Below are 71,711 nucleotides of genomic sequence, written 5' to 3'. Positions count from 1 at the left end.
TGAGTTTCAGTGTGGGACTGGAGTTAGTGTGTGTGAGTCAGTGTGAAGAGGAGTGTGAACTAGTTATCCCTGCCCTGGCCCTTTCCTTTGAATTTCTAGAGCCCCCGTCCCTTCATCACTGTACATATGTATACATTTCACCTGGTGTTGTAAATAAACCTCCCTTTAGTTGCACAGTTCTGAGTCCTGCATTTGAATCATGCCTGATCTGATGTGACCGAGATGGAGATGTGCCAGGAGGGAGCGCCATACTAGAAAGAGATAGTACAAACTAGTTCTTTCCTCTACTTCAATTAGAAGAGATCATCAAGAGGAACATTATTTATTGATATGCAGAATTCATAGTTATGAGGAGACTGAAGAGGCTCTGAAGGACCGTTTTTACACAACAATGTGAGAAGTGCTTTGTGATAAAGTGGGGAGGACATTTATGGTGTGATGGATTGCAAAACAGGCTGCATTAATGTATGTTCACATAATGCTGTACCCACCAGGACTGTACTGTGTTTCACAAATACTAAACCGTGGCTCAGTCCTGACATCAAGGCTGCACTTACAGTGGCTTGCAAAAGTATTCAGCCCCCTTGAACTTTTCCACATTTTGTCACATTACAGCCACTGTAAGCAACAAGCCACTGTAATTCACATCAGCAATAATGACACCCGGTTACGTCAATCAGAGGTCACTAAAATCAATATTGAATCAGTGTGTAACTTTGCCAACGCAATGCCAGACTGTAGTCCCCTCCCCAATCGGACCAGGAGTGTCATGTTTAGCCGCATGTTTTCCATAAATTGTTGGCTGTCTGACTGGTGTCCAAAAAACAATGTGGGCTTTATAGATAATTGGGAAACTTTCTGGAGGAACCCTGGTCTGGTTAGGAGAGATGGCATCCATCCCACTTTGGATGAAGCAGCTCTTATTTCTAGAAATCTGGCAAATTTATGAAAACCCCTGAAACATGACTATCCAGTGTTGGGACCAGGAAGCAGAGTTGCAGTCTCACACACCTCTGCAGCTTCTCTCCTCCTGTTATCCCCCTAAAACCGAATCTCCATAGAGACTGTGTCAGCTCCCAAATGGACAAAAAACAAAGTAAAAACCAGAAAAAAATGACTTAAATGTAAAAAAAATAAAAGAAAGAAAGAACAATACAGTATCCTCAACAGCACCAAAGAGTTATTACATGACTTAGTAATTGATCAACAAATTACTCATAATCATCTCACAGATGTAACATTATCTGCAGCTACTTTCAGTACCATTGATATCGAGACTTTTTCTCCAACTGATCTTTCTGAGTTATGGCTTATTGGCTTATTTGAAGAGTTTCAGTCAGGTTGTCCTAAAAACACCTTGAAAAGACTTCAGTTAATCCAAAATGTTGCAGCAAGAGTACTGACAGGGACTAGAAAGAGAGAGGTGATGGCAACTGCGTTCATTTCACTCTCCTTGAAGCTCGGTGCGAAATTCTGGCAGTAGACTGGAGCGAGGCAAAGAGTATGTAAAGGGACAATAAGAGGAAATGATGGGAGAGAAAAAACATGGCAGAGAAACACAAAGGAAGAAGAAGAAAAATAAAAAATGGTGGAAAAAAGGATCAGAGTCTAAATTCTAAAGCTGCAGCTTTGCATACTGGCAGCTCCAAGATCTCACTGACATGTAGACTGTATATAAACATAGGCCAGTGTGATGTCATTGATTTGTAGACTTTAATTTTGAACAAAGGGCAACCTCTGGGTACACTTCATCATACTATTTATTCATCTCTGGCTCTCACAGCAGGTCTTTTGTTCTGTATACCTTCTCTCAACTGGTCCCAGCAGATGGCCGCCCCTCCCTGAGCCTGGTTCTGCTGGAGGTTTCTTTCTGTTAAAAGGGAGTTTTTCCTCCCCACTGTCACCAAAGTGCCTGCTCATAAGGGGTCGTATGACTGTTGGGTTTTTCTCTGTACATATTTGTAGAATGCACTCCACACACACACGGCTCGATACAGCAAGATGTCACGTTTATTTCTGCCTTTTTTTGTGACAGTTCACAGTCTGGTCAGCGCCCGTCTCAGCTTTTTCCAGTCCGTCCTCTCCTCCCCTCTCCCATCTCACTAAAACAGGGGAAAGAAGATTGTCATCAGACCAAACGCCACCAGCTGCTCTCACCTGCCTCCCCAGCATCGCCCTGTTGAGCTCACTGCACCACTCCTCCCTTGCAGCCGAGCCAGGGACCACACCTCCGCCACAGTATTGTTGTAGGGTCTACTTTACAATATAAAGCACCTTGAGGCGATTGTTGTTGTGATTTGACGCTGTATAAATAAAACTGAATTGAATTGGGTCAAGTCCATGTTTCTGTTCCTGCGTTCAGTTCTTTCCTGTTTTACTCTGGTAGCCTGTGTCTCCTGTGTCTAGTGTTAATTACACCTCAGCATTTTTTGTTCTCAGATTTAGTTCAGCTGTGTGTTTTTCCTCAGCTGTCTCCACTCTGCCTACATGTATTTAACCCCTCATTGCTGTTTTGTCCCTGTTCTCCTGGAGTCCTGCTTCAGTCCGTTTTGTTCCTGTGCTGCTCTGATGTTGTTTTGTTTACTGATGGTCAAATAAAGCTTTCTGAAGCTTTTACTGAAAAAGGTTTCATTACTTGAAACTTTTCACCACAGTTGTCTTTGGTGACATCTGGTGGCCTGAAATATGAAGAGCAGGTTGAATCCCAACTTCAAATAAACGGCTTCATTATGATCACTCACTCTACAGAGCCCTGTTGCCAGTTTCTGTTTAATATCCTGTGACGGTGCTGTGTGATATCATTCTACCACTGTGGTGCTTGTCTATTTGATTAATAAGTAGTTTTGATGAATAAACATTCCTTGTTTAAACATGTGTCATGGTGTGGTCTCTCTTTGCTTGTGACTTCTTGACGTTTGTAAACATTTGGTGAACTTTATGAGTTTATTTCTGCCTTCTGTGTCCTGCATCTGGGTCCACACTCTACCTGCCACACAGCAGACCACGACGGCTGTAACTAGAGAACGGTCGAGGAATCTGGCTGTTTATTTGAAGCAGCTACTGCAGTTCATGGAAACTGGTACAGTTAGCAAAGTGTGATCCATGGTCTGATTTAGATGAGTGAAATCATTGAACAAAGTGAGGAAGCTGATCCATTTTGACATGTCTGCTGTGAAAAGACTTTATTGGATTCCTACATCCAGGTAGGTCTGGATAGCTGCTTGTCCCTTAAAAAAGTTTTCTTCTGCGTTTTGTATACACTCAGATCTTGGTCTATTATTAAAAGTGTTACATTTAACAACAACAAATATACAAAAAAGAGGAAAATACTTTACACAAGAGTGTATCAGTGATAAAATCTATCTATGTTAAAGAATAACAGCAAAGAAGGATTTGTGAGTCCAACAGGAAGTGTAAAACCACAATGTTGGTTATTTGTACAACACTGATGTGACTGTTTTCACCTGTTCTCTGTTGTTTGCTCTGTCTTCAGATTTAACAGGTTCCTTGTACACATCCTCATTTTTCTGGTTGGGACAATTAATGTTGAACAAAATAATGAAATTCATAAACTGTTAAAATCAAAGTTTATCTTGTAAACAATAATGTAACAGATCTGCTCACTGAATCCACAGGAAGACAGAGAAGAATATGACAGGCAGGAGAACAGCAGCAGTTACTCCAGCAGCTTCTAATGTTCCTGCTCCTGTGGAAACAAAGATCAAAATAAAACACTGACAGTTAAGTTATCCTGCTGCAACTGAGCACAGAGTTGATTCAGGCATGAGATCAAGTCAAGTTAAGCCACAACATTGTAGAATAAATGTTACTGTGCCTGAATTTAGATAATTGTACTCTTGTAAAACTGCACAGGAGCTTGTTCATGCATGAACAGTCAGTAAAATAAGCTACTGTAAGACTTGAGTTCACTGAAACTCGTGTAATGCTTTCCTTATTTTATGACCTCAGTTATCTGATTGTAACATAAAGTAGAGTTACTGCAGGTTAGAACAGTTAAAGCGGTTCTCTGATCACTGATGTACTGGCATATAGTCAGAGTTAGACAACTTAGATTAGTTCTTCAGCACAATGGGTTAACTGGTGCCATCCCAGCATTGAAAATTTGAGCACTTAATGAACAAAGTTTTAGGAAGACATATCCTCCTCCAGACTACACCACTGCTGATGTCAGAAGTTCATGTGAGAAAAACAGAAACTTTATAATTAAATGTGAAGTTAAACCAGCATCACTTCCTGAGTAATGTGTAAGTAATGTGAGTGAAGTTGGGCCCCCCACATTCTTCAAATCAAACAAAAGTTATATCAAACGTTTGTGCTGCAAAATATTTTGTTTGTGCTGCTATCATTTTAAAAAATATTAATAAAATAAGGTCTTGATGCGTGCTTAATCATCCAGGTAAATAAATCCCAAAAGGTTGATTCTGTTCATCTGGACGTAGCGTTTTCAGTGGGAGAAACGTTTCGTCACACATCCAAGTGACTTCTTCACTCTCAGCTGACTGCAGGTTTCCCCAACCTTATAAACAGTACATGTACAGTGAAGAGAGATGTTACAACTCTCTTCACTTGCATTCCAGTCACGAAAGCATTGGAGGTAGTTTGTAAGAGATTACAGGATCACACCAACCTCAGCAACAGGACCAGTCTCAGCACCGATTTTGTATTACAAACAAAATGCCAGCAGTTACAAAAATAGCATAAGTGAAACATAAATCTTGAAAAGAAAATCGCTGAATTTCCCGGAGGAACCCACCCAAGGGATAAATAAAGATTTTTCTAATCCAATCTAAGAATCACTGACCGACTTTCCAGAATGGCAGTGATGCCAATAAAATTTCAGCAGCAAACTGTGAATGTTAAAGGGACAGAGCTGCAGAAATTGCCCTTTGAAACTAGCTATGTTTTACTTACATGTCACATTAATAATGTTGTATCCAGACTTGTTCATCCCAAGCTTGTTTAAAGCTTTGCAGTAATACTCTCCAGAGTCAAAGGGCTGAATGGAATTGAAGACAAAACGTGAGTCTTCACTGAGAGCTTTAGGATGATTCTCCTTGTACCAGGTGTAATTAGCTGCTGGGTTAGCATCACTGCTACAGGTCAGAGTCACTGAACTGCCCTCCACTATCTCAGCAGAGGGACTCACTGACACAGAGGGAAGCTTTGGAGCATCTGGAGGAGGGAATATGAACATACTTAATGTTTAGCGACACAAATTTTACAGTGAAACTGTTTCCATAAACCTGTTGACTGCTCTTACACACAGCAATGGATGATTTAATGCACTGAAATTAAGTTGTTGACATAAGAAGACAAATACGGTGTAAACTGATAAAAATGACCTTTAATGATTCCATTTTCCTTATGTTTTTAATCTCTTTTTTGAAACATAACCTAGCAGTCATGGGGTGAGAAGCAGGGTGCAACCTAATCAGACTGCCAGGTCATCACAGAAAGTGAATCATGTCCCAAAAAGTTGACTGAATCACTTGGATCACTTGGAAGAGTGATGGAACATTTCCCACTTACAGATTAACAGAATCAAGTTTTTGAGATTTCTTCACGTGGATGATTGAGCATGCATCAAGAGAAAGCTAATAATTAACAGTTAACATAGATGTCTTTCAACTGTGGGGCAACATGCAAGCTGCACAGAAAGACCACAACTTATGAGGAAGTTTGAATGCAGTACCTTGCACTAACACCTAAGTGTTCCAGCTGGTAGAGACATACCCTAAAAGACTGGCAGCTGTAATTGCAGCAAAAGGTGGTTCTACAAAGTATTGACTCAGGGGGCTGAATAATTACGCACACCCCACTTTTCAGTTATTTATTTGTAAAAAATGTTTGGAATCATGTATGATTTTCGTTCCACTTCTCACGTGTACACCACTTTGTATTGGTCTTTCACCTGGAATTCCAATAAAATTGATTTATGTTTGTGGCTGTAATGTGACAAAATGTAGAAAAGTTCAAGGGGGCCGAATACTTTTGCAAGCCACTGTATGGCTTTTCCTATCATACCTGGTGGGCCGGTCTCTAGTCAAAATGACCAGGCCGATTTTTTTGTCCCAGTCCAGCCCAGATTAATTCACACAGTGAATTACACCAGTGAATTAATCTGAGAATGTGGATTAAAAAATAAATGGCCAGGCCAGCGGTGCACATTGCAAATTAGCTCGCAAAGACACATTAGTTGTGCCATTTCTTAAAGACGGTATGTGAGCTAACAACCCCAACTATTAGATTCAACTTGTAATTGGCTAAAAATAACTTAGCCTACCAGTGAGAGGGACATTGCTTGCTGGCAGTTTTTTCAAGCGATGTTGAAATTTCCACATTCTGACACTTCAAAAACTTCAGCAGCTGTCCGCTCAGCGCAGTATCAGCACTGCGGAAATACATGGATACATCCGAAGACTCAAGACAGAATTCACAATGTGTTTTCGGGACTTTCAGGTGTATGGACCAATATTTTCTTTCTGATCAAACCAGAAAGCATTAATGAGCAGCTGGATTTGTCTCACATTAACTGTCTGGACACAGAGGACATCGAAATGCAGCTGATTGAACTGAAAAGCTCGACTCTGTGCGGGTCAAAGTTTGCAGAACTACGAACGCAGCTGGAATCCATAGCTGTGCATGTTCATGGAGCTTGCATTTTCACCTGCTGGACCTCACTACCTGACAAGTTTAACTGTTTGAACTGTCGAAATGCACCTGATTGAACTGGAAAGCTCAACTCTGTTGGGGTCAAAGTTTGCAGAACTACGAACACAACTGCTATCCATAGCTGTGCGTGTTCATGGAGCTTGCATTTTCACCTGCTGGACATCACTACCTGACAAGTTTAACTGTCTTCAGAACATTGCAGAGGCTTTATTGACAGTATTTGGCTCTACATATCTGTGTGAGCAGATTTTCTCTCACACGAAGAGTGTCCTCAGGTAGCTGTCTGAATGCTGGACACTCGGAGACCTTGTGTTGTAATTTAATTTTAATTGAAAATGTAGGAGTACAAAGTACAGATATTCATGCTAAAATGTAAGAAGTAGAAGTATAAAGTGCAAAAAAGTGCAGCAGTAAAGTACAGATACCAGAAACTTCTACTTAATTACAGTAATGAAGTATTTGTACTTCGTTACTTTCCATCTCTGATGCCAACAAAAAAATCATATTCCAACGCAAAATGTGTATTTTTTGTCATATCACCCACAGAAGCCCTTAATCCAGCTCTCTTACTTAAATCAGGGCCAGTAAACAGTCTGTGTGTTTCTCTGCCATGGAGCAAGATAAAAAAATTTTTTTTTTAAAAAATGAACGTTGTTGTAACGCTAACAAAGTGCCAACATAATCAGTGTAAGCAAACTAGATGATTCCTAGAATTATGAAATTACTTTAATTTACAAATGCAGAATTTATTCTACAATTCATCATTTAAGCACAGAATTCTTTATTTCGATGTTCGTGGCTCTTGTGGTCCTCCATATATATATGGTTGTATTGTTTATTGTTAAATGTATATTATCAAGCTGATTTTATCAGTGCATGTTGTAGTAATTAATTAATTTTAATTTAAACCATGAATGTGTCATGGTTAGCTATGTGGCAGGCAGGATGTAGGACCCAAAAACAAAGGAATGAACCAAGCGAGGCAGGTTTATTGCTCTCCAAAAGTTGATTCTGTTCATCTGGACGTAGCGTTTTGTGGGAGAAACGTTTCGTCACTCATCCAAGTGACTTCTTCAGTCTCAGCTGACTGCAGGTTTCCCCAATCTTATAAACAGTACATTTGCATAATGACTGAAACCAGCCCACTGAAGGAACAATGGGCTGTGAGGTCAGTTCCTTAATCTTAATTATGCAAATTCTCATGACCATTGATCAACACCACTGACCAAAACCCACTGATCAAAGTTTATAAGATGTCTTGATAAACTTCTGCTAAATGGGTCAAACTGGGCAGAAAGTATACAAACACATAACATCCTTATAGAATATGATGTAACACTATCAACTTAACTCAAAATATATAAAGCATATAAATAATTACAGAAAAACAATGCAACAAACAAAGCAGTACTACTAATCCAAAATACTCAAAGCTTCATATAACATACAACATAAAACATGGACATTTATCTAATATGATTTACTGTATAAGTGTATAGAGTTTAGAGCAGGGGTCTTAAAATTTGCTGTGACAGTGCCAGCAGTGTCATCTCATTGGAGGGCCACTTTAGTGTTCAAGTAGTACAAAAAACAAAAACAAACAAAACAAAACAAATATATTTGTATAAAACAAATATTTTCAAAAATATAGTGCTTTGAAAAATCCTCCCTAACAAAAAAAACAAAACAAAAAAAACTTCAAGGGTCAAATTGCATTATATTTCATCATGTCAATATACCAAGTAGGGTCAACTTGGGCCGCAAGTGGACCCAAGGTTTGAGATCCCTGGTGTCAATGGAAAATTGTACTTAGTAGTCAGTATATGTCACAGTCTGGCGGGGGGCAGACTGTATGAATTGCAAAAAAGGACCCAAAATGCAGACTCCAAGGAACAGGGAGCAAAACGTGAATGTTAACAAAAAGCGAGCCGTTTAATGAGGCTGGTAAAAGGTACAAACAAAAGGCAAGGCAAACTGAAGCAAATTAACACAAACCTAAACTGGGAAATCTAAACAAATAATAAGAAGAACCTAGGTAAGAAACTTGGAAACTTGGAGGCATGGCATGGCATGGCATGGCATGGCATGGCATGGCATGGCATGGCATGGCATGGCATGGCATGGCATGGCATGGCATGGCATGGCATGGCATGGCATGGCAAACATGGCGTGGACAACAGACGACCTGACAATGACACACTGAAAACAGAGGACTTAAATACACAGGAGGAGATTAGGGGAAGTGGAAACACATGTAGGAACAGCTGACTGACATGAGCCTAATGACACGACAAGGGAAGTGAAACTAAATACAATGAACAAAGAACACACGACTCCTTCAAAATAAAACAGGAAATATGAAGCAGACATGACAATACAAACTTGATAACAAAAGACACGCAGCATGAAACACAAAGGTCGAGGGAAACTTAAATACGGGGGAAGAAAACACAAGGGGAATCTAAATAAACAAATGAGCTTAGATAACCTAATGAAGTAGAAATAAACCATAAACATCAAAATAAACTAAAACTCAAAACACTGGGTCAACAGACCCAGGAACGTGACAGTATAAGCTTTTAATGATATAAGTTTGCATATGATAGAATACTGTATGTTGACCTTTTGATGACTTAGACTGTTGTCCACTACAAGACTGTTTTATAAGTTCTTTCTCACAGCGATAATAGCTGAACAAGCAGGAAGAGGAGAGCTGGACACTCTTATCTGACGCTCCCTCTGACGCTCCCTAACAAGAAGAGAGGCCGCGTCTTTCTGTATCCCACAACACACATGCATACACCTAAACCACTCTTATCTTCACTCCCTACGCACTAACTTTCCTCTGCCTATGAATAGACGTATTCACTGTTGTATTATTTTTGTATATAAATAAAGACAAGTGCAAGAACAGAGCGCATCACAGGGCCCCCACTCTGGTGTGAGCGTTCTGTGACCGCCCTTGTATACAAGTGAAAACCACAGCGTCTGTGTGTTTCTACCCTTAGACTCTTAGCTGAAGAAGTGTCTTTAGAATAAATCTCTTGACATTTATTTTGGTCCTTCGTAGTCGGGGCAGAAACATCAGTACTGTTATCTGTGACTCTGTTCCAGGATCCAGTACTGATTCCTGACGCCGTGGGAAGCCAGCACCGAAGTCTGTGCACAGCCCTCTTAGACGAGACCGAAAGCCCTGGGACGTGTGAATTCGGGTCCAGGCCGGTGTTTTTAGTCTGGTCCACGGCGTTGGGATTCAGTCTGGCGATCCGAATCACCAGTGAGACGTCTGAGGGTGAGAAACACTATTTTGGTTAGGAATCGCCGTAATGAACCGACAAATAAAATAGGTTAGGAATCGCCGTAATGAACCGACAAATAAAATAGGTTAGGAATCGCCGTAAGGAACCGAATTAGACCTAGGTTTTAGAGGTAGCCGTAATTACTTCGTAACAAATTGTAAAAGCGCGCAAATGTCTATGTGTGTGTATGTGTCTGGAAGTAAGTTGATTTTACAGCACAATACGCTGCTGAACTACTTCTATTTTATTTGTTTTCTTTGCTGAGGCTCACGTACTGGTGACAAAGGAGAACGGTTGGGTTTCATCTCATAAAACTGGTACCGCTTCACCTACAGGGTGAAGTCGAAGGCCGTATCAGTAAACCACTCCGAAGTCAGGCGTGCCAGTGACAGCCCAGCAAAATCTTTGAAAATGGAGAATAAACAAGCAAAATTAACACCTGATGAGAAATGTTTAGAAATACAACAAGCCGGAGCAGGAATACTCCAAAAGAAAGGGAGAAGAATGTGTAGGGGAGGAGCAAGAGGTAGAGACAGACCTAGATGCACACCAAACAATGGTTTTAACTCTACATGCTGGGAGTGTGGGAAAAGGGGACACCTTGCACGTGACTGTAAGACACAGAGACACACACCAAACAGTGACTTTAATACTGCATGCTGGAGGTGTGGAAAAGAGGGACATTTTGTACGTGACTGTAAGAAACAAAGAAGCAGTTCAGACTAGGAAGAACTTAATAATCCCTCGTCAAGTAAAAGATTAGAGATCAAAGTTTAAAAAGGGCTGGATACAGACCCAACTGAATACATATAAACACAAGAGGAATAAAGTTAAATAAAACAACTGTAATGTATTCAAATTGATAAAAGCAAGGATAACAACCTGTAAACTGGTATGAACAATGAAACATAGTTAGGATGAAGACCATGCCCAGAATGAATAGAACGAAAGAAAATACATAACTCACACAAACACATATTAAATGAAATAGAGAGATGCATAAGGTATATTAAGGTTGTGTCATTGTTCAGCCAAGGAAAGTGTGTGAAAAGGAAAATGTCTCCAGCTTGGGGGGGGGGGTGAAACTGCAGATCACCCCCATCCCTCGATGGATGCAAAATAAAATATAAATAAAATATTGTAATATACTATTGCTGTTATATAAAAGATAATAACATTAACATAATATTAATATGAAGAGGCACCTCAGTCAGCTATGATGTGAGGTGGATAATTGTTAGAAGTAATCTGCATCAAGCTTAAGGTTGCTCAAATTCAGTATAATGACATATGAAATGAAGAAAATAAAGAAAATATGTAAACTACTTAAGTGCATAGAGGCACTTGACCTGCTCGAAAACCTGTCATCCTAGATGAGACATTGCTGAAATATAGAGCACACCTATACTAACAACTAAAAACCCTGTATACAACAGCTAAAGCTACACAATTGAGAAGCTGAATTAAATATATGGTCACTGCTAAGCTGATGAGCAGGTTACACATTTTTTTTTTTTAGAGCAGGAGCTGCATAAGAACACATCAGAGGGAGGGAAACATCTATTAAAGCTCAAACATGAAGCTATCTGTGGGCTCAGTTTTTTGTTTTTTTTTCCCTCACGCTTCTGATTTGTCTTTGGCAGCAGCCTTTTTGCATCCCGACTCGTGTGTAAAGCGTTCAAGCCATCAGTAACTTGTTTTTTGTTTTGTTTTGTTTTTTGTTTTGTTTTGTTGGGTTGAAAAATGAATAAATTTGTGATCATACTTGTGGACCACAGTGGCACATAATGATTAGGCATATGATTTACTAATGCAGATGTAATAACTTTATTCTAAAATTCAAGGAGAACAAACAAGAACAACATCTTCAGTTGTGTATTGTTGTTGTTCTCTGTGTAGTGTGCTGAATTTTGTTTTTGTTTCTTTTGTTTTTTGAAATGTTGCTTGAATGATGAGTACTGTAACTTCTGTTCAGAGCCAGCTGAGAGCTGGGTTGTCTGTTTTGTTTTAGGTGATAAGCCAGAAAAGTTAAAACTTAGTTTCTTGTTTTGAAAAAGAAAAAAGGGAAAAAAGGGAGGTTTTGTGTTTCTCAGCCAAGAACAACTACAATTTAATTTTATGTTTTTGAGAAAGGAGAATTTAAAATAATAGTAATAATAATAATAAAACAAAGAGTGATGTTTTGTTTAAGTGGTGAAGACAGCTAATACTGCAAAATACCATTTAGTGCATGATCTGCGAGCAATAAATGAAATCATCTTATTTATCTTTAAATAAACTCCAATTATGGAGACCTGAAGTCACATGCTTAGGGCACACTCTCAGGTGAAGGCAGAAAGCTACTAAACAAAGAAAAGAAGCCATACAAAATGCGCCACAGCCACAAACTAAGCATTCATATTCTTTCTAACTCTTAGTGAGCCTGAGTTATGACCTTGGCTCCCTGTTTTTCTGCTTCCACCAAAGGTGGGGGTGACGCTCCCGTGGCATGTGCTCTGTTCTTTTTACTATCACAAAGAGGAAAAAAAAGAGAGAGAGGCCCCTACTCTCTGAATACAATATTCTTTTCATAACTCGGCGGTATGAAATGTCATGAAACAGTGTAACTCACTCACAATAAATCAGCAGTATAGGATAATACAAACCTATCTAATAAATCTAATGATTTTCACATTCTTTTAACTCAGAAGTATGATGTGGCCTACAGCAGTATCATGATTCACTCATTTTGATTACAGGTATAATGTAATATATAACAGCATAATAATCTCACAACTACTACAAGCACATTTGCCTGTCTTAACACACGCGAGTGAAAGGCAACTGTTGAGAAAATGCTCTTTTGGGTGAGACAGTCCCAGAGGCCTTGCATTCAAGCTACTAACACACATACATGCAATGAAGAACAGCTTACACTACAGCACACACTATACATGCGCCTGTATCTCTCATTAGTGTTAAAACAGGGAAAACTTAATAGTTTTGTTATCAAATGCTGAAGTTTATCCACTACTAACAAATAAACTCTCTGGGTTGCAGGACAACAACTTCAAAAAGAACGACACTGATATGACCAACCAGTGATGAAACAACAAATTTAGTGGTTAAGAGTCAAATGGTGAGATGTTTTCTGCTGATTGAATCATACAAGTGATTACTGAAGGAAGGAAAATTCCTTTTTGTGCTTTTAAACGTGATCTTACGAATTTTAATATCTACCTGTGTTGTCCTGTCAACTTGGTGGGTTATGAGTTAATTATATTGTGAGGGAAAACAAAAAAGGCGGAGAGAAGGCTGACACAGGGCCTGGCCCGGTGTTTCTCCCCTCTCTGAATAACACAGCCAATACAACATCATTTTCCTGTTCGTCTGTTTTGTTTTGTTTTTGTTTTTGTTTTTTCTCTTTATGTTTAATTACAGGCTGCTTTGCCGGTCCTGAAAGCCGAAGCTGACCTGGACTCCTGCTCTCCCCTCTACCATCCCTGACCCTGACCCTGACCCTGACCAAATGCTGCAGCAGCTGGACCCATAACAACAATCTAAAAATGTCAACAGTGCTACAGGAAAGCGATCTCATGCAGCAGAGACGGAGAGCATTAAATCCAAGGCCCGTTTCACTACACGGGGGAGATTTCCAGACAGCTTCAGCTGACAGAGCTGTGACGAGATGCCCATTAAGCCCGAATGAAAAGTAAGGCCGAGCAAAAGAATGCTGACCTTGATAACTCTGCATTAACACTGTACAGGACAGTGACGGACCAACACGGATGATCGGGCAGCAGAAGAAAGGGCGTGCCAGAGACAGGAGGAGCAACTGAGGTCAAAAGGCACCTCAGAATGGACAAAACACAGAAGAAGATGCAGGTTTCACCTGCGGTGAGCATGGACACTGGAGAAAGGACTGCCCCAATTGGGGCCAAAACCAGGACAGACTGAACTTTGAGCAGCAGCAGCAGCAGCAATGGTCGCAACCGGACTGAAAAAGAGGAGGGCAGGACCCCAGGACACGCTTCAGGCCATGGTTTACTCAAAACACCAGAACAGGAAAATGATAAACACGCCAACATACACAAACATACACATCTACACACACTGACTCAGAATGAAGAGAAACACACACCTGAACAGACGTGCACTTGTTGATTGAGTGAGAAATGACACACACACACATCAGACAATGTACATTCATCAAACATGACTGATGCCCTGAACACCTTGAGACAGATCCAGCAGGCCCAAAATCAGGCCTATGTAAATAATACAAGTGACTGCTAAAAAGACTACTACTGCCTTTTCACTGTGCAATACTTTTTGTTAAAAACCAACGGTGCAATAGACTTCAATACTTGAAATACTTGAAATACTTGCAATTCCTTTGTATTCTTATTCTTATTTATTCTATTTATCCCTTTTTGTATTTTTACTTTTATTTTGTGTTTTTGTAACATGTATCCTGCCATGTCTAAAACTCATGATTAACCGTATAATTGTTTCTACTGTTGCTGCATACATAGCCGTGACAAATGATGATGACCCCGACCTGTTGAAACATGAAGACTTTGTGTGATTAATGATGGTGTGATAGAAACTGTACAACAAGATGTTACATACTGATATCTCACTTGAAAGTTATACTGACAACAGGAGGGAATGTCAATGGAAAATTGTACTTAGTAGTCAGTATAAGCTTTTAAAGCAGGAAGAGGAGAGCTGGACACTCTTATCTGACGCTCCCTCTGACGCTCCCTAACAAGAAGAGAGGCCGCGTCTTTCTGTATCCCACAACACACATGCATACACCTAAACCACTCTTATCTTCACTCCCTACGCACTAACTTTCCTCTGCCTATGAATAGACGTATTCACTGTTGTATTATTTTTGTATATAAATAAAGACAAGTGCAAGAACAGAGCGCATCACAGGGCCCCCACTCTGGTGTGGCGCGTTCTGTGCCCGCCCTTGTATACAAGTGAAAACCACAGCGTCTGTGTGTTTCTACCCTTAGACTCTTAGCTGAAGAAGTGTCTTTAGAATAAATCTCTTGACACCTGGTATAGAATATAAGTGGAAATACTTCATTTTTGTCTTTTTCTAGAGACAAAATTCAGATGGCCGGCCATGGTTTGTTTAAAAAAGATCCTAAGACTGGAGACTTAAGTAAGACCATTTTTGCTTAATTATGTCAAAGTTAGACAATTTCTGTTTAATTTGGGGTTGTGTGCACTTTTGAAATTAAATTTTATTTAAAAAATGTTTTGACAAATAGTATTTCTTCTGTTCTTCTTTTAACTTTAATTTCTCTTGAAGAATACATTTGTTTTAGTTGGTAATATCCTGAATAAGATAAAATATCCGTCTTGTTAACATAGCATTTAATTTAATATGTATAGAATGCAACACTATAAATTGCTTTGTCCTTTTTACTTTTTTGTAGTGGAAACACAACCAAGTAAACTGCAGTGTGCAAAATGGATGTTGATAGCTGTGAGGATATCAGACACAATCAGTGTTATGATGATGTGCCGTATGATAACAGGATATGTTGCAAAAATATGCGTACATGTCCGGTGAGTTGGCATTACTGTTATCATTATTGTATATTTACTGTGTATACAGCAATTATCCTGAAACAAACTCATAACAAATTACATTTTTGTCTCTCGCAGGGTGATTCTGGTGGTGGACTGATATATGATAATAAGATCTATAGTGTACACATGGGTAGTAGTAGTTGTGGCTGTACTAGACTATCTGTTTCTGTAAAAGTTCACTGAATAAACCAGAAAATCTATCCAAAAAGTAATGGAAAATAACTGAATTAAAATAACATTCAGAATAAACAATCATCTCTACATGAAACTTGTGTGCTGTGTGTTGTTTCTACTCTAGAATATCTTCATGTTAACTGCAAATTGTGAACCTTTTTCTTTGGTCTAAAATATTGTGTTAGATTTGCAGCTTGTGTGTGTTTGAATGTGGTGTCAGGTGTGTAGCAGCTCATCCTGTTGTTCAGAAACTCTCAGACTCACACTGTGAAGATGCAGAAAGGCTTTCTGATCAGACATGCCACCAATCAGCTGCAGGGCCTGAACATGATAAACTTCATAAATCTGAGCTGATTGTTGAGGCTGAAAATGTTTACATGGAGGTTGTTGGCTCATTGCTGGCAGATTAACTTTTCTTTTAATCATATATCTATAGAGGGCATTAAAATAAATACAGTAACCATCAAAATAAGTTTTATTGATAAAATACATTTCCTGAAACTGTCCATTGTTTTGTCCCAACTCTAAACACTGAATCCAGTTTTGAAACTAAAAACAGTGTTTTCAAAAACAAAAAACTCCTACAAATCATAAAATAAAAACAGAAGATGAATAAAAGAAAATTCATAGCACATAGTGACATATGTATTTTATATCTCATAATGCGTCATTTCGATCTTATCTTCAGTCCTGCATTTTTATACTTCTAAGATCAAAGTGAAAACGAAACTTTTCACATTAACAAAGCTCATGGACACAACTGCTCCACCAGATGTCACTATTACACAAAACTATTTCACTATAATGCTTCTCTTCACTGTCATAACTACTCCCATGAACAGTAAACTGAGAATGTGTTTCATCTCAAAGCTCTGTAACATAGTTTTGTTTTTTTTATATGTTACTTGTTATCACTGGAGCTGTTATTATTTTTTAAAAGAAAACTAATATGAGAAATAGATTTCAGGATTTCATCATGATTCATTTTCCATATGAGGCAGTGCTTTCAAATTCCTTTTGAAGTAGTACAGAGAAATTTCAAAGTAGATATCATTAAATCCTAAATGAAACAATTTCTTTTAAATTGCATCAACATTTTCCAACTGAGCAGTAAAAGGACACTGGGCTCAAACATGAAGCATCAACATGATGTTTAAGAATCGAATCAATGGTCTTAAATAACACACGTGGTTATGACAGTTGGAAGAAATATTATTTGCAAAATATTCCCTTTTTGCCTCTTCGACAGTGTTCTGGTAGCGATGCCAGCAGTCTTTTAGAATTTGAAATGACACCTGCATTTTATCTGCATTCTGCTTGATGACATTCCCTCTTAACAGCACGAGTTCTGTCATTAAACCAAGGCTGATTAAACATTACAACTGCAAATCTGAAAGTGAGTCTGAACATATTCAACTTACCAGCAGAAAAAGATGTTGTTCTCTACAATATATAAAAAAAGATAGAGTATAGATGATATCAGCAGCTGTATCAAAATGAGAATTTTATATCCTCCAGAATTCAGTATCAGCATTCACTCCAAAAGGTCACATGTTGTGGAAAAATAATGTGAATCTTTTACGCAATAAAAAGTTTTATTTTTATTTTAATAGCACAACAAATAATACATTTGTTAATAAATCTTTAATAATAAATAAATCAGACACAAGTTTGCTTGTTGCTTGCTTCCTCACAAACGACCATTTCTGCTCCTTACATTCATCACCCTCAGAACAGCACACAGTGAACAAATCATACTGAAACACTGTGTTTATTTCAGTTACAAATGTTATTTTTATTTTAGGTTTCACAAAACACATATATATTGTTGGCAGTACTTTAGATGAAGGCAGCATGCTGCTCTCAGACTTAAACTCAAAGGGTAAATCTATAATCTCTAAACTGGTATATTTTACAAAGAAACTGTCTGGTGCAGCATCTGGATTTGGACTTAAGAGCTTGTTGGCATCTCTAAAACAATAGCAATACATACATTTTTTTGTTTTTTGTTTTGTTTAAAGTTGTAGATATACATTAGAGACATGGCAGAATTTGCATATATTCTTCAGGGTCTGCAGTCCTTTTCTCTTCTTCTGTGCTCCTGTGAGAGTCTAAAACAAATGGTCACATAAATCATGAGGTTAAATTGATGCCTGTAGGGCAAAATTACTCCAACAATATTTAGGACAAATTTATTTTTCCTCTGCAAAAAAGTAAATTTGAATACAAAGCAGATAAAATATTTTTTCTTCTGTCTTGTGTTGTGTTCATTTATGTCTTTTCTTTTCTCTTTATTGTCTCTGTCCAGTATATGTGTAAGAACAAACTTCTGAATCACCTCTTAGTGATAAGTGTCTACAATAGCTTCAGACTTATGATCAAGGGAAAGAAAATAAGTCCTCAAACCTCTACTCTCCTTTATGTGTTCATTTAATGAACGAGTTAACTTCTTTCTCTCTTCTCTCAAACGTCTAATCTCTCTTCCTCCTCTTCTTCTGTGTTTTCTTCAGTCGTACCGTTTACAGCAGCGAGCAGGGCTTCTTCTTGACCTTGGCGGGCTGAGGGCAGAGGACAGCACGAATGGCCTCATCAAACACAGTCTTCAGATCACACTGGGTCAAGGCTGAGCACTCCAGGTATTTAACTGCATCTATACATGCGAAGACACATATATGTCGATAAAAGAAGACAAAGTAAGAGAAGAAAGGTTGGCTGGTACTGGAGAAGAATAAGTTCAACTTTCAAACAACATGAATGAGTCAACTACAGGTACTATACTGTTACTGTGATACCAGTAGTGCTGGGCTATATCATACCGTTCACGGTAATACCGGTGTAATGTTGGGCAACGATAAGAAAATGAAATATCGCGATAGAATGTGGGTAAAACGCGCATGCGCAGTGCCTTTGTTTACATACGCACATGGCGGCGAAGCAGAATGAGAAGAGCGAAAGTGGATCGTTGAATGAAACGGATGAACCAGAATTGGTTTGTAAAAATGCTGCAACTTCAGTGGTGTGGAACTGGTTTAGCTTTCGTCCGTCAGATACACAACAAAGCACTATTTTTGGTAGCGCATGCTAGCAGGCTGCCGTTATTACCATGTTGTTTGGAAAATACAGCACACTTAAAATCAATCCTTTGATTTTTCTGAAAATCGTCAGTGCCCCTTATAATCCCGTGTGCCTTATGTATGAACTCTGGTTGTGTTTACTGACCTTGAAACGATTTTATGTGGTACACGGCGCTCAAAAATCTTTCAAATGTTTCAGTACGACTTTGCTAAGCTACGAACCCACACCGCTTGATGGATTGTCAGAGCATTACGGCTATCGTAGGCAGGCGCCTCGCGGAGTGATACGTACTGTGCTTCAACATAATATTACCGTATTGTATGTGTGTGTATAACCTCTTTTTAAGTTTTGTGGATATTATACATGGTTATGCTGAGGATATGTCGGCCAATTTCCACTGGAAATGCCTTTTGGTTAAACTGTCAGAAAGGAATTTGCATTTGCATTGTTAAATTTTTATATAACTTTAATGCACATAAAAAAGCTGCTTGTTTAAGTGAAAATACATTGATGTTTGTTTGTTTTTTGCACTAATAAAGTTGAGGAGTTGTAAAGTATTTTTTCTAGTGTCAATTATATCGTCAGTTATATCGTTATCGCAAATTTTCAAATGTATATTGTGATAAATATTTTTGGTCATATCGCCCTGCTCTAGATACCAGGAAATGAGGGAAATAACAAAAATTTGCAGAGGCAGTCAGGCTACAAAGTTCTCTAGCATCTTCATCTGCTAGTTTCATATCATCATTGGTGAGGAGAGCTTCAAATCTTAAAGCTTTCAAGCAAATGAAGTAAGAGTGACTGACCTATCTTCTTAGCCAGAGCTAGGCCCTATCCACAGATAGGTGATAGGCGCCAGCTTCTTGTCCTTCAGTTTCTCAATGGTATCCTTTTCATCCCTCAGATCCAGCTTAGTGACGGACCTCAGGGTACCACTGGCAGAATACAGAGTAAAGCAAGACTAAATAAGAGGCGAGAAAGGGGAACACGCAAAATCAAGGAACGTGTTAGAAGCGAAAAACAGAATCAAAGGTGAAGGGAGATGAAGCTCTGATGCCAGGTGTTACAGAAAGGTGGACGAAGGCTTAACATGAGTCATGACTTCTAGATGGTGTTTTCCTTGTGGCTGCGTATAGCAGAGTTGGGGGAGGGTCTGTACTGGCGGACGTTGGTTACTGGCCTGGTGGCCTGGTTGCCCCCGGGTGGGTCCGGGACGGGCATGGAGGCTCGGGGGTCTGGGGGTGCTCCGCCCCCGGTCTGGGGTGCTGGCAGGGCCTTGGGGGCTTGAGTCCTGGCTGTTGTGTCACCGGGGCTGTGGGCGGGTGGGTGCAGGGGAGCTCAGCCCCAGTGCAGGGGACCTCTGGTGCATCAGCCCAACTAGGGGAGGTGGGGAGGCTGTTATATCTTTGCAGGTGGTCTCCTCTCTACAGGAGCTCACTTTGCAGGTGGGGGAGAGATATAGGAGAGGTAGAAAATGAACTCAACCTGGGTGTCTATTGTCTTGTGTAGTTTGGGAGATGATTGGATGATGGGGTGGGTGCAGTTTTCTCTGCGGTGGAGTCGGGTGGGCTGCCCCAGACTCTGTAGGGCTGGGCGGTGCTGCTGCTCTGGGCCCCGGTCCGGATGGGCCTGGGCCCCCTTGCCCTGGTGGGTTCCAGAGTGTGGGGGTGCCTACTGGGGTCAGCGGGGGAGCTGGCCCCAGGGGAGGGGCCGCTTGCCCCTCCCTTTCTTCCTTCCCCATCCTCAGCTACCTCCCTCTTCCCGCTCTACCACACCCACCCACACACGCAGGGCTTGGGGTGCAGATATGTCACCAGGGTGCAGGGGAGGCACTCCCCCTCTGTCCCCTTCCTGTCACCTGTGCCTCAATTTTATTCTGCAACCTAGACATCCACATTACTCACACTCTCACATAACACATACATATAGGGCCTTGGGGGTGGGCACGTTTTACAGCATCCAGAGGATGGTCGGTGTATTCCAACCCACCTCTGGCACTGGTGCCCTACCCTCAATTTTAATGCATATAGACACTGAGGGTTTTCGGGAGGAGCCGTGCTGCTCTCTGGCAGGAAGCACCATGCCCTCCTGTGTTTTAAATGCACTTTAGAACAGCACACAGCAACACTACATATGAGCGGGCGGAGGGAGGTTTGGGGTCTTCACTCACCCCGGTTCTGTTAGCCGTCAGGGCTGGGGGGCTGGGAGGAGGTGCTGGCCGTCAGATTGGGGTCTGGGATGCGGGGCCTCCCTGCTACTGCAGATAAGGAGGCGGTCCGCTTGCCTCCACCCCAGAGAGAAGGGTTACACCTCCTGGGTCTAGGTGCGGCTTGCCCCTCTGGGGGGCGTGGGTACCTGGACCTGGGATATAGAGTATGTTTGGGGATTGTGATTGTCTGTGCAGTGTCTATTTGTGTCTGTCTACACGTTGGGTAAGTGCCGAGTATTTGGTTGTGTATATGGGGGTGGGAATGCATGTTTGAGTCTGCGTGCGCCTGTTCGTCTGTGTCTATATGTCAGGTTGGGCCTTAGATTCGACCTCTCTGGGAACATCTCAGGCCCTCCAAAGTACGGAGGCCTATCGCCCCTCACCACACTCTCTGCCGGTGGCTGATGCCCTCAGACGTTGGTGTGCTGGTGGTTCTTGTCGCCTGGGGCTGGGCGCTCATGTATGTACCGGCTCACTCCTGGTGGCCGATTGGCGGGGCCTGGTGCCTGGCTGGGCCCCTTCCGGGGGATGGGGTGCCCTCAGGCCTCTGGCCTCTGGGCCTGAAGCTCGGTCCTCTCCGGCGCAGCTGGCTGCCAGCAGAGCCCGTGGGCACGCCACTGCAACCCCCTCTGGCCTCTGCTCTGTGGCTGCTGGGTGACCTCTCGTTTGGGGCTCTACTCAGCTCTTCCCAGGAGGGTGGCACGGTTCCCCCCCTTTGGTTGTCCTCCTTGGGTCCTCGCACTCTGGGGCCTCTGGATGTCTGGGGCCTGGATCTCCTCCATACCTGCTTCATGCCCTGGGGGACGGGGCTTTGGCTCCCCACACTCCCTAGCAGATAGTTACATGGAGAAACCTTTAGAATACAAGCATGCTTATCCACACAGGTGTACACACGGGTGTTCACAGACACAAACTACACCTTTCTTGGCTGCTACCTCAAAGCACATTGTGCGCTGTCTATCTTGCGTGCTGCACAATAACATTTAATATTTAGTATCTACTGTTATCTACTGCTAGCTAGTTTATTGTGATGGTGCTGTATTTATTATGTTGCTGTTTTTTTTTGTTTGTTTGTTTTCTCTTCTGTTTTTTTTTCTCCATACAGGTGATCTAGGTGTTTTGTTTGTTTTCTCTTTCTTTCTTCTCTCCTTTCTCACCATCTCTTCTCCCCTCTATTTTTCTTTCTCTCCCTCTCTTTCTTTCTTTCTTTTTCCCTGTCCTATCCCCCAATCATGTCTGTCCCGACTGTAACAACCAAAAATAAAATAAATACATAATTATAATAAAGGTCAATCAAATGGACCAATATGGCAAGGCCATGATGATCCACTTGGTAAAGTAAATCCGCTTGGCATCTCTCTTGGCCTTAAGACAACAATTCTGATGGCTAAAGATCCAAACGGGACCAAAAAAAAAAAAAAAAAATCTAATAGAAAAAAAAAACATGACTCATGAAAAGCAAATGACTGGTAAATCTGTGTTGTGGAGTAGCTTGCTCACAAAGCAGCTGTTTCCATGGGGTTTATGGGTATTACCTGATGAGATCTACTGCTGTTTCTTTCAGTCACTTTATTTTCAGTGTCTTACTATGCTCATATTTAACCCTCTGTTTAACCCACTGTGGAAGTTTTAATAAAGCACAATTAGAAATTTGCATATTTCGTTCCGTTTGTTCCTTTTTACATTTTGTTCCTTGGCAGCTGAGAGACAGAGCTACAGACCCATGACAGCCATGTGTGTTTTATGTATATGGATTTTTTAAATTATTACTCATGATATAACATTGTCCAGACATGGCTGGTAAGGACATGAGGAGGAAACAGTAGGAGCTGTGTGAGGATACTAAAGGCAGTGGATCCCTCAGCAGCTGGATTACAAAGAGCACAGGTAACATTAACACATGTACCAGTTGTTGGAGAGGTATTCCAGTATAAAAATCATAATAAGCACAACTGGAATGTTTTGCTTCTATAACATTTTTCTGTCATCATTTTATTATAGAGTAAATGCAGCAGTTGTTAGGTGTGGATAATTAAATAATAGTTTATTGCAATAGCAAGTTGTGCCTTGTTCTCAGATAGACAGCTAGTGGAGAGTGATAGATGAGATGAGGGGATGGAAAGAAGAAGAGAAGCAGCGTGATTCACAGGCAGAGCCTAGTTTATTTCTCACAGTTTTTGTTGCCTTGTGGTTCCAAGCGCATTTTGTTATCTTCTTTGCATTTTGTTATTATCTCATGACACTTGTTTAATCAGCTACCATCTCTCCTATGAACATTTTAATGTCTACAGTCTCAGATCAGCACAGCCCTGCCCTCCAGCACTATCAGCAGCAGGAGCAGCAGCAACCCCTCAACAGCAACATTGTACCCATCAGGTAAAACATAAGCTACGTTTGCTTTGCCTTGTTGCCACATCACAACAGTGATGTAGTATGATGCGATCCCATATTAGATTCTTGATGAATGTGTGTTGTTGTTATTCAGCCTGGTTCAATGTGCCCCTTTTTAACTTTGAGCACCCGCCCCTTTAAACGTCTCTGCACGGCCCTGCTTCACTGACCACACCATCTGTGACGGAGGACTCATCTCCTCTGTGAAGTGAACACATATGGAGGAATCTGTTGCTCTTCACTCGCTCTACTGTGACACCAGCAGTGCAGAGTGGGAGATGGACAGGATTGGTCTTCCAAAAGTCAACAGCTCTTTTGTTTTGTCAACACTGAGACATAGATTCTTGTCCTGCCACCAAAGTGCTGAGCTCACAGTCTAACTTAAGTTTCACACTGTTTTTTGTTAGAAAAAAATCAAATTGTTACATGCTTAAATTTACACAGAATGTCAGAAATCTCCACTGTCACAAACAAAAATTTAAACCCAAATTTTCATGATTTGTTGGGTTAATATTCTGAGGTCCAAAATATAATTGGCCATTTTTGGCTACTTTTGATTGGGGTTTTTTGTTGTTGTTGTTTTGTTTTTTTGTTCTTTGTTTTTGTTACCTTGCCTTGCTTGGTATCATTCTTTTCAGCACAACCTCACATGTCTGAATTTGCAGTTATTTTCTCATTGACATACTGTATTAACACAACTGATCTGAAACCACACAAAAACATACACAATCCTAGTAGTAGTTATATTTTCTTTTTACTGTAAAAATCACAGACATGTTTAGTAAATTATTTTCATACCTTGAAATGTAAATATAAATTGTAAGTTTTTAAAACTTATGCACAAATTTTGTAAACAATAAAGTTATATACAACTATTAATCTAAAAATTCAGCCAATGCACCGCTTGCTAATGAAAACAAGAAGAAAAAAAAGCCGGTAGGCGCTATGGGCTGAACCATTTGTTAATGGTGGAGGGGCGTAACACTATGCAATATATTCAGTTTTAGAATTTATATTCAGTGTTTTTACTCATCTATCATCTATTACTCATCTATTCATTCTAGGCTGGATTCTCTCAGTTTCTCTGTCATAGTGTGGGTTTTATCCAGTCTTCCTCCCCTCACCACCAACTGGTCACAGCAGATGGCTGCCCCTCCCTGAGCCTAGTTCTACAGGAGGTTTCTTAATGTTAAAAGGAAATGTTTCCTTCCCATTGTCAACAAGTGCTTGCTCATAGTGGCTCATTTGATTGCTGAGGTTTTCTCTGTATTATTGTAGAGTCTTTATCATGTAATATAAACTGCCTTGAGGGGAATGTTTTAATTTGGTACCAATAAAAATGGAACTAAAAGATCAGAATGCCACTTCAACCACTGGTAATTATAGTGCAAACAAGCTATTTGTTCAGCATTAAATATGAACAAAATGCTATTGCTTAATATAGTATATATATCAACTATTTTCACTGAAAACCTTGGGTGTACATGTAAACATAAAAAGGCATACTGAATTCACGTAGTTATTCTGATTTGTACTTTCCAACTTTGCTGGGAAAAAAAAGTGTCTTCTGTTTATTCAACAGTGGTAATGCTGAGTGTAAACACAGAGAGGTGGCTTCTTGACTTTTCCATAGCAGAAATATGTGATGCAATTAAATGTCATTGGATCACCAAGAGTGACAGAGGAACATGACTGAGACAAACAAGAAGTTCAAAGTCAAAGTTAAAAAAAACAAAAACAAACAAACAAAAAAAAACCCCTCAGAAAATAAATCAATTTTGTCATAGTCAGTTTATTTTAACAAACTTATAGAATCCAAATATTAATCAGGGAAAATAATGTGAATTATACAGTGACAATAAATTAATGGGAATGACACATGATAACACACAGTGCATGTTTGAAAAGCACCGGCAGAAGCAGCAGCTCCTCTTGTCTGGTCATGCCAGATGATAACCTAGCCAGTCTGAGTTTGTACCATGATTGTACTGCTTTATAACGTGGACAGTTTCACCACATGAAAAGATGCAACTATTGATTTTGTTTTAAACATTTATTTGAATGTCTTTTGACACTTGTGGGAGACTAGTTTGACAAGTTTCCCACAGATATACTCATATATACAATTTACAGAATAATTTCTAACTCAAAAGACAAACAGCTTAACCCCTGTGTGTTTTGAATTTAACACACACACACAAAAAAAAAATATTGTGAGGACATATTTGAACAGCGTGACCTCAAGTTTGCCAAAATTAGACAAATAATGGTTCGTTTTGTTTAAAAGTTAAAGAAAGCAGATCCTGGGTGCAAGACATCTTACTGTCAGGCTGCTTAGACTTGTGTCTATTCTTCCAAATTATATTTTAGTGCATCATGTTGAATGTTGCCAAAAAAGAACACAAATAATTCACACCAATTGACCTTAATTTATAGAGCAAAGCATCAGTTTTTATCCCTGTTTTTAGTAAAGTGGCTGAAACATAAGGTACAAATCATGATAATATCAAGTTTGTTTGCTATTTACTAAAAAGAACGGAAGTGCAGCAGTTTACTAATTAGATAAGTTCAGAGACAAGATTTCAAGGTTTAGGTGAGAGTTGAAGCAGCACAGTGCCACTCTGGAGTCCATCTGCATCAGGGACTAAGAGCCCATCTTCTTCTCCATGCTGAAATAACAGAAAGGTAAGGCATTAATGTTTCCATTATCATATCTAATGTTGTTGGGTTTCTTTGGTTTGTTTGTTTGTTTTTTAAAATCTAAAGCACTGCAGTTAAATGATGAAACACTGATCTGGGTTAAAAGTCACAGTGGGAAAATAGCCAAAGTAAACAAAGGCTGTACCCTCAGTCAGAATTTGAACCAGGGCTCTTGAAATAGAGCCCTGATATGTGACATCATGTGCACAGATTTTGCCAAAAACACAGTCCTCATATCTTGCAGAGTTATGATCTTCTATGAACAGGTGATTGGAAATTAGAATGTACTTTAAAAGAAACCAACCCCAGAACAGAAAAGTTTCTTACTTGTATTTGATGAGACGGCTACCCTGGATCAGTTGGGCTGACTCATTGGTCAAATGGCAAGCGAACAGTAGCCAGTTGCGGGGTTGCACTTTGTAGGCAAACCTCATGAACAGCAGCGAATAACAGCACAGAGCTGAGGAGAGAAAGCATACATTTAATAGAACCATATTTTCTTATATACCTACTACAGCTCTAACGTGTTTTATGTACACAAGTGTTGAGAAGTAGTGAAATCCTCAAAGTTTTTATATAAGACTATTCAACATCTTAACAGGAAAGCATGGAGATCAAAGAAAATCTTAAAACAAATCAATAGACCAGTGCAGACATCACGGCTTCTCTCAAAGCCTTCTTAGTAGCCCTGAGATAAAAGAACCACTCACAGCCCAAAATGCATCAATGCTAACTAGAAAATTATTAGAATATTGCGTGTATGCTGGATGTATCTGTGACCATCTTACCAAAGGTCATTCTGCCACTGATAATTTCAGGGCTCTTCTTCATATCTGTGATGGCAGCGATAGGAAGACCCCAGTTTGCTACAGGACCCCAGAAATGCTGCAAAAGTGACAACAGTCATATCAATATAGAGAAGATATAGTTACTAATACATTAAATCAAAAGGATAAAAGAAGAAAAAGGGAAAAGAAAAAATAAGCCTAAATCTATTAAACAAGACTTTTCGAACGCCACAAGCAGGAGAAATAATCAAAACTAGCATAAAAAAATATTTTCAACCACTTTTTCTAAAGTGGGCTTTAACTCCTTCAAGTACAAAATACATTTTAGTTTAATAAATGGACAGAAAATGCAAAAAAAACTTATGCATAAGGTAGTACAGACTCATTGCCTTAACTATATGTGAATCAGTCAAGCTTATGCACTTTAAGCCAGACATGACCCTAAGATAAGGATCTAAAAACTCAGTATCATATTTTTTAAGTTAACACTGTATGTGACATACAAGATCATTAAATAGTAAGGTACAGATAAAACTACAGCCTGTCACAGAAAAGGATATACTAACAGAAAAGAGGGTAACTTACTGTGCTGTTTGGCGTTTGTTTTATTTTTTTCAGTTCCACATAAAAAAGAAAACAAATAAAGATAAGTCACAAGGATATGATGTCTTTCACACATCATTACAACTTCAAGTAGGTATCAAATGTCAATACAATTTTGCATTTCTTAGTAGGGATATAATGAATGAGGTAGCATTTTAACACCCGCATAATTAGGTGGCAGCTGCAAGTCCTTAACAAAAGTAAGCAGTAAAACTCGTTTGTGCAGACTGCCAACACACAGTAGTTTTGATTTAAAAGAACAGATATTGCACAAGTATACACCAGACGTCATAACGCTTGCCCATCAATGGTTTTAAAGTGTTAAAACAGGCAAAGCTCTTCAGATAACAGCGATAACAACTGTGTATATTTGTGACAAACGCAAACAATGCTGACCTATTGTATCAAGATGCCAAAATTTGGCCTTTACTCCAAATTTCAGACCTGTGGCTAATATGTGGCACGTAAACACTCTCTTACACATTAACCAATATCTTAACAAGTAGCAAACGCAGATTTCTCCGCCAGCTTTTGACACAGATTCAGACTTTTAAAGCAGTTCACTGCCATCTTAAGAAGCTAACGTTGTTTCTCCGTCAGGGTTCGACCACGTTTCTAGGTTTCCTGACTGTTTTGTAGGGGCTTCCTTCTAGTTTACAGTCAAGCTCATAATGTGGAGAAAACACAGGACACACGGTCGCCCTTGAAAACAAGCCAACTTAAAACGAAGTAGAAAACTATGCATGAAGAGAGATATAAAAAGAAAAACAAAGCGTTTAAAATGTTCATGAAATTTTGCTAAAACTTTAGTTAGATAGTAAACTGCACCGACCGGTGAACGTTAGCTAACGCTGCATGACTAGCTGTAGCTAACTTAGCTTCCGTGCTAACAGAGAAATGCTTCGGCTTCTGACACAGACCTCATCAAGTACTCTCTGAACTCCTTGCTCTTCAAGTGGTCAATAGCTTTCCGTGCAATCGTCCCTGCCATGGTTTCACGTTAGGCTTGTGTCTGTCTTGGGCGAAAAGAGCGGTCTTTGTTTCTTTCTGTCGGCTGAAGGGCGTCTGGGAACTCCGCTCAGAGGACGGTCAAATTTCCAACCATAACATTATGTTTTACGACGCTGACGTAAATACGTGGCTCGACCTTAGACGGCTGGGTGCTGCCCAGCATAACAACCAATCACCGGAGAGCGGCACTCCTGTTAAAACCAACGCCCACTATGGCAAATAAATAAATAAATAAATAAAACTTGTAAGATCAGGTCAGAACTGTTACTCCAGGTAAGGTGAAGTAACTAAAAAAGTGGTGAATGTGCCTTTCTTCAGTCCCACGTAAAGATTGGCTGACGCTTTAGGAATTGCTGGAAGACGGCATGTTTGTGAGCTATCCTGACCTCTAGAACTTTAGACTACCAAAATATAGTTAGCAAAGATGTTGGTGCAAACATGAGTAAGTCAGAGAGGATATCATAAACAGATATACTTTAGATACTTCAAATTTTTCAGTAAAAGAAAACATTGTGGTAGAAGTATAACTTCCATGGGGGGAAACATCTTTTTGGGGGACATCAGTTAGTTTATGAATGTTTTGAAAAATTACAATTTGGCTAATGATCCTGAAGATTAAGGTTAATTTAAATAAATCTCCAAAATAACTGCCCATTGCCAATGGTGTTTCAAGGTGGCTGCAAAGTTGTAAGGCTCACTTGCGTTTAGAAGCACTTTGCAGAGGTAAACATGGAGGTAACTGAGGTTAGCGTTTAAATTTTCATTTAGTACTGCTTCAAGGTGATGTGCAGTAGAAGCCAGCTATTTGTAATTAAAAAAGAAAAGAGAAAAATATCGACATCATCTTAGTTTGGAGTTTCATGATAAAACAGCTTCCTCTTCTCTGTGGAGATTTGGCTGAATGTAAAGTAACCAGAAGTAGTATAATGTGAAAGGCAGAATTCACAAACAGAATTCTTCTGAAATGGCTAAGGCTCACCTTTTTTTTTTTTTTTTTTTTTTTTTTTTTGTCTGTCCCATTTGGTTCTTTAGCCGTCAGAATTGTTGTCTGAAGACCAACAAGGATACCAAATGGATTTATTTTGCCAAATGGATCATCATGGCATTGCCGTATTGGTCCATTTGATCAAACTTTGTTGTTATCATTTATTTTATTTTCAGTTGTTACAGATGGGACAGACATGACTGGGGGATAGGAAAGGGAGAAAGAAAGAGAGGAAGGAAAAGAAAAACAGAAGGGAAAAGGGACAGTGAGAAAGGGCACTTACAAAGACAAAGAGAAAAAAAAAATCTCCTGGATCACCTGTTGAGAGAAAAAGAAGAGAAGACAAGCAAAAAAACCCAAACAAAAACTAAGCAACATACTAAACACAACACCATCACGTTAATCTAGCTAAGTGTGAACAGCAGTAAATACTAAATATTGAAAGTTGTTGTGCAGCACGCAGGACAGACAGCGCACAATGTGCTTTGAAGTAGCAGCTAAGAAAGGTGTAGTTTATGTCTACGAACAGTGAACACCCGTGTGCACACCTGTGTGGATCAATATATCAGTATACAAAAGGTTTCCCCATGTAACGGTCTGCTAGAGGGTGTGGAGGCCCATAGCCCCGTCCCCCAGAGCATGAAGCAGGCATGGAGGAGATCCAGGCTCCAGACATCTAGAGGCCCCAGAGTGCGAGAGCCCAAGGAGTACCACCGGAGGGGCATCCGTGCCACCCTCCTGGGAAGGGCTGAGGAGATCCCCAGATGGGGGATGAGGGCCCCCTTTGCCCCGGAAGAGGCCTGACCGAGCGACAGGCACTAAGACTCACCTTTAACTGATTTTGAACTACATCTGTCAGTACCTTCACGAGACTCTAGAACCAACGCACTCAGTTCAGACACACATCTCTTCTAGAGGGATTGGTTTATTTTGAATGATGTAGAAGTTCACACTGGAGTCACATTGAAGAAGATCTAAACTGTATCTGATTTAGATACATATGAAAGTAACCCTAATCAGAATTAAAAAATACCACCACTTTTACTTACCCCATAAACCCCAGTCAAATATGTTAAAAAAAAAGGAAAAAAAAGAAAGAAATTGGACACCTACTTCATTGTGAATACAGCCTAAGTTTGGGACAAGCCTAAATGTGTATTATATCTCAGCTGTAGACATATGGTTGTGTCATGATCTTGAATTAAATAATTTTCTTTTATTAATTAAGTGCATACTCTGGACAACATTAAACCGAATACATATGGAACAAGATGTTGCACTTATCCACAAACCTCTGTTTTCATCTCCAGTTTAGTTTTAGTAATTTAGTTTTGAGCACAGAAAAATGAGCAGCTGCCATGATCAGGCTTTTTTAAAAAAAAAAAAAAAAAAAAATCTTCATAGCACATACTGCTGGTATTGCACAGGTGTTATTTTTAAAATATCCAAATGGAAACACATACGCTTATTTCCATTTGAATTTAAATAACAGTTTTTATCTTTACTTGAATTTACAACAAAAAATCACAATTCACATTAAAATATTTTTCTTTCATTAAAATCTCAAATCTGCTCCATTTGTCAGGATTTATGAGTCTGAATCCAGACATAATCTAATCTTTTGCAGTATTTTTGTTACAGGTACATTAATGTAAAAAGCGCACATGCAAATATTGCACATGCTGCACACATACTCTGATACTTTCACTGCTTTTTAATGTAATCATAATTAATTTGTTATTCATTTTCAGGGGCACCTTTGTACATAAGCAAAACAGAAATGGCATCATCAATCACACATCAAACATAAGCTCCAGTTTGGTCAATGAACTCATTATTTAATGTGCACAGTGTATAGAATTAAAACAATTTGACTCATGGTATGTTAATGATGCCAGCATCTCACTGTGGGGGAGGTCCTGCTGTTGTACATGCTGGATCATTGTTGTGGCTTACTGACTCGTGCTTTTCCTGCTGTGATGAGTCAGGGGACTCTGTTGGTTGTCAAGAATCCTGATTAGGTTGGTGCACTCAAACAACACCAGGGGGCAGTATGTGAACATCATGATTGTAAAGCAAGAAAGTAAAGGTTAGAGAGTTTGCCATGAAAATTCAGATTCTGTGTGTGCTTGTACCATGAAAAAATTCCCCCATAAAAAAAAAAAAAAAAAAAATCATTAACTCGGTAATGAATTCTGATTTCAGAATGTTTGAATTAAATTTGAAGTCACTTTTGTGAAACCATTTACCCACTGTTAAGAGCTGCCAACTGGTTTCAGTTCTTGAATATTTTTGACATCATGGTCCACGGTTGAGCTACACCTCAGCATAGCTCTTGACCAACTGGAAGATCCCAATGACTTTAATGTCTGACCACAGGCCCTCTGGAGACAGCACCTCGGTTTGCTTTTGTATAAAAGCAGAAACAAAATGCACACCCTATACCTGCTTAAGTATGAGTGGAGATATGGTGTAAATTAAGAGAGTTAAGAAATTCCAAGGTAGACTCTCTTTTCACACATAAATTAGTATTAATATTGACATTGTACATGTTAAGGTGACTCTCTCTACCACACGAATTCTTGTCCTCCTCTGTAACAGTTTCAACAGTTTTTTCACAGTTTCTGAGAAATTACAAGAGGAAGCAATAGATAAATTATTGCTGTAAATGTAATAGGAACTATGTTTAATTTTTATTAAAAAAAAACAGGCAGTGTTTTGAAGGCAAATCTTTTTTGTCCTTTAAAGGTCTAATTTAATGGGTTTTAGTACTTGAGAAGAATGTACATGCCCTCAAGTATTCACCCCAGACAGCTGCAATGCAATAACAGTTTCCTTCACCAAGAGAGATGTAGGCCTTGAACTGGGAAGTATGAAGTGTGCCTCAGGTTAAGTTGAGTTTACCAGACATACTGTAGTTTATAACTGTGTCAGACTCAAGACATTGGATATGAAATGTCATCACTTCATGATGCGTTGTTATTGGACGCTCGTGTAAACTTTTTTCATAATCAGTATGGTTATTCTTACAGTCAATGGTTGGACAGACAGACAGCCCAAAAGCATATTGTTTCTTTCCATGACTATCACTGGCACTGAAGCATAAAAATGTTTAGAGGCCTTTGCTATACTTTAAAGCATAACCTTGGATTATCTTTAGAACACTGGGGTAAACAATGATGTGTTAAATCATACATAGTATAAAAGGTGAAACCACAAACAAAACAACATAAATAACAACTTCCATAAACCTGAGGTAAATATGATGCAGGGAAAAAAATTCAAACCTTGTAGTGGCCACGATGAAGAACAGCAGACAGCCGACTGAGTGACTCAGCTTCAAAACAGTTATGGAAGAGACTGTCCATCATAAAACATAATCTGCCTCATTACAGATCTGAAAACATGCCAAATACAGTGTGAAATTACATAAATCACAGAAAAGCCTGTATAGAATGTCCAATAACTAATATTTAAACATTTAAAGTTTAAAGCATCGGGTCCTATAACTAGAAAACTAGAAAAAACATTGGCTTTCTTGCTATGTGTGGCTAAGCTGCTTGTCAGTACTGATGGTGGCACATTTCATCGTGCTAAGTACCACATTGTGCAAGCAGTTTGCACTCGGAAGAGGGACAACAGAGATCTCGCCTTTACCAAGTTGAAACTAAAGTGATTACAAAAAAATAAAAATAAAAAATTCGTAAACAAACAAATTAATTGTGCATCATCTAGCAACATTTACAATAATACCTTCAGTGGCTACTTTATTAGTTACAACTTGCTAGTTTGCGGTTGGATCTCCTTTTGCCTTCAGAACTGGCTTCATTCTTCATACATAGATTCAACAAGGTGCTGGTAACATTCCTCGGGTCTTGTTGGTCCACATTAACACAATAGTGACATACAGATGCCACAATCCAAGCTAAGATGTACCTATACAGTGGCTGTTGAGTGTATACAGAACAAAATTGTAACTAAATAACCACCCTTCACTCTGCCAAATCAAATAGAAAATCTAAACCGACACTTTTGTATTTTTAATAATATATAAGCGTAATGCCATGGTGGCAAAGAAAAACAACTATTTAATTTAAATGTATTGTTCCATTGAAGTGTTTCATTCAGTCAGAGGCTTATATAAGATTTCATTAAAAAGTTATATGGCACCCTGGAAATAAAAAAAAAATTGGCTAAACTCTTGAGAACTTTAAAAGTCTGCCACTGTGTACTCAAAAGGCAGGAGTATGTTGGCCATATCCAGTGGAGGAGTTCTAGCATATACCTCAGATGCAGGATTCCCACAGAGCGATCTATAAACAACAGGAATAGATAAATACAAGGAAATAACACAACTGTAACTGCATTAGAGAAAACATTTCCATTATTATCTTGTGAGGCTGCTGTGTCAACAGAACTCTGCGCTCTGTTTTTAAAATTATCATGGCTTTAAAACTGTGCTGTCTGTTTATCACGTATGGATTGAAGTTTTTATCAGTCACTGCAGCTGTCAATTCCTGTGCAGGGATTTGGGAGTCCAAAGCCCTTCCCAGCAAGAATTAAGTTCCAGCCATGTACACATGCAGGGGTAGTGTGGTAGCAGGGCGTTTAACTGGCAAAGCTGAATCCAGCGTGTGCAGATGCATGAGAGCGTAGTTATGGTGTGAAGTGCAAAACTGTAATAAGGGTAAACCAGGAGCAGAGATGCACCAATTTTTTCGCCATATTATACATTTATGGCACATTTTACTGCCTGTTTTAACAGTGGTAAAGCACTTTATGTAGATTTTTTTTTTTTTTTTTTACACTATCACAATGGATGTGAAGTGTACGTCAACCAGCTATCAACACTCTGGATTCTCATCTACTTTGCATTATGAGGTCTCCAATCTTCCATCTGCAACTGCCTGAGCAATGCTTTATATCTTTATTCTTGCTAAGCTGCTTCACGTCTGGCTTGGGGTTATCATTATATGAGCTGCAAAAGCTCAAAAAGGAAACAGTATTTTTTAATATATGACAAGATGTCAATGATAAAATATATAACAGCAAATTGTTAAACTGGTTCTAAGAATTGATAAAATTCATGGGATGATTCGGCAGTGACAGCAATAATGAATACATTTCAGTGTGCAGCTTCATTTTAAAATATTACATTGCCTGCTGGGTGTTTGTTTTATTAAATTATAGCTCTGTGCTGCACAATTCTCACTTCACTTACCTGAAGAATGAGATGGTATTTCCTGGGTAGATATAAAGGGTCCTATGAAGACATGCAGTGTTATTTCTGTAAGTGTGCTATAGATATGATAATATGATAATCTTTTTTTTTTCTTTTTCTTTTTTTTTACATGTTTGTGTTCATTAAATTCTTCTTTAGGAGCATTTGTCTTGCATTTAAGGAGTTGCCAAAGAGAACAATATGTTCTAGCATGTGATGCAGTCCACCGAAGCCCTAGCTTTGGCATTATTGGACTCAAGAGACAGAAATTATATAGGTTTTTGTTTGTTTATGCTCATTCCCTTAATAATGAGTTCTAGTGAAGTAGAACAGCACAGTTGGAAATACTTAACTCCCCAAAATGAGAAGAAAACCGAACCCGATTAAACTGTTGGCTCTAGCTCTCCTAGGAAACATATCAAGTCTGTGGTTAATTTTTAGGGTATTGTCAGATCAAACTGTACCTCTTCTCATCTTTAAAAGCACAGGTTAACATAGACTAAACTAAGTGGGATGTCCATTTGTTGGTATTGTCATAAAGAAGCTGCATGAAATAGGACGGACAAAGCCATAGGAATAAAATGCACAGTAAAAACAGAGAAGAAAACTACTGCAGTTTTATTCTTTTTTTCAGAGTGCATCTCTTAAAACCGATGGTCCAGAAGTCAATTTAAATATTTAACTGAGCACACTGTGAGGCCAAGAGAAGATATATAAAGGCCTTCTGCATCTGATTTTCTAGAACATTAAAAACTGCCTCTTTAAAACTGGGTATCTCTGCCAGTGGATTCTTGAGTGGATCCTGTAGTTTCTGGCAACAGGATACTGGTGTAGTGAAACTTTCTTTGATAAAGAATTGACAAACAAGCGCTTGTCTTTCAGTGTTTTATTCATCATACTTGTAAGAGGTCACAATTAATCTTCAAAAACTGCCTCTTCTCTCTATTGTAATTGTTCATACAAAGAAAAGTGACAAATGACTGGCAAGCGACGCAGATCAAAGTGTAAATTACTGCTGCTTTAGAACCACGGAAGGTCCTTCTGTTTATATAATCTCCTCATGATTACTCCAGTTTCTTCTTCCAGTGCAAGAACACACACTGGGTTAACCCTGCCCACCAGGACACAGGATATTCTCCCAATGGAGATGGAAAAAAAAAAAAAAAAACCTGTACAAAATATTAAAATATATCTTTTGAAAATGTAAACATTTGTTAGACAAACATGCAATCTGTGAACAGTATACTAGTTTCTTAAAATCTGCTTGCAATAAAGCGATTGCTCTGTGTGAAACAGTTTGTACCATAATGTTGATCAAAAAGATAACTGGTTATATTTAAATAAACTGAAAGTTGAAGACAAAAAATGACTTATATTTGCGTCACTGTTGTAATAACCAAGTTTTTGTCTTTTTTTTTTATGTCAGCCTCAGCAAAGAAGTTTTATTTTCCACTGAGTTATCCATATTTATTCAGCTCTTCAAAACAGTGAAGCTGAATAATGATCTTGAGGATATGATTTTTGTAGTTCCTCTTCAGGAAAGCGGTCTTTGAACACAGCAGGCCCATATAATGTGTGGGTAGTGTGCATTTCTGAGCACCACAGTTTTCTTTTCCTCAGGAGCCTAATTATGAATTCTCCTTCATATCTTTTTTTATAATTATTTTCATTTTCATTATTTTCTTTGCCTAGGAGTAGCAATCTCTCAATGACAAGGTCGTCATGTCCTAAAACACCTTTTATTGTCTGTTTTACCCTAAACAGGATCATAACTTGCACATGCTCCACTTAAGAAGACTTTAACTATAGTTAAACTGAAGTTATAGCCTAAGTTAGAAGTTATTAGTTTATTACTTTAAAAAACTGTCTTGGCTTTTGCAACCAGGGCTGTCACCTCCTGCTTGCTGTTAAATAAATTCAGCATTTGCAAAAAAAAAATAAGACTTCACGTTCCAAACCCAATTTTATAATAAATATTGTTTGTAGAGGGGACAACATGAGGGATTGGCTTTACAGAACATACATGAATGTTGTAGTAAAACAAAATGACCAACCTGAGCTGCAGCGGATCATTATGTGTCCTTTAACCTGTTCACTTGTTATCAGCGATTAACCCTTTCATGCATAGTGGTCACTACAGTGGACAGCTAGCCAAAGGATGTTTTCTTGCATTTGTTTCAGTGTTGATGGTATACTTGCACATAAACCACTGCATTGGACACTGATGTGTAACTCCATACCCTGCCACCCACTGGTCATTTAATATTACTATAGATGTATGATGTGTTTCATTGTAATTATTGTTATTTAACCCTATCATACATGAATTATGACAACCTCAATCAGTATTTTTATTCATCTTTTCATGCCTAAAGACAAATAAAAATACTGATATGCTTAACAGACAGAGTGTACCATGTGAAACTACGACAGACTCTATATGAAGAGTATGTAGATGTGGTTGTGATGGTGCAGACGTGCATTCCTCAACCGCCATAAACAAAATAAACACTTTTAGGGCCGTTTGGCTGCTTTTTTCACCACCATTTCAGTTACTTGATTCTATGATTTGTTTTCCCTCTTGAGATCCAAAAACATTTTTTACCTAACATTTTAATTTAATTTTCAATTTTCAAAATTCGTTGTGATTATGCTGTAATTATTTCACGTTCTTAAGGAAGTGTTACTAATATTCTTTCTTGTGTTTGCCTATCCAGAGACTGCATTTAGTATCTATGAGGTCTATTTCTGTACCCGGATCGCGAACACGCGTCGTCGCGCCGCCCTGCGCGTTCCTTTCCGTCCGCGTGCCCGTGGGTTTTACCTGTGTCTACGCTGAGGGTTTCCAACAGGGAAGAGAAATGCCATCAAAAATCATTTTTGAAACTGATGATCAAGCAATGGACGAAGAAGTAGACACTGTCGCGGAGACTAAAACCCTAAAGGTGAGCAAAGCAGGTCGTCTCGGCCTGGAAAGAAAGAAAAATGGTTTTACTCGCGGCTCGGCTCCTCCGTGTTTTGGCAGCATGTGGCTGAACACGCTAACTAGCTAACCAGACAGCTAACTCTACTTAACTGTTAGGAAAACAGAGACAGATAAGATAACCGCGTGTAGCGAACTTAGCAGTGACGTATTTTTGCGCTCATATCTCGTGCTGTATTAAACTTAAATTTTGTAATGAGGAAGAAGAGCAGCAACGTGGTCCGATGGTGAGCTAAGGTAATGTTAGCACATAATGCGAGTGTTAGCCATTTAACCTAGCTAAGAGAAGATCACGTGGCATGCCCATGTGTCTTAGAGTTGATCGTGTGGTCTGACGAGACTGTTTACATTTGAGTACACATCCGCGATGTAAACACGAATTAAGTTTTGTTTACTTTATAGCCAGATGTTCTAAAAAACCCCCAAACAAATACTACTTAAAACAGTAAAGAACAATTTACTTATAACTATATAACTGCCGAATATTACTTTGATATGCTAAATGCACGAAATTCGCTAAAGTTTGTATGGCTGTCTAGAGTTAAGTTTAGTCAGACTTAAATGGTGGATGGCTGATTAGTGTTTGTTATTTTCAACCTCAGGTCAGGATTAATAAACCAACCGTTTATACTGGGAAACACAGTTTGGGTGGTTCTTTGGTCGAAATGATTTACTATAAGTTTGCTCGGCTAACGTTATCTGAGCGTAGCAGAGGGCTCATCTCTGGTTATTAAAGTAGTATTCCCATGATTTTTTTATTTCATCAAGTCATTAATTTATTCAATAAAATGTCAAAATTTGTGTCAGTCACCACGCAGATATCCATATGGAAGTGTTTTGTCTTTTGTTTAATGTGTTTTCGACGTCACTCATTTTTATAAGTGGCTTCAGAGTCCAGTGGTTTACATTAAGCAAAATATTCCTGTTAGGATGCAGGGAGGAGACACTAGTTATTTTGCCCACTGAGGTGGCCCCTACTGAATAAGAGAGCAGATGGAAGTAGCTTCAGACCACTTTTTAATGCCAAAAACCACCCAAATAAATCTATATTATGAAAAATAACTGTAGATTTTTAAAGTCTTTGAATATTTTGCCAGCAGAAAGGTTGTGTGATACAGCAGATGCACATTACCCACTGCAATTTCTAAATGACGTTTTTGCTGATAATAGGACAAAAAGCACAACATCAGCCAACAATGTGTAGAGGAACTGAACTTTAAGAAAGGTTTTCACTTTTAAACTTTGAGTAGCTACAGAGTGCTTGGGTTTTCTGAATTTCTTACTGTTTTGTGTCTTAAAATGAAAAAAAAAAAATAGAACAAGACCAAAGAGGGCAAGAAGCTGAAGAAGCAGCAGCAACAGCAGCAGCTGGAGGAGCAGGAGGATCCAGACTGTGAGCCTCCTGCACCAAAAAAGAAAAAGAAAAAAGACAAGCTGGCGGCGGACCAAGTGAACGAAGACCTCGATGAGGCCACTGATATGAATGGCAACAGCAATGGTGTTGAAACGCCAAAGAAGAAGACTAAGAAGAGCACCGGAGAACAGACAGACACAGAGGTCAGTGTTGATTGTCCTTAGCCAAAGGTCTAATTTTGGACAGCAAACAGTTTATGGGCATATTAATTTTGCCTATAAAGTGATCTCTCTGTGCTCTTTTCTGTTACCTTGTGTAATACATGATCCACTTTTTTTTCATGGGGATTAGAAAATCAAGAAGAAGCAAAAGAAGGCAACTGCAGAGGCAGCAACCAATGGACATTCCACCCCAAACACCCCGGTTCAGACACCATCCCAGTCAAGTGAAGACTCGGCCAGTGACAGCGAAAAAGAAACAGTAAGATCTGCATAGAGAATGTTTTTTGCTTTTCAGCACATCTTCTGGCTTCAGTTAGAGGTTTTTAAAACAAAACTGATCTGTTTTCTTGTTTAGGAAGAGACACCAGAGCAGAAAGAAGGGGCATTCTCCAACTTTAGGATCTCTAAAGTCACTATTGACAAACTGAAAGGTAAATGTCAGAGCTTTCTACCCTATTTTTATTTATTTTTAATTATATTTATTTTTATACAGTGCATCAGAATTAGAAGGTCACTGGCACATGTACAGTGTCTGACATGCTTGGTGCGTCATAGTTTTGGGTAATCATGTTGTTAAATCTGACTTCAGCTTTTTTTATGTAATGAAGAATTACAGAATTTATTTGAATATTTATAGACTTTTGCAAGCTTTCTAGGGGTAATCTAACATGGGCATAGGAGTTGTTGAAGTGCTTCGAGGTTTGCTAAATAATTAACTAATAACTAATTACCATTGATTCTCTTTCTTTCTCTGTGTCCACACTATTAATTTCCTTTTTTAGCTCGAGGAGTCTCTTATCTGTTTGACATTCAGGTAAAGACATTTAATCATGTCTATGATGGAGAGGACGTAATTGCCCAAGCCCGAACGGGAACAGGAAAGACTTTCTCCTTTGCTATCCCTTTGGTGGAGAAGCTCCAGAAGGATTCGGTGGAGATGGCCAGAGGCCGTCCTCCCAAGGTACACGCCCATACATGGCAGAGGTAGTGAATATTTATGGACGCTGTGATTCTGTGTGACTGAGTTTGTTTATTTTTTAATTTTTTTAAACTATAGGTTCTGGTGTTGACTCCAACCAGAGAGTTGGCTATCCAGGTTGCTAAAGACTTCAAAGACATCGCTAAGCGCGTATCTATCGCCTGTTTCTATGGAGGCAGCTCCTACAACCCACAGAGTATGTCACATACAGCAACACAGTTTTCTTTAAGTAAAATAGTCTTGGATGTTCCAGTTAGAAAAGAGGGATGTTTTACATGTATTACACATTTTAATTTAGCAAAAATTGTGGTTCCATGCACCTTATTTGCCTTATACTGAATGCCTCAAATGCACTACTTTTAACCCTTTGACTGCAGTAATTCAGGGCCGACACAAGGTGGCAGGACTGTATACTGGAACAGCTTATGGGCTTTTTTTTTTTTTTTTGTAGTGTATGATTCATGGGACTTGCAAATTAACTTAATAACTGGGATTGCTTCAATCATGACTTCAGTTTCAGTGACTGTAAAATGTCGATGATAATCAGGGTAACTGAGACCATTCATTTGCTGCTGTTTTTTCTAGAAAGAGATTTTTAAGTAGATGTCAGAATATTTTTAAATGCAGTTTCTGTTTGCTGTTTTCAGTGAGCTTTATATATTGTTATCATATAAAACTCCTTTTATTAACCTTTTCTTTCCAGTTGATGCTATCCGTAATGGTATTGATATATTAGTTGGAACCCCCGGCCGCATCAAGGACCACATCCAGAACAATAAACTCAACCTCACCAAAGTCAAACATGTTGTTCTGGATGAAGTGGACCAAATGTTGGACATGGGCTTTGCAGAACAGGTTGAAGAGATTTTGGGTTCATCATATAAGAAAGGTAAAGTAAATCTCTGGGTTTGTATGTTGAAATATGTATATAGGCCAAAATGGGCTGATAGGGTTTTAGTTTGTTTATCAAACTGCCAAAACGTCTGCCTTAGAGGTGCTCACGCTTCCTGATGATCAGTTAATCCAATCTGAATGTGATTAGCAGCACCTTGCTGCTATTTAGCCTCTTAACTGCTAGGCAAGCAGCAAGGGTGTGCTTAATTTTTCACAGGACTGCATAGAGTCCTTTCCTTTCCTTTTTACACGACTGTTTACTGAAGTAGTAATTGTTTGAGTTTGGTTATATATGCAAATTTAAATTTTGTGCACATCTCTCCTGTTTAGACTCCGACACCAACCCACAGACTCTCTTGTTTTCGGCTACCTGCCCACCTTGGGTGTATGAAGTGGCAAAGAAATACATGAGACCCAACTGCAAACATATTGACCTGATTGGCAAGAAAACTCAGAAAGCTGCGACAACTGTGGAAGTAAGTGTGTTTGTGTGGGAGGGAGTGTGTAGAGGCTGAGACGGGTGCAATTTAACAAGCGTTACAGCAGTCTTGGGTCTTTGGTTTACATTGCTCAGAGATGCTTGCATGCAGGGCCAGTTAAAGTAACGGACTGTAAAATGAGCTCACATACATCTCCACCAGGAAAACCCAGCAAGTTCATTTGCAGTAAAAATTGCTGTATTTATCATCATCCACTTCAGTGAAGTTGTAATAAAGTACAAGTTTTTAGCCTGCCAGTTGGATTAATGAAAATCCCTCTCCTCTCACACCCTGCTTTCCCCCGCCCTGGTGAATCATTTGTCTCTGTGTGTCTTTTTCTGCTGTAGCATCTAGCCATAGCATGTCACTGGTCACAGCGTGCGGCGGTGATAGGCGACGTGATTCAGGTGTACAGTGGCAGCCATGGGAGAACCATCGTCTTCTGTGAGACAAAGAAAGAGGCCAATGAGCTTTCCATGAATGCATCCATCAAACAGGTAGACGCACATACTTGCATGGTGCACTTGGCACATTTAACAGGCTGATGTGTTGTACGTGAAATTGGTAATATCCTCAATAATTTTATTTATTTTTTCTTCTTTTTTTAAGAGCACCCAGTCTCTTCATGGTGATATCCCCCAGAAGCAAAGAGAGATGACGTTGAAAGGATTTAGGAACGGAGCCTTTGAGGTTCTGGTTGCCACTAATGTTGCAGCCCGTGGATTAGATATCCCTGAAGTTGACTTGGTGGTCCAGTGTTCTCCACCCAAGGTGAGAAGAGTTTCCAGTTATCTATAAGAATTCCTCAATTATGGCTTTATATTTATTTATTTGTTTAATTATTGTAAGAGTGTTGATTTTATACTTGTGAAGATCAGTGGCTGTTGGATGAAAATGAGCGATTAAGTCTCGGTGCATGGATGTTACCTGCACACTTTCACACGATTATACATAACAAGATCACTCAGAGAGCGCATCTGCCCCAGAACGGCAAGGGTGCTGCTAACACTTTGATGTTTTTATGATGTTTTATTACAACTTGCCAAGGTCAGCCTGATTTTTATAACGACATGCTGATGTCTGACCTTTGACCAATGACCTTGAAGCATTCCTTACTAAAATGGTGTATTTTATTCTTCTCCATTTTTCATGTTCTTTATTCTGTATCTGTACACACATGGATCAGAATTGGCTAAAATCTTTGGGTCCTATAAGCTGTTCAAGATATATATCATTGCAATATATATATATGGAGTCTGATTTTTTTTTTTTCCTTTTTTTTTGTTAAACTTTATTAACTAATTCAAATATTTTTTGTCAAGGTTGATCTAGTTACTTGTGTCCTCCAAACCCATTTCCTTTATACATATATATATATAAATGTATGTGAAGCCTCAAACCTTCACTTTGTCTGAAGTTTTTTTTGTGTTTATTCTCAGGATGTGGAGTCATACATCCATCGTTCAGGACGTACAGGGCGTGCAGGCAGGACTGGAGTCTGCATCTGCTTCTACCAAAGAAAAGAGGAGGACCAGTTGCGCTACGTAGAAAACAAAGCAGTAAGTATCTTTTGAAATGCTCACTTGGGAGTAAAGACAGGCACACAGGAGGGACTGGCTTACCTTTTTGTTTTTGTTTTTTAAAAAAGAAGCTGTAAAAAAATCAGAAAAAAAAGAACACAATCAGTCCTACTCAGTCATTTCTCTCTACATGTGAGAAGGAAATGGATAAGAAGATCCAAAGGGAAAAGAACAGAAAGGTAGAGGAGGGTGTTTAAGAGGCACCGGGTAAATAAAGGTGCTTAGAAAACCCAAGTGAATGTTGTCTTTTTCTTAGAGTTGGAAATGGATTCTGATATTGCTTTCCAATATTTTTACACAATCTGTGTGACAATGAGGCCTTCCTGTGTGACTGTTAAACTAACCACTTTTTATTTGCTATTATTTCAGGGCATCACATTCAGGCGAGTTGGCGTTCCCACCGCCAACGATATTATTAAGTCATCAAGCAAGGATGCTGTCAGGTAGGTAATTAAGGGGAGTGAGAGCCAAGGGCAAGCAATTATATTTTGTTACAGGAGTATGAAATGGTTTTAATTGTTTACTATTTGAAAGCTTGTATTCAGTCAGCCACAAGGTATGATTAATAATCAAGGGCAATGGTTTAGTACTTTGGCAGCTTAGTGGTTCCACAAAGCCTCTGCCTTAATCATGACATTGCTGAATGTGAAAAATCTTTCCTGACTGCGAGAGATTGATTGTTGACTTTTCCTATACTGTGTCCAGGTTTCTGGATTCTGTTCCAGTCGCGGCTATCGGGTACTTCAGAGCATCAGCTGAGAAGCTGATTGAGGAGAGAGGAGCAGTTGATGCACTGGCTGCTGCCCTGGCCCACATTTCTGGAGCCACAAGTCTAGAGCAGAGGTCACTGCTCAACTCTGATGCTGTAAGTTATTTATGCATGCGTACAGAACTCTCGCTATTATGTCATATTACGCACCGTTCACCCTCTCATACAGCTTTCCTAGACGATAGATTTGTGTCTGCCCTTTGTTTTAAAGCCCGTGGGCGTTCTCATGCAGACCTAACATGTTGCCCCTGCCCACCCACTAAGTATAGTGCTTGTCCTCCATCTAGTTAGAAATGCGCTGTGCCTTTAGGTGATGTATAACTGTAATTCTGCCTAATGTGTTGTTTCTGTTTTGTTTTGTTTTTTTGCAGGGTTTCAGCACAATGCAGTTGGTGTGTTCCCAGGAGATGCATAATCTGGGTTACGCCTGGAGAACCATCAAAGAGCAGCTAGGAGAGCAGATTGAGAACCACATTCACAGAATGACCTTCCTCAAAGGCAGAACAGTATGTATACACACTTAATATGTAGATATGTGAGCTGCGGCTGGTGTATACATAGATGCTAGACCTTTGCAAAATAATGGGTATCTGTGTGAGAGGGGAGAGGTTGTATGTTGATGGATGTCTGCGTGTGTACAGTTAGAAAGGACTGGGCTCAGTTTATAGACAGCAAGTGTTCTACTTTCTTATAAATTGTACATTCTTGCCAAATAGTAAAAAAAATACACCCCTGCGTGCCACATGAATCATAGCAATTGATTTGACAATTAGAAATGTGAATTGGAAACCCACTGGTAAATGAAAATGCAAATTAAGAGAAGTAGTGAGTAAAATGTCTTTTTTTTTTTTAAATGTATTGTCCTGTTGTATGGGAATTGAGTCTCTCTGGTCGCACAATAAGCACAGAGCTAATTATCTACAGCATGTAAACAGAGAGACATCTGTTAGTATAAGTGAACATGTGTGACCATGTCCGTTTGACACAGACATTGAAAAACTCGCCATCTCACGCTTATTGTTTTTCTAACAGGGAGTTTGTTTTGACGTCCCAGCTGATAAAGTCAAGGAGATTCAGGTGGGAACAACAATAACCCCAACATCTGTTCAGCATATGTAGTTGACTTCTTGTAAATGTGAAAAAATGCGAAAATATAAATTTCAACAGACTGGCAGTCCTGTTTGAAATCCTTTGTCTCCCCACTTGTTCCTCCATCAGGAAACATGGCAGGACGGTCGCCGTTGGCAGCTCACCGTGGCCACAGAGCTGCCAGAGCTGGAGGAGAAGCAGTTCAGTAACCGTGGTGACAGAGGCTTTGGCAGTGGTAACCGTGGTGACAGAGGAGGGTTCAGAGGCGGCAGGGGAAGGAGTTTCGGTGGAAGCGGTGGCCGTGGCAACGGGTTCCGGAACGGCGGTGGCAGCAGCGGCGGCTACGGCAACAACAGAGGAGGACACAAACGCACATTCAACCAAGCGTTTGATTACTAAAGTAATAATGTGTGGACTGATAGGACAGACTGTCACTCAGCTGGGCTGGCAGTGGTTCTTATTGGCTGGCTGGTCAACATTCTCCATCATGATACAAGTTTAATTGTGTAATTTGATATAGAATTCATTGAATTACAGAGTTTGAGACATAATTTAAACAAAACGTGCTGTCGGAAGAGTAATACTAAAGGTGCAGTTTACCGTAAAGCTCAATATTTGTTTCCTCTGGTCTGTTGTGCATGTCATCCATCTAGATTTTTTTTTGGCTCGTCTGCACAGGTTTGGAGGTATGTGCAGCAGAAATGTCTGCCTTCTCTTTAATGTGACTAAATTTCACTTAATCTGGGCTGCTGTTTAATGTAGGTAGTGTTTTAGGGGGTGGGGTTTAGTTCAGATTTTTTAGGACAAGTGTCATTTAGTCCTGTTATATTCAAGAAAAGACGGACATCTTTACACCACACATCTCCAGAGCTGGGCAAAACCCACCAAAATATTCCAGATGGATACGTAGCACTGCAGGACAGAGGAGATTTTTTGGGGGGGTGAGCTGTTACTTTGATTTACAGATAGTTATCTAAAAATGGTTTAAAATGAAAATCTGTGTACCATATATACAAAACTAAGACTGGCAGCCATTTTTGCGATGCCTGATGTGTGTTTCTTTAAGGTGGCACATTAGCTGAAACTTTTGGAATGACATTGCAACTGAATAAACAAGCACCAAATTTAATTACTGGTTCAATATTGAAATGTTGGCAATATTCAATAACATGGCCTAAAGTTGGAACATGTCATCCATTGGGTTTTAGGTAAAGTGTTCATTTTTATGGGTGTTTGGGGAACATTGGCAGCAGTCACACTTGAGGCTTTTGTCCAAAATGGAAGATGCACAATCTTGTTCATGTCACATTTGATGTACAAGTGTGCTATCAAACCCGTTCAGTATGTTGCACTGTCACGTTTGAGATGCTGCTACTCTGCACCCGCAGAGAACAGCAATGGTGCTGACCTTTACAAATGTGCTCAGTGTCAGATTGCTGCCTTACCCTCAGCTGAAACCTCTCTCCCCAAAAATATGTCGGATGATTGCTTTGCAATTGCCTCTATTTAATAACTTTTGTCTACTGCTTCCATTCATTTGAATGAAATGACTTATTCATTAAAAAGGTCAAGTCATATTGTGTTTATTCCTTCCAAAGGGGGTAAAATAAGTACATAACATGCTAATTAAATAGTTAAAGGCATTCGTCTTCTGTCAGAATCCGACTGGTAATAAACTACACTCACTGAGCACTTCAACAGGTAAAGTATCTAATTAACTAGTGGTAAGAAGTCATCCCAGTGCATTTAGGCATATAGAAATTTTCAAGGTGAGCCGTCGAAGTTTAAACTGAGCATGAGAATGGAGATTCAAATAACTTTGAATGTGGCATAGTTTTTGATGCTAAACAAGCTGGTTTGAGTATTTCAGAAACCACTAATCTACTGGTGTCTTTTCCCCACAATCATCTCTATGATTTGCAGAGAACGATCTGAAAAAGAGGAAAATATCCAGTGAGTTGAGTGAAAATGCCTTGTTGATGCTAGCTCAGAGAGAAATGGCCCCAAACTGCCCTGAGTTGATAGGAAGGCAGCAGTAACTGATATAACCACCCTGATAGCCACTCCTGTCACAATGGCCATAATTCGCACAGAATAACCAAAACTGGGCAACAAAAGCTTGAAAAACTGATGAGTCTTGATTTCTACTGCATCATTTAGCATAAACAGTATGAAAACATGGATCCATCTTAGTTTGTATCAACGGTTCAGGCTGTGGGTGGTGGTGTAATGGTCTGGGAGATATTTTTTTTGGCATGCCTTGGACCGCCATAGTACCAAGTGAGCAACATTTAAATGCTACAACCTACCTCTGTTCCTTTGTGACCACAGCAGCTGGAAAATGCACCAAGCAAAGCTCAAATAATCTCAAGATGGCCTCCACAGTCATCAGATCTTAATCCAATAGAGCACCTTTGAATCTATAAAATAGCACATTCACATCATGGATGTGCAGCTATGTGGACCATAATCTTTGAGGAGCATTTCCAGTAACTTGTTGAATCTATGCCGAGAGGTCCAGCCCCGTCCCAGCAAGGTCTGTCTAATGAAGCATGTGCTAAATAAATATAGTACTAAGTGCACGGGTGGATTACTAACAGTTTTGTTTCTGCTGTATTTTATGTGCAGTCAGACTTTCACACCAGACTGAGAAGAAACAAGTACACAGAACTAAATGTTGCAGGGTTAGTCCACTGATTCGGTTCCTTTACCTAGCACACAAACCAGAGCAACACTATAACTCTGCATTACACCAAAAAACAACAAAAACAGACAATCTGAAATCTGCATGATGTACGTTTAATTATTTAAATGAGCCAAACATTGCTATTAGATAACAAAATTGAGTCACAGTACATAAATATTCATTTTACTGTATTGCATAGTTAGATCAGAAGTTGTAAGGTTTATTGTTGACAGACAGCTTGACATTTTGTTTCGTCGTTATTTAATATTTTTCAATACAAGAACATTTTTGCCCACAATAATTTTTAAAATTTACCAATTTTGTCCACTTTAGTGCATTGCTGTACTTGGCAGACATAATCACAATATACTGACACAATATTAGAAGGGCAACACAGTTTAATTACACCACAATATAAAATAAACTAAAAGAATTTCTTAACAACCGTCTACGTGCAAATATTGCATTACTGGCACCGTTTCCTGCACATTCAAGTACCTGTCAATATTTTAATATTGACCAAGGATTTAGATACACACTTTTCATAAATACCCAGACAGATGAAAATATTATACTCCCCTCTACATCTAGCCCAGTACTGTAGTCCCTTTTATTGATTTGGATGCAAGAGTTGAAGATGAACAATAACCGGATTTACACAGATTTTTCAGTAAACTTAAAATGCATCTTATTTCAAAGAGCTTTTTTTTATTTGTTTTATAGTGAGGTGCAAAATCAGTAAACCTGATGGATTCAACTATAGTTCTGATAGCAAAAACAGCAATCTTACAAGCAGTTATATTAAAATGAAACAGCCGATCATTAAAATCACTCCATCCTTTGATATTATTGTGTTAGGTCCCATTCTCACATGTTAATAATTCATTGTGCAATGACAAACAAAGTTTATTGGATCTGTTCTGACTGATTTCCCCTGTGCCATTTGGCCTCCCCTGCTGGATTATACTGGGAGGCAAAACAGCTGCTACATAATAGATAAAAAGTAAATTATTTCCTGTGATGGAAAGCTAAAGACATGGGATGTCTACAAGGACTGTGTGACAGTGTGTGCTATGATCATGACCAGAATGTACCGTGTTTTAATGCACAGTGAAACCTGAGGAAAATGAACCAGAGTGGAGGAAACAGCCCTGAGGTGGCAAAAAGCTTGCTAATGATGCCACTGTCGGCTTGTTGTTGCGTCTCTGCAGCTACATCTTCTTGTTTCTGACTACAGGTCTTCAGTTGTCAGGAAAATTTCATTGTGTGCAGGGTTCTCCATAATGAAGTGGCCATCACCAGTGTCCTCCTGGATGGCAGGGAAAAAGGTCAATCAGCATTTTCCAAAATACAGGAGTCTTTATGTTTTAAACTTTGAGAAGATGCAGCGTCTGGGTTAGCGTTATGGACAGTTGAAATATACTTCTTTACAAGGAGTTGTATGTTAACAGGTTTCATTGAGACCACACTGTTGGAATCTGGAATGGTTTGAGGCACTAAATTCATCGTCTGTGGCATAACTGTTGTAAGTTGGCTTCACCTGACCTTAGTCTTGAACGTAACTGTGTCAGTAGCTGATAGGACTAATACTTGAGGAGAAGCATTTTTCCTTTCTTGTACTGCTACTTTTACTTAAGTTAAAGGTCTGATTGCTTCTACCACGTCTGCTGATGTTATTCTCCCCACACGTTTCACTTCCGTCTCCAGTGAATGCTTTTAATGATGCACACTGTGTGCTGCAAATGCCCCCTCATGTTTACTGGTTTAGAAAAGTTTTGCGTCCCAAATTGGCTATTAACAGGTAACGGTTGTAAGGAGATCTTTATGCCAAAAGACAATTTAACACAAATGGGCACTCTTCAGAACTCATCATCATGTACGATCATCAGATTTTTAAGATTTCTTTAGTATTAAAAAAAAATCAGTAATAGTTGTGAATGTTAGACAAATTATACTTTTCTTATAAATTAATATTATTATACTTCTTTCTTATATGTTTCTTCTACAAGTATTAATAACATTTTTCACAATGGTGCATTATTAAAAAAGTGCATTACAGTTACATCTAGTTTCTCTCATATAGTGATGATTATTACCCACTTTCACCTCTTTTAATAATTAATGAATCTGGTTTACATAAATACATTTTTTGTCACTTAATTAAGAAACAAAGTCATAAGAAAACAATTTTGTGTGTCTATGAATGCCATATGCTTCTATAAATGTGAACCATTTTATTAATGATTAATAACTATTTTAAATATTTTGCAGTCTATAAATAATTCATCATGGTTTAATAGCTTTTTTCCCCTGCAGGGACACAAAAGTAACTGAACTAACAAAAAGCAAGTAAAACCAAAAAGCTCTCAGTTTTTATGTTATGTTATTTTTAAATGTATCTATTTGTTTTAAATCATATGGAAACTAGTTAGTTTCATTCAAGTATTAATTAATTATTGTGGCCCTGGTAAGTTTTGAACTGTTCCCAGCAAGTTGAAAACGTTTCATTTCATCCTTAATCGATTGAAATGTACAGAACGATTAAAACAAATACTTAATTGCTATATTATGATTAAACCGTACTGTATGTGAATCCTGTTTAAACGTCAGCTGTGTTGGTCTGCACTATGTGAAGCTCCAGGCTTACTTTGAATACTTTAGTTTGTATTTAAAAAATAAAAGAAAGACATTTTAATGTTTGTTGTCATGTCTGACAGCCTGATGTAGCTGCTATTATGTTTTTAGTGTTTGTGAAGTTTGGATTTGTGCAGTTATTCTTTAATTTATTTTGTTGTTTTAATCATGTTAAGTCGGCTGGCAGTTTGATTTTCTTGCTTTACTGCCGGTATGTGTGGGGCCAATGTGACGTAGTGGCCGAACATAATCAAGCCTCTTGATTATTTGCATGCTTTTGAGTGTAATTACGTACTTCCTCTTTCTCTTTGTAGTTTTTCTCCGAGCTGCGATAGGACACCACATGGATCAGGGTGTAGACTCTGAAAACAAAAAGGCACAAGGATGAAACACGAGGGGAAAATGTGGGAAAATGAAGAAATCGATGGATAACAGTGACAAGGACAAAGTCATTATAACTCTCCATAAAGACAGAACTGGAAGACTCCCTGCTCATGATTGGGGGGTTATTCAGTGCCAGATTAATAACTTTGATTAAATTTCTCTGCTTCTCAATCAAGCCTGCTGGATTGTCTTGCTTCGTTTTCAAGGTCACTAAATTTGTCAAAAAGTACAACCTGTGAGGAAAAAATAAAAGTTAAATGTGAAATGATGTGTTTACCTGTGATATAACATGGCCAGAAACTGCACAATGAGAAGAATAGCAAAAGACAACAGAAACATCAAAGTGAGAGGCTCCACCTGTCAGAAAAAAAGCAATAGAATGGATTACTCATTACATCAGATGTTACAGGAGTTCAAACAATTATTTAAAAAGAATCACAATCCTTCTTTAACAGCAGCACATGCATTTAGGAGTGTCTGTTGTGGGTCCCAACCTTGAGGAATTCATCACTTTTAGTTCCATTGGGATAATACTTTGGGATCTTGATGCTGATGACATCATTTCCAATGGCCTGCAAGAAGAAGGTAGCTACCACCCAGAGCACGTTTATGATGAAATACAGGAAGACCGCCTGTGGAGATGTAAGAGAATTTAATATTTGGTTTAATTTTGCCACATTTCAAGTGGATAAAGGTTTTACTTCCAACCTGCAACCTGACGCATCAGAGTATTTTTTCATAATGATTTGTGATCATTCATCATCAGATTGCTGACCTTGTTTCGCAGTGACTTTAGTTCTCTGTTGACTTCTTCCTGATGTTCTTTAGTGTGAGTGATTGGTTTCAGGTAGCGCTCGATTAGCTTGTTCCAGAAGTCGTTCTCATTCTAAACACACAGACACACACAAATGCACACAGTTCAATAAAAAAAAAAAAAATTGATCACTTTTTTAACTGAAATAGCTCAATTTAGCAAATATAAATTTTATTTTCCTTAGAAGATCAGAAATCTGCTAATGAATAACATTTCAGGACGGTTGCTTTGTTCACTATACCTAAATTACTGAAAACGAACGGCAAAATTTAGAAACATTTACATCTACCATCCATTGTGAAGCAGTAATACTGTGTTTAAATACTCATTTTAAATACAACTTTTTGTATCTACCTCTGTCTCACAGACCCGACGGCTTAATAAGCATCTTACCTCTTCTAGCTTTTGCACTTGTGGGGCAGCGAGTGTTTTCTCAATGGCTAGCTTTACTCTCTTTTCCAACTTCTCCATTCGATTGGTCTTAAGGGTTTGCCGTGCCTGAGACACAGAGAGAAATCCGGTCAGTTATTTGTTTTCTGCAGCAGCAGTTTTCAGAAGATTAGAAACTCTGGAAATCAGGTTTCCTCTCAAATTAATTTCATTTTGTTTTAAAAGCAACATGTCATTATTTTATTTACACCAAATCAGTTGTCATCACCTGTCTGTTTAACGCAAGTTGTAACTCCTCCAGCTGATAGTCTGACAGAATGTCTTCAGGCCCCACTGAATTGAGCTCCACATTGAGTGTGTCTGTTAACATTAGCACCAAGTCTTCGCACACTTCATCATAATCTTTGTTACGGAGTGCATATCTGAGGAGAACAAAAGCAGTTTAACTACACAATTGCAGCTTTGCTATCGGGGTAATTGTAAAGCATCTTAAACGTAGTTTTAGTGTAAATGTAAATTATTCTTGTAGAAATGCCTGCAAGTGAACAACAAAAACATGCAAATACTTGGATGATGTTTATTATTTACCGTATTTGTTCTTGTAGATTTCTCTTCATGTTGAAGTATGTCAGCTTTTTCAGAAATTCTTCTTTCACTGGGTGCACCCAGTCTGCATACACATGAAAACACACACAGAGATAGCATCATTACTCTGTTTTATATGCTACATAATGTATAGTATATAATGATCCACAGCTACATGTATAGCTGGAAATTACAGTGTGGTGCACTCAGGACCTAAATGCATTTAGAGTGCTTCTCACCAGCGGCAGGAATCTCTGTCTCACGAATCATATAGTCATCATCATGATCATGATCACTGTCTTCTTCATCAGATGAACTCATGCTCTTGTTTTCAGCACCATCGTCACTGCACACAGCACATATGCACTTATTGTGAGTTTCTTAATTCCAGCGCACGTCTCATTTTGTCCTTATAAACAGCTGTGTTCAGTATGAGACTTGAATGGAACTGTGTTATTTTCAAGGCCAGTAGTATATTGGATTTTTGACCTGATGGCAGCAAAGATTTCTGGTAAAATAATTAATTAAATTCAATTTGATTTATATAGGGCCAGATCAGCCTGTGACGCAACAACATTAGAGAGAAATGACTGACCAAATAAAGGAGAAGAAACAACCACGACAACAACAACAAAACGCTACCTGCTACTGGAACCCAGGTCACTGCTCTTTGCTGCCTTCTTCCTCAAATCATCAACTAGAGGTCTTTCAACCTCTTCCTTGGCTTCTTCTTTCTTGGTGTCTTGTCTGGTGTGAGGCTCCAGCATTAAGGCTGGGTGTAGAGGTGTTTCGTTTTGGGTGATTGCATTGACTGGGATGTGCTGTGTAATCTGACCTGCGAGCTGCTGAAATATCAGACGCTCCGTTTCCTGGGTTATCTGTAAAGCAACAGAGTTCATTAATCCATTGATCCATCACCTGCTGTCAGGTATGTCGGGAGCTGTCTGGTGACCATACCTGTATCTTCATGTCCCAGCAGCAGCATCTACAGGTTTTGTCACAGAGAAGATTGTGTAGTTTCTTCTGCTCTACACCTCCCCTAATGGACAGACAGATATCAGGATGTATGGTCACAAAGAGTGATTGATATGACATGATTAGAAAAAAAAATCAATTCCCTGCTGTCTTATTTGTTTTTGTTTCATGGATGAGTGTCAAATATGCAACAGGAAGTGGATGAACTAATGGATTTGGTCAGCTAAAAGTTCTGCACGACTATATATATACACACTTTCAGGCTAAGACTTCTCTAAAGGCTCAGGCTTTTTTCTATTCTTTGATCCTTATGATGTCAAAGAGAGGCGATATTTTTGATATGGTCATTTTAGGCCCAGAGCTCTGGCTGTAAGCACAGCAGCTCCTCCACCGACTGTTCAGATCTTATGAACTTTACACAGTAATGTTGCGTTTTGGGGAAATGCAACATTTCTGTTTGAGATTTTAATTTGTTAAAATTTTCCATTCTTATTTTGATCCCTATAATATTATTGCTATTTCATGATAATTAATTAAGCAAACAGTGGTCTAAAATAATGCTGCTCTTAATGATAACTGCATTACTTGTTGGTTTCCCTTGTGCCCCAGGACACATTGTTCATGTTAACCAGTGAGTAGATGGTCAAAAGGAGATATCCACTGGGGATGCAGATGAAATACATCAGACCATAGATAATCAAGACTGCAAGAAAGAAAAGGAAACAAAACCAAAAATGTCACATGACATGAAGCAACCTCAAACAAAAAATGTGAAATAATGTTTAGAACAATAATAATGAACATACAAAACTCCTCAGGGTGGAGTAAAGCTGTTATCAAGTACATGATTGCCATTGAAATCAAAAACAATCCAGTGGGGGTCAAGAAGGTTTGCTGAATCACCATGTCACCTAAAAGAGAAAATAGCATTTGCACATTTAATGCACATTTATTTGAAAGATATGTGACTGCAACAACATACAGTCAAAAAACGATTTTACCCACCAATGATGGAAAAGAAGGACGCAGTCATGAGGAATGCATACAGAACACTCATAATGCCAGCAATGGTTATTTGGGTATTAGACTTGGTTAAAAAGCAAATGAGGATGTAGAACACGGGGGGAACGCACGCGACGATGATGGAGAGTGTACCAGTGAGTCTGAAGACGAACTGGAAAGCACCTGGAAGGAAAAGATGGAGGGGGGGAGAAGGAGAAATAAATGACTGATGTAAAGTTATTAATGCACAAAAATTATTAATGCAAATGGGCTTGGCAAAGTGAATTTCCCTGTAGTTACCATTACAAGTTATTAGTCTGCCTTCAGTTAAGCCAAGTGTTTAATGAAAACTGGTGGTTCACACTGTAGTTACCTGCATTAATGACTGCATTAAAGTTCAGATTAGAAGTTTTGCTTGCAGGATACATGTTTACAAACCACGAGAACTCTAATTTTTAAAGTCACTTTACACAATTAATGTTTCATCCTTTTTTTCTTGTTCTTTTTACTGTTTTTGTGGATGCATAAAGGTATTAGCATTTGGAATAGTACAAATGTGGCAATTTTCTATAAAAAAAAATGTAGCACAAACATCTGCCCAGATTTGAATTTAGTATGCAATGGTCAGAGGTCATTAGGACCTCAAACAGTTCCACTAAGCCATAATTCAGAATAAATAAATACATAAGTTTATGGCAACATTTCCCAGACAAGTTTAAACAAATGATAGAATGATGATATTTCACGTACTAGACAGTGGATTGAAACAGTGAAATCAGTGCGGTCTACCATACTACACAATGTGAACCCTAATAAGGAACTTTGTAAACGCCAATTCTGGTAAGTGCGGTATAAAGAATTTGCATATAATGACATGCAACAAAGATTATACCATACAGTAAAGATGTTATTGTGTGACATGCAGTGAACTTGGATCAGAAGGATTTTAACAAGTCTTGTGTGTTTCTATTTGCCCGTGATAAAACAAAGTTTATTGACACCATAAGGAACAAGTAAGGCATCTGAATTTGGTTCAGTCAAATCTTTAAACAAGTTATTATACAGCTTACTTTATGGGAGCGGTCTTAAAATTAAACCACTACACCATATCTATTGTAGTTGTGTTTGCTCAGTTACTTTAGTTCTATTTCCTTGTTGCAGAGTAGCATGATTTAAAGACAGTCACGGGTTTCTGAGAGAATCTGTAGGATTTACTTCACTAACGGAACTTTTTATATATTTCAAAACATAAAAAAGTGTTTGAAAGCTGAAAGGATAGGAGATAAGCTGCAACTTAATGGCATGAATAATGGTGATAAATGTGTTAGAGTCATTAACTAGACTTAAACCTACTTGCTATCATGAGAGTCACAGAGGCAGGTCCCAGGATAGAAGATCCAACAGTGAACATCTGGTAGAAGACGTAAATCCTTGAGATGGACTCGTTTCTCTTCACTGTCTCTGGACCACTAAGATTCACAACCACAAAAGAGTTAGTATGGCAGTAGAAGCGTTTGTAGGATTTATAGCCTATAAACATGACCAGGAAACCATCAAACTAAGAATCCAAATAAAGATGAATTTTTTTTTTTTTTTTTTTAAATGTTTTAAGTAAAAAGCAGGATGGCTATAGAATGAAACCCTGCTATTATTAATAACATGTAACACTAGCCTGTGGAGAAGGTCCAGTGTATTAGCCAATGTTGAAGGTCCCCATCGTCTCCTCTGGTTGTAAAACTCTTCAAATTCCTGTGGTGAGTTGGTGTATGCATCTGAAGCCGCATTATACTCGACACGCCAGCCTTGTTGCAATAGCAAAGTACACAGCCATCGATCCTCCCCTAGAAGAGCACACACGAAAACGGAACATTTTAAAAAAGAGATTGGACACCAAGAGTTTAAATGTCAAAACACTAAGAGTACTAACTAGGCAAGGTAAAAAGTCTACTGATCCTTTTGGTTGCGTTTACCAACCTTGATCATACTGCACATATTCTTGAGCTCTTTGTGCAGTTGTTGAGTATCTTTTTAAAATATGGTCATCCATCAAGGCCGACCCTCTGAACAGACTGAAGCATCCCGGACTGCACAGCACAGAACCAAACACATGCTCTGCTGTCTTCTGGAGCCAGTGACCTACTGCATACTCAAATTTCTGGTACCACACCATGGGACCTGGGATGGCAGAGAGGCAGATGAGAGGAGAGATGAAGCAAAGGAGGTTGAAGAAATAATAGGCATTTGGAAAAAAGTACAGGCAGTACATTGTTTCTAAGTTAGTCCATCATATATAGAGAGCTTAAAAGAACACCGCAGAAGCAAAAATCCAACTAAATGCTGATATAGGGAATGTCGAGAACTAGAGTGGACCTATGAAATTATTATTGACCTATTTTTAAATTAAATACATTTAATGATACATCAGTGGCAATACATATGCATGTACAAACAGACATTTTTGATGCTTTTTCTTTTGAAATGCCCACTCACCCATGCCAGTAGGATGGATTCTACCACATGCTGCACCTACATTGTCATACATCCTCAACCTGTGAACACAAATATGTTTTATAAATTGACATGTTTGACAAGCAACAATAACTAAAATCGACACTTTCTAACTGTATGACTAAATAGCTGATAAAATGAGTTAGTATTTGTTGTTTACAATAGCATCAGTGATTTATGGAGGAAAATGATCTAAATACCGAGCCATGACAGATTTTAAGAAGTTGACTGGTGTGCAGCTCACCTGTCTACAAGCAGAATCACAGCTTTAGGGTGGAAGTCAGTGTCTCCGTCAAGAGCAAGAATATACGTGTTGTCGTCTGAGATGAACTTGCGTTTGTTGTCGTTGTCATACTGAGGCAACACGAAAGTCTCACTATCCAGAGAGACCAAACTGGCTCTGGAAAAGTTATTCAATTGCTAAAAAAAAAAGAAAAAGAAAGATAGGTGAGTGAAAAATTGTAATAAATTATACATGTAATTATAATAATAGCTGAAAAGTCTTACTGGGATCTTTGAAGGGTTCTTCACAATGTAGCCTTTCCAGCCAAGCAGGTAATACATGTACATTATCTGAGAAAAAAAGAAAAAAGCAGCAGTATTGAATGTTAAAATCCAAGAACAGCCTTTTGGAGACTCGCTGTATAATAGTCTAGATGACTTGACAGAGGTGATTTGTCAAATTAATTAAACTTTTATCACACATGTAGAAAATACAGAATGATTATACCTGCAATACTAATAAGCATGTTTTAAATTTTAACTAAGCATTTTCATACATTTACAATTAGAGATGAACACATATTTAATTAACAGCACTTCCAGTATCTCAGTATATTTACTACAGTCCAAATCATTATTAATAATTGCATGCAGCACAGTAGAGCAACACAGTTTCTTATTTTGAAATACTGAACAGCACTGAAAGGATTTCAGCCATTTATTTTCATGCCTATGATATATAAAAATATCTAGTTTTGGAGTTGTTGCTTTTCTATCCCATATTTAATAGTAAATAGTTTTTTGGGTAAAACATATATTTTTGACACATTTGAGTAATAATAATGAGTGTTGAAGAACCCGTCCCATTGTGTGAGGTTATAGAATAGTAGAATCAGACTGTACACATGATGGGTCCATTCAAGCTCATACAATTCCAATACATGAAAAATGAAAACAAGTCTGCATGTTTGACTGAGAGAACTTGGTTTTTAGTGTATTTCACAATCACATACACATAAATAGGGATATAGAGATAGAAAGTTTCACAGCTAATCTGTACCTGGGACCATCTTTTTTTGTTCCTGATGAGTAGTTTGTCTTTTAGGTGAACATAGAGCATGTTCCCTTCTGGCAGAACAAACATCAACCTGCCACCGTAGGGAGTCTCAATGATCGACACATCGTCAGGCTCTTTGTTGGTGAAGACCCTGAACGGAAGGATGTGTAGGTGATCAGTTTGAAAGATGGAGAAAGAGAGACATGCAGATGTATACACATATATTTAACAGCGGGGTTATCTCACCTGTAAACTTCAATGACAACATGGATCAAGTCATTAACATAACTATTAACCAGCCTCTTGTTTGTGTCATCGTCAGTCATGAAGGCATCGTCCATTAAAATGTGACACTCAAAGTCAAAACAGTCCTTGTGTTCTTCCTTTGGATCCCCTCGATAACGGTCCAGCCTGAAACAATAACAGATGACTGTATAACACAGCAAAAGCCTTTTCATTTAGGTCTTATTTTTAAGTGTGAACAATCAGTGCACAGCAGGAAATAACAAGAATGACAGGAAAATGCATTTTTTAAATGTTAAGCAGCCCAAACACTTGGCATTTTAGGCCTTTGAATATATTAGGTCATAAGCTAATGAATTTGACCTTTTATTTACATTTTTAAGAACCACTTTACATCAGACTGAGAGGCTCTAAATGCCTCTCTGGTTAAAAATTTCACCTGTGTACTGACACCTGCCTGGTGCGAAATTAAACAGGTGGAGGTAAATCAAACCCAGATTTTAATATGCTGTTATATTGCTCTTTAAAGACATGTAAAAGAGAAATTAAACCCACGCTGTGTATGTGATACTAGTACACCTGGGGCTAGATGCTTTAAACTCAAACTCGTTATTTTCATCAGAATTATAAAGCTGTGGTTAAGCATGCTTGTTGTTAAATCTCAGTCACTGTGGATTTGTATGCAGCCTGATCTACTTTATGCTGTATGTGCAGATAAAAATTATATAATGATAAGAAATGTGATAAGAAATTCTCATCATAGTGACTGGGGTATGCACATGCATGTTTTTGTGCCTACACTTATTTATTTGTCTGGCCCCTAAAGTCTTCAGAGGTACTGGCTCTAACCTGAACATGGAGGTGAGAATCTTCAGCATCTCGTCGTAGGTCTCATGCCACATGGTGGCGCACAGATAGATCACACACTTCTGCATTTCATCATGGCTGTTAAGGAGAGGAGAAATTGTAGCAGAATTTTTAAACATTTCATGCTGTGAACACACACATCTTAGAAACATCTGCTGTGGAGGCTCATTAATGTTACACACCCATTGTGGAAACGGTTTCATAAAATGTGCCACATGTGCAGCTGCAGTGAATTTGTGGATGCAAATAAGCGAGTTTCCAATTTTGTTGAGATCGTAGATCAACATCATTTTTTTTTGTTCATGTCTATGTGGATGTCTTTACACTGAGACGTGCTCTGCTAGCGACACACAGTTTGCATGAATTCAACTTCAAATGCATTTTTTTCTACCTATGCTTCAAATAAATTATTCACTGCATAACTGCATTTCCTGTTGAAGAAATGTCTGTGCCTCTACTGCATTTGAAAAGTTATGATTGATTTCTTTTTTTTAGTTAATTTATGACCACACTGAAATAATGTTCAACAGGGAAGCTATTCTCAGATCACACTGACCTTTCTTGGGTTTTGGCTTTTGGAACCTTCATCTTGGTGTTGAGTAGCAGAGACAGGTCAATGAAAGCAGATTCATACAATCGACGAACAAAGAGCTGAGATGTTCTTTCTATACGCTGGACCTAATGGAAGGTGAAACACGAAGCTATTTAAGTGTATGTCATTTTTTTAAAATTAGATTTCAAAAATAATATGCTTTAATATGTTGTGGTGTGGCTTTTCTGGGAGTTTAACTAAAGCTTCCGAATAAAGAAATTACTGAATTCATTTAAAGCATATCTCTTCTCATAGCTGATTGAATGAAGGTGTGCGTATTTGTGCTGTGTTTTTCCTGATACCTTGATCTTCCATACGTAGTAGGTACATGTGACAAAGCCTGACCACATGCACACTCCCTCCAGTGCCAGCATGGAAAAAGGCCATTGAAAGTAGTGGCTGTCAATCAAATGGTAAATAAATATTTTGAGTGAAGTGTGCAAAGATAAGATGCTTAAATACAGAAGATGTCTGTACTTAATATATTGCTATAGGACATGGCAGATGACGTTGGACAATAAATACTTCCATTTTATTCGCATTAAAAAAAATTATAAATGACCAGGCTGCTTGAAGTGCAAGAAGAATTAGTGACTTGAACACTTCACATGGTACGTTTCATTCACATTTCTCAGCATAGAAACACACCTGTTTAGTGAAGTCCGACACATGCTCCTAGTAAGCTCGAGTAAGACCACAGAAGTGTTTTTGGTGTTCAGATAGAGCAACTTGTCACAAAATTCTGCAATGAAAACAAACATTTTTTTTTCTAGCTTTATTACGTGTAGTTTAAATAACTCATTTATTCATAATTATAACAATTTATACATATAAATGATACAGTGCATCAGAAGAGTCATGGTGTATTTTTTAAAAGTGGATTTTCGTGATGAAAATATTAAGCCACTTAAGTAGAAACAACTTTAAAATTCTTGGAAACTTCCCTGTGCTGAAGCTACTAATTAAACAATTAAAAACAAAACTTATTGCAAGTCACATTTTTATAAAGGTAGTTAAATTTCTCTTGACCTAAAAAAAAGAATAAAGAAAAAAAACTCACCTATGATGCTTTCTGATTTTGTCCCATTATCCAGTTTCCATCCCAGTGTAAAAAACAGCACTATTCCCAGCAGTAGCATTGCAGGTCCAGTGCAACATAGAGGAAGGGCAAAACTCATCCTGACAGAATGAATCTTACAGGCCACGACTCCAAACCAGTGGCAGGCTGCTGAGCAGAAGGCCTGAGATGGGAGATGAAGGCAATATTTATTAAGCCTAATTTACTGTCATAAGGACAAAATTAAGATTTTAATGTAATTAATTTAAATGTTAGACCATACTACCACCATTAAAATATGTTTCTGAACCAATTCTTTGTGGAAAAGAAAGAAAGAAGTGCAAAAAAGTGCTTTACACTTCAGTACTCAGATCATAATTGGAACATGTGATCATTATCATGCCTCGGGCAAGTAAGTAGTGGATACAGAGACCCCTGACTGATTAAACCTGCGGCAGCTAAAGAGTCTGTGTGAATGAGATTTGATTGGTTTTAGTAAGTTTTGTCTTATTAAGTAATTAATCTAGACTAAACCTGCTGAGAGCCATAAAAAGAAAATTATCAAATGTAATAATGGGGAAAAAGTGCTTTTTGCTAAATCACCATCAGACACAGTTTTGTCTGCTACATGCAGTGATAAATCAGACTCTACATTTATGGCATCTATTCTTCCTACAGTAATTTTAATACATATTGCATGTTCTCTTCCTTCTACTTACTTGTAAGAAAAACAACACTAGTCCTATTTTCAGGAGTTCTCCGTCACGCAGGACGAAATTGTCCCATAAGATGGTCTTCGCAATTAGCTTGTGGTAGATCAGGTATACGGCCCCTAGAACAGACAAAAATAATTTTACATGCTTGCCACATTTAAAAATGCACCCCTCTTTCACTCAAATCATTTATTTCACAATGAAACTATTTTTTATGACTGTTCTTTGTTTGTGGTCAAGTAAATATTGTTATGGTATAGAAATATATTGATTTAAAAAATACTGTAAATAATAAGAGTGGTAACGTTTTAAATTCCTGCAATGATAGAAGAAACAATTTAATCTGCAACGTGTACAGAGAAACGGTACAGATAACATAAACCTGTACTGTTCTGTAGACTGGGTCATCTACCAATCGGAAGCTTGCGTTTAAGTATCCGTAGGCAAGATACTGAACCCTGAACCCTGATTTGTGTGTAACTGGGTCAGTAGCTTGCAGTGCTTAGTTAGAGTAGAAAAACACTTTAGAAAAATCAGCCCATGTATCAGAAAATTTGCAATAATAATTTTATAAGTTAAGAAATACATTGGATTTTAAATAAATAAAAATAAAAGAGAACATATTAATAATGGTTTGTTGTGCAGAATAGAAAACCTAGATTTACTAATACTGAAAACAACAACTGAAGAATTCATCACAGCTGGAGAACATCCTCTGCAATCCATCTGCACCCCTGACATCACAGAAATCTGTTTGTTCTCCAGTGCGAATGTGGGAAATTAGATTTTTCATCGCGCGTCCAACGCAGTTATGTTAGATGATGACAACACAATGCAAGAGCGGGTGTAATTTTGCCAGCATGTTTTTTTTTCTCCTCTCCATTCATTGCGTCAATACAGACATTGATGGCGAATAATTACCTATCACTAATATCCTCAGAATACTGCTGATGACAAACACAAAGTCTCTGAAACCATCCAGTTGTGACAACGTATCCTGTGGGATAAGAGAGGAAAAAAGATCCTCAGTGATCGTGTCAAAAAAAAAAAGTTTCCTCATCATAAACATACAGACTTGAAAGAATGCAAGCTAGCTGAAGCTCCACTATAGAAAAACAGCGTACCTGCATGCGGTTGGTTGCTTGTAGTGAATTTTCCCACCAGCACAACGAGACAAGGAGGGAAGAGAAAATTCCAAGTGCCACGTAGATATAGCAGTCAGAACCCTGTCTGTCCACATATGACGTTACACGGACATAGTAGTCAATTCCCAGCATGCAGTAACCTGTTGGTCAAATTAGTCAGTTAATAAATGCGTATCTAAACTTTCTCTTATATCAGTAGATACAGTGTATATGGAATACACTGTATCCACTGTCTATCCAAATGTCCTAAAAAGACACCTATCATTCACATTTTCAGCTCCATAATATTATTCTTGGACTCTGCATTACAATATAATCCCTATTTATCTCATTCTAAGGTACCTTCTCTCTCTTTTTCCCGAATATTGAAACTTTGGCAATGTTTAATATAAGTTTGCCAATATTTATATATTTTTTATACACCATATTTTTTAAATCAATCATGGAACTTGGAGCTTGCAAGCTTGGTGTTAAGCACCAAAACTTGACAGAGTTGTTGTTTTGGCAGTTAAGACATTTTACATCATTTATCTGAGGCAGTTGTTGTAATGAGGGTGACAGAATTACTGTGTCAGAATTGGATAAACAAGACAACAATGGAAGGATAGTTTAAAAGAGCTGACAGACAATTAGTAGCAGATCAGTTCAGTCAAAACCTGAAAACACAAACCTTGAGAAGTGTTCAAACAATTGGGAGAAACAGAGAAAGATAAGTGACGTACAGAACTGGGAAAATCACTGTCGACTCTACTGCTTTCTGCTTCATTCACTCCCTACCCCTAATTTGTGAGCAGGTAAGGTTTGCCAACATGGCTGTTAAACCTCCTACCATACCTGCTGTGAGCTAATTATCATAAAATGTAATTAAGGATTATATTATATTTAATTTTTTGTGGAGCAGCTCTCGGTTTTTTGTTTTTTCACCACACTGAATCTATGAATGTTCACTGGACAAAGCTAAAAAGAAGGCCAGGGAAACAAGCTTGCACATAGAAGGTAATTTAAAAGGAGTTACCAATAGAGGTGAGTATGAGGGAGCAGATTGGGAACACAATTTTCCAGTTATCTCGCTGTAGTCTGAATATTATCTGCATAATTGCAGACACAATGCAGACTCCTCCACTGATGAAGAGATTAGTCAGGACGTCAAACTGAGGCATAACCACCAGCACAAGGACTGAAGTACCGAGAGAGACCAGGACCTCAATGAGGCAAATCTGGAAAAGACACAAAACCAGAAAGATGTCCTCACTTATGCAGTGTTTCTATTGGTTTTGGACATGGAAATAGAAGCCATTCAAAAATACTTTATATTCACCATTAATTTGTATCATTACCATCAAACGTTCATTTTACTTTCTTTTTCTTTTCTGTCTTTTGACCTAAATAAACCTTTCTGTTATCGTTTGTATAATTCTTAAAGAAATGACAAAATATAAATACACAAACAGAACCACATAAATAAGAATAAGACAAAATTCTCTTTATAGCATTTTGTTGAAAATAATATTAGAAGATAAACTCATGATTAATTAACTGCACCCAATGGGACCTACTTTGTGCCAAAGATTAACAAAAAAACATTATTACTATTTAATTTTGTCGGTAACGATTTGAAATTTTACATTTTTCTGCTGTCTTGTTATAGCTACATGTAAAGCTGGTGACAATAAACTAAAAATATGTAGAAAAACATACAAATCCCATGATCTTCATTTTGGGTGGTACAAAGCTCTTGAAGGAACATCGCCACAGCGATTTCAAAAAGACCAGGAAGTTGGGGAAGACCAGGCAGAACATCAACATCAGCATGTAGAACTGTTTTTCCTTCGGGCTGCGCCGGGACATTGGACTGGACAATGTTGACAACACCAGCAGGGAGCCCTGAAAGGATATATGATCATTGTGTGTTAAGAAAATTACTTCATTAAAGAACTTTATAAATTTTTTTAGGAAAGTGGTTAGCAGGTTAGTTTAATTGATATAATAAGGGTTTAATATTCCCAGGAATAGGAACTGGACGGGGAACAGTTCTGGGTACAAAGGCATTCAGTACTGTAAACTCATAAACAGCATGAATCTTCTTCGTGTTACTTTATGATCAGGCAGGCAGAGACAGATAAGCTTGTTTTCACATGATTTGTACTTTTCACATGATAAGTTCTTTGTTGAAATGCCTGAAAGAGTTTTTTTAGGCATACAAAACATAAATAGATTTGCAGAGTGCGCTCTGATGGATAAACTATGCAACATGAATTGGGAAATATCTAACATGATATATCAGTCAGACTCTAATACCTTATATGGTGGTCTTATTTTCCATATTTGGAACACAGTACAGACTCAGAGTTTAAGAAAGCAAAAATACTGTTCAGTGGTGATCAAATTAATGAAAATAATCCAAAGCACTTTCAAGAAAAAAACACAAACACAAAAACAACAACAAAGCCATAGATGTAGTATTGTTTTTGATGCAGTCAGCATTTTTTAGCCAGAGCTTGGACTTCAGCCCCAGTGGTAACCAGGTGAATAACTTCATAGAGAGAAAAAGATAAACTCACGAATGGTCCTACCTTTGCAACAACAGCAGCGGCCAAGACAGCTAACCCCACCAAAACAGCCACCAGATGCTGAGCCAGCTGGAAACATCTTCTCTTTTCTTCTTTCTCAGCTCCTGCGGGGTTCAGCTGGAATGGATCCCATGTATCCCTGGGAAATGGATATTGGTTGACTATAAAAACAGGAAACTAGAACGACTGTTTAATAATGTACTAAGAAAATGGCTGCCTAATAATCTATTAAAGTCAGTTGAAGGGTGACAGAGAATTAATAAAAGAGTAGATATATCTTTTAGTTTCATCTATGTGAAAGAGAAAGCACTGAGCTGTCCCAATTTACTGACATTAAACTACAGGTACACGCGCAGTGCCCTTCCTGATTTTTTAGGTTTTTTTGCATATTCTTTTTATCCTTAAAAGTTTGAGATCATCAAAAAGACATACAAGACAAAGGCAACCCTAGTAAAGAAAAAATGCCCTTTTTAAACGATGATTTCATTTATCAGTTATCATTTCATTTATTAAGGGAAAAAGTTCTCCAAACCAACCTCGCCCTATCTGAGAAAAGTAATTGTCCACTAAACCTAACAACTGGTTACACCACAGTTGGCAACAAGAGCTGCAATCAAGCATTTGCAATAACTGGCACAGAGTCTTTCTGGTTGCTGTGGAGGTATTTTGTCCTATTTGTCTTTGCCGAATTTTATTAATTCAGCCTACAATTTCAAAACATTAATGGCCTTTTTAAATTCATGCCAAAGAATCTAAGTAGGATTTAGGTTCATACTTTGACTAGCACACACCAAAACCTTCTTTGGGCTATTGAGTGATGGACTTTGTGGTGTGGTTTCCGATCATTGCCCTGTTGCATAACCCAAGTGAACTTGAGCTTCTTGGCACAAACTGAGGGCCAGACACTCTACGTCAGAAATTTCTGGTAAAGTGCAGGATTCATCCATTAGGGCTGGATCAGGTGACCCTGAATCCTCCCTTTTTATGCTCCAATAGGTGTAGGCTGCTGGGGGATTCCCATAATGAGTATTTCCTGTTCAGTCACCTTTCTCACTCAACATGTGTTAACAGACCTCTCTGCATTGAATCATACTTGTTATTAATCTCTGTCTCTCTTCCACAGCGTGTCTTTTATCCTGTCTTCCTTCTCTCACCCTAACCGGTCGCAGCAGATGACCGCCCCTCCCTGAGCCTGGTTCTGCAGGAGGTTTCTTCCTGTTAAAAGGGAATTTTTCCTTCCCACTGTCGCCAAAGTGCTTGCTCATAGGAGGTCATTTGATTGTTGGGTTTTTTCTCTGTATGTATTATTGTAGGGTCTACCTTACAATATAAAGTGCCTTGAGGACAGCAGTGGTTTTCTCCTTGTAACTCTCCCATGGACGCCATTTTTGCCAGGTCTCTTTCTCATTGTTGAATCATGAACTTTGAGCTCAACTGAGGCAAATGAAGCCTGCAGTTGTTTAAAATGTTGTACTGGATTCATGAGTCGCCCATGTGCTCTGGTGGGCCTGCCACTCTTGTTCCAAGTTTTCTCCTTTTGTGAATAATAACTGTTATTATGGTTCATGGGAATCCATGGCTTTGTAACCCTTTCCACACCGATACATGTCAGAGACTCTGTCACACAGGTTCTGTTTATGTGACTTCTTGATTCCACAGGTCTGTCAGTAATCAAGGCCGCCTGGGAGGGCTAAAGAAACTGAACTCAGGTTTCCCAAAAATGTGGTTAACCACAGTTAATTACTTTAATTATCCTTCTGATATAAAAAAAAAAAACAGGAAGGGAGCCGACGTTTTCACAGCACTGTTTCTTATCATAATACTTTTACATTTGTATGGTCATGTTTACACAAATACAATAATTTATGACTACATTTATTAGGTGCAAATTGACTGCAGTGACGTTTTTAAACAAATATGTGATAAACCATGGGTGCATAGTCTATGGATGAGCCTGTAACAAGGAATAAAGTGAAGATTTTTACATATTATACTTCAAACTATTGCTGATTGTGATCGTGGTCTGTTGGGTGTTGGTTACACATAACTGGAGCTCAGTAAAAAATGAAGAATCCACTGTTATCTACGAATCTGCCAAAGCCCTCAGTTCATCGCAAAGGTCAGAGTACAGTTTTTATTGAACAGTATTCTTTCAACTCTTCCAGAAACTCACAGTGTGCTGCATCTCTCTCTCTCTTTTTCCCCATTTTTTGGGGGTCTGTGTTTATTATTGTCAGTGATTGTCACTGAAATATAGCGAAAGCTTTTAGCATGAAAGGCACAGTGTATGGTTTTGGTGCTTCCAGATTAGAATGTGACTGGCACGCAAACAGGCATCTAGGCTAATAAATTCTCAAGCAACCCTTTGGCCATAATTACACCTCTATATCTGTGTTTCCTGGCACATTAAACGTCACCCTCTCTGCCACCCCGCTGATTAATACAGAGTGCAGAATAATTATCAGGGTGTGGGTTTTTTACCTTGAGATTATGCTACTTAATAACACTGTGATCTCTGGCTTTGCCATAGCAACGGAAATACTGTTAATCCAAGGTGTGGTACAAAATTGCCAGATTGATGCTGGCAGAAGGTTGTTATATAAGGACTAGTGATATTACACTATTGCTGTTATTATTATTATTATTATTATTATTATGTGACGCTTGATAACTATTGGATTTTTAGGGTAAATGAGAGTGGCAGTTTTTAGGAAGTAAAAAAATCTGATATCGATATACTGGATAATCTAACTTATTAAAAGTAGCTAGGAAACAAAAGTCTGCTGTCTTTAGCTTTTCCCCCAATGGCAAGTGACAAGCAGACAAGCCACTTATTTTTTAGTGTATTTATGAAACTAGTGAGTCTTCATTAGACACGACATTGATGGAAGAAATTTAACTTTTCAGATGTTTCTACCCAAAACTCACTAGGATAGGTCATCATGGCCCCCTATGCTGAAAACAGTTCGAAAAAGACTTCCTGTTTTCTGGAGAAGTATTTAAAAAAATAGCTCTCAGCTCCTTTGCTCTGTGACGTCAGTAAATCATTTCCTTATGAGTTTATGGAGGAACTTGATTCAAGTTCTTTTTGTAAATTGTCCCTAACCCTATAAAAAAGGACCATAATCCAAAGCTGTATCGGTCACAGGGTATTAGTCAAAACCAAAAACACCCCCAAAAACACCAAGATGGTAACAGTGGAAAGACACAGCTCGAAGCCTTGGTAATCCAGTCAGTGAGGTAGATTTATATGTAGAGCAATTTGTGCTGAAAAGACCAGCAAAATCAGGAAAGGGCTTCAGTTCCCCAGACTCAAAAAGCTTTTACAAGAATGACTCACTATGACAACAAACTTCAGATTAGAATATTTACTTATCACACTATATGATTATCTGCAGACTGTAATCACCCAGACTCAAACAAACCAGATTCAACTTGGCTCCATCACATCATAATGTCATAACTGTCATAAAGCGTATCCCTGTTTAAGAATGCACTCGATTACATGGCCCATTAAAGCTCAAAAACCTTTTATTTCAGTAATGCTTTTTTTCCCCATAAAAAATTAAAACTGTCACACAGTTTGGCTGCCATATGTTGGGTGTTAAGAGTTTGGAAGCTGGTGTACTGGCTCACTTTGCTGTGACCTTCTAGTCAAGTTATATTACTCTCTAAAGTTGCGTAACATTTAATAAATCAGGATCAATTAACTGCAATGATTTATATAAAAGTAGTTAATATTTAAAAACTTTATAGACACCATTCCTAGCTTTACTTTAGTTTAGTGGAAGTTTAGAGGCTTTCAAATCAAAAGTTGCTGATAAAATATTGTTTTATTTTTCTTTATAACTTCATAATCACAACAAGGGTGGTGTAAAAAAACTAAACTCAGAAACAATGTCATAATTTTTGTGTCAGATATACCTACATGGAGAATATAATTACAACTTCAGCGTGTATTTAACATTTGAAATGGAGGCCCTAACAGCAGGCAGTAACAGTGGAGATGATATCAGCTACAGCAATAAAGCGAAGCACAGCAGCGCACAGAACAAATTAACTGTTTTCTTGGCTGTGAATTATATCAAATGGAAACCTGGTAACACAATACTTTATGGTGAAAAATAATATATATATGTAATATCCATTACCAACACATATCTCACCAACAATTAACCTCCTAACAATGATGAAGATGTTAATAAAACTGGATAGCGTACCCAGGGACAGGAAATTGAATAGCTGCCTGGTTCAAAGCAGCATGTGGTGTTGAATATATTTCTGTCTCGTTCTCAGTGCAGCAAATAGGAAACAACTTTAAAGCTGCCGTGATGCCATGAAACACGTTCCTGCTGCAGCTTGGTCAGTTAAAGAATAACATGTGCTGTCCCTGAATCAGGAAATAAATTCACTAACTGTCTGACTTCAGTAAGTTCCTGTGGTAGACAGAAATCAGAGGCAATGTTTTTACAGTGAACATAGACTAAAACCAAAAAGCTTACGTTACTCACGATTCCGAAATTTCGATAATAAGGGCAGAAAATGCAAAACGCTAAAGAGAAAGGCTAAAGAAATTTATTAGACCACAGATGCCACAGATGTCCTAAATTAACACTACTGCTAATTACTAAACACATTTTTAATGTTGCTGTAAAGGTTAATTCACCACTATCTACAAGTTCTGTAACCAAAATGATATTTTTAAAGCACATTATTATTTTTTTGATTAAAAGGCCAAATTACAGTCATTTCCTTCCATTCCTGAATAGAAAATTAGTTTTAGTGGTTAAATGTTATAGTCAATTGATTTCAGACTTCTCAGAGAAGTCCAGCGAGCTATTTGGTAATAAAAACATGAATTTCGTTTTTTATGGCCTAATAAATAACAATACAATTTTTCGTTTTTAAACAACTTTTTGAGATGTTTCTAAAATATTTGTGTTCTTGTTTTTATGTCACCCTATCAATACAGATGTTACTTTTGATTTAATCAGGGGAAATTGTTCAGTTTCTTTTTTTATTCATATTTTCCTTCTTTTTTTTCCTCCCACCGCAAGTTATCATGCTTCCACAGCACACAGCCAGTTTTATTAAACACCGCATGGGTCACAAAGCATAAAAGACCCAGAGGAGAAGATGGATTTCTACTGCCTAGAAAGAAAGTGTCTGCAAGATCACTTTCTTCCTCCATTGTATGTATTTGATCAAGCAGGTTAATTAAGATCAAAGTATGGTTGGTGGACTCGTGGCCTGTCACTCATATAAATGTGATTTCCATATTTAAATTCCTCTCATGTCACATATTATGCTCAGTTTCACATCTGTGCCATTAGTTAAAGCAGAAATGAAACCACATAACCTTTATGATGCAACACACACTGTTGAAGAGTTTTTACCTGTGCCTTCCTTCTCTTTTCTTTCCTCTTTCTCTCAGATCCTCCATTCTTCTTGTTTACTCCACTGCATCAACCAGGAACCTAAAATAGATCGTTTAAAAAACTGGCTTTATAGCACGCATTTTAAATGAAACCATGTTCAGGACATAGACAAAAAAAAAAATCTTTAAACAATATTAGCATTGACTTAATCGACACATATTTAAATGTAAAAAATAGAGATACTCTACCTTGATAACTGCCCTATGATTAAATCTTTTTCTTAAGTGTCCAACTATCTGAAGCTGAAGCTCTTGAAAAAGTCTGCCTTCAGTGCCAACCCAAAATCAAAAATCAAAATCAAAAATCAAACACCAGCTACTGTTTTAAAATGAAGTAAAACATCAATAAAATAATGTGAAATGCCAAATCAAGACTCCACACCGGTGTAAAATTCAATTTAGAAACGCCTATACTAATAATTGGCCTGACCCAGCTGCCTCGCTCCGTTGGTCTGTCAGGGAGTTTGTCCTTTGTACATCTGATTTATTTTGTGCCTTATCACAGTTTATGAAAGTGACACCCATATAGACAGTAAGGCACAACCCCCCCCCATGTATGCGTTCTGATGATCATAGTTTACAAAGCTATGGAAACCAGGAAGTGTGTGTGGATTTCGCAGGAGACGATATTTAACCACGACCAAAGGTTGCTGTAATCACTCATCATGAGTAAGCTAATCAAACTGGGAATATATTCCTGCTTGTGTGGGTGATGGAAAGGGCTCAAAGCTTGTCGCTGAT

The 71,711-nt window shown here is 38.5% G+C and overlaps 3 protein-coding genes and 2 long non-coding RNA genes across 5 annotated transcripts; 2 read left to right on the top strand and 3 right to left on the bottom strand.

Annotated features, from left to right (window-relative positions):
• Positions 1–1,984: 1,984 nt before the first annotated feature.
• LOC120438659 lies at positions 1,985–3,742 on the bottom strand. Its single transcript, XR_005612030.1, has 3 exons — positions 3,625–3,742; positions 3,465–3,527; positions 1,985–2,102 (listed from the first exon to the last, which is right to left on the bottom strand). It is a non-coding gene; the product is annotated as an uncharacterized LOC120438659 (long non-coding RNA).
• Positions 3,743–14,914: 11,172 nt separating this feature from the next.
• On the top strand, positions 14,915–15,852 carry LOC120439970. The gene is made up of 3 exons (XR_005612886.1): positions 14,915–15,150; positions 15,428–15,560; positions 15,660–15,852. It is a non-coding gene; the product is annotated as an uncharacterized LOC120439970 (long non-coding RNA).
• Positions 15,853–25,205: 9,353 nt separating this feature from the next.
• mpc1 (mitochondrial pyruvate carrier 1) lies at positions 25,206–28,643 on the bottom strand. Its single transcript, XM_031741757.2, has 5 exons — positions 28,445–28,643; positions 27,507–27,510; positions 26,922–27,018; positions 26,461–26,593; positions 25,206–26,102 (listed from the first exon to the last, which is right to left on the bottom strand). Exons 1-5 carry the CDS (start codon positions 28,513–28,515, stop codon positions 26,078–26,080), a joined length of 330 nt encoding a protein of 109 aa, XP_031597617.1. The 5' UTR covers positions 28,516–28,643; the 3' UTR covers positions 25,206–26,077.
• Positions 28,644–37,528: 8,885 nt separating this feature from the next.
• On the top strand, positions 37,529–46,666 carry ddx21 (DEAD (Asp-Glu-Ala-Asp) box helicase 21). The gene is made up of 16 exons (XM_031741761.2): positions 37,529–37,686; positions 39,042–39,281; positions 39,430–39,558; positions 39,655–39,730; positions 40,082–40,260; positions 40,357–40,474; positions 40,982–41,167; positions 41,503–41,648; positions 41,999–42,148; positions 42,261–42,422; positions 43,091–43,210; positions 43,601–43,674; positions 43,937–44,096; positions 44,372–44,506; positions 45,033–45,077; positions 45,219–46,666. The coding sequence occupies exons 1-16, from the start codon at positions 37,603–37,605 to the stop codon at positions 45,486–45,488; spliced, it is 2,274 nt and encodes a 757-aa protein (XP_031597621.1). The 5' UTR covers positions 37,529–37,602; the 3' UTR covers positions 45,489–46,666.
• Positions 46,667–47,864: 1,198 nt separating this feature from the next.
• chs1 (chitin synthase 1) lies at positions 47,865–71,433 on the bottom strand. The gene is made up of 35 exons (XM_031741751.2): positions 71,160–71,433; positions 70,930–71,010; positions 65,537–65,672; positions 64,662–64,847; positions 63,979–64,180; positions 62,943–63,103; positions 62,740–62,815; positions 61,825–61,937; positions 61,109–61,289; positions 60,697–60,790; positions 60,351–60,447; positions 60,013–60,134; positions 59,439–59,534; positions 58,593–58,757; positions 58,350–58,497; positions 57,575–57,640; positions 57,312–57,487; positions 57,050–57,108; positions 56,534–56,734; positions 56,232–56,400; positions 55,913–56,028; positions 54,563–54,742; positions 54,364–54,468; positions 54,143–54,260; positions 53,540–53,621; positions 53,225–53,460; positions 52,822–52,928; positions 52,586–52,667; positions 52,266–52,419; positions 52,001–52,105; positions 51,569–51,679; positions 51,288–51,425; positions 51,071–51,150; positions 50,705–50,771; positions 47,865–49,084 (listed from the first exon to the last, which is right to left on the bottom strand). The coding sequence occupies exons 2-35, from the start codon at positions 70,974–70,976 to the stop codon at positions 49,007–49,009; spliced, it is 4,254 nt and encodes a 1,417-aa protein (XP_031597611.1). The 5' UTR covers positions 70,977–71,010; positions 71,160–71,433; the 3' UTR covers positions 47,865–49,006.
• Positions 71,434–71,711: the final 278 nt, after the last annotated feature.

Source organism: Oreochromis aureus, linkage group 1, assembly GCF_013358895.1.
Source record: "Oreochromis aureus strain Israel breed Guangdong linkage group 1, ZZ_aureus, whole genome shotgun sequence".
Lineage (NCBI taxonomy): Eukaryota > Metazoa > Chordata > Actinopteri > Cichliformes > Cichlidae > Oreochromis > Oreochromis aureus.
This window is presented reverse-complemented; position numbering and strand designations above follow the sequence as displayed.

What these genes read in the sequence shown, in the direction of transcription:
- mpc1 (XM_031741757.2), bottom strand. Translation starts at nt 28,515, where the DNA reads ATGGCAGGGACGATTGCACGGAAAGCTATTGACCACTTGAAGAGCAAG. An exon ending in CAGTGGCAGAATGACCTTTG is followed by an intron (nt 26,594 to 26,921) that starts GTAAGATGGTCA and finishes TTCTCTCCTCAG; the next exon opens with CTCTGTGCTGTTATTCGCTG. An exon ending in AGCCGTCTCATCAAATACAA is followed by an intron (nt 26,103 to 26,460) that starts GTAAGAAACTTT and finishes CTGTTATTTCAG; the next exon opens with CATGGAGAAGAAGATGGGCT.
- ddx21 (XM_031741761.2), top strand. Translation starts at nt 37,603, where the DNA reads ATGCCATCAAAAATCATTTTTGAAACTGATGATCAAGCAATGGACGAA. An exon ending in CACTATTGACAAACTGAAAG is followed by an intron (nt 39,731 to 40,081) that starts GTAAATGTCAGA and finishes TTCCTTTTTTAG; the next exon opens with CTCGAGGAGTCTCTTATCTG. An exon ending in TCAAGCAAGGATGCTGTCAG is followed by an intron (nt 43,675 to 43,936) that starts GTAGGTAATTAA and finishes TACTGTGTCCAG; the next exon opens with GTTTCTGGATTCTGTTCCAG.
- chs1 (XM_031741751.2), bottom strand. Translation starts at nt 70,976, where the DNA reads ATGGAGGATCTGAGAGAAAGAGGAAAGAAAAGAGAAGGAAGGCACAG. An exon ending in AAATGAAGATCATGGGATTT is followed by an intron (nt 64,181 to 64,661) that starts GTATGTTTTTCT and finishes TGTCTTTTCCAG; the next exon opens with ATTTGCCTCATTGAGGTCCT. An exon ending in TGTGACTCTCATGATAGCAA is followed by an intron (nt 54,743 to 55,912) that starts GTAGGTTTAAGT and finishes TTTTCCTTCCAG; the next exon opens with GTGCTTTCCAGTTCGTCTTC.